This window comes from Nyctereutes procyonoides, unplaced genomic scaffold, assembly GCF_905146905.1.
Source record: "Nyctereutes procyonoides isolate TBG_1078 unplaced genomic scaffold, NYPRO_anot_genome, whole genome shotgun sequence".
In the NCBI taxonomy this organism is placed as follows: Eukaryota; Metazoa; Chordata; class Mammalia; order Carnivora; family Canidae; genus Nyctereutes; species Nyctereutes procyonoides.
This window is the reverse complement of record NW_026575125.1, coordinates 99,515,946-99,588,034: the sequence shown is the minus strand read 5'-3', so window position 1 is coordinate 99,588,034 and position 72,089 is coordinate 99,515,946. Positions and strand designations below refer to the sequence as shown.

General features: G+C 41.5%; 2 protein-coding genes across 2 annotated transcripts; one reads left to right on the top strand and one right to left on the bottom strand.

The window, feature by feature from the left end:
• Positions 1 to 38,731: 38,731 nt before the first annotated feature.
• Positions 38,732 to 51,843, bottom strand: RBMX2 (RNA binding motif protein X-linked 2). Its single transcript, XM_055338736.1, has 6 exons — positions 51,799 to 51,843; positions 51,490 to 51,605; positions 50,206 to 50,257; positions 44,068 to 44,197; positions 42,343 to 42,520; positions 38,732 to 41,885 (listed from the first exon to the last, which is right to left on the bottom strand). The coding sequence occupies exons 1-6, from the start codon at positions 51,801 to 51,803 to the stop codon at positions 41,329 to 41,331; spliced, it is 1,038 nt and encodes a 345-aa protein (XP_055194711.1). The 5' UTR covers positions 51,804 to 51,843; the 3' UTR covers positions 38,732 to 41,328.
• Positions 51,844 to 65,991: 14,148 nt separating this feature from the next.
• Positions 65,992 to 67,144, top strand: GPR119 (G protein-coupled receptor 119). Its single transcript, XM_055337484.1, has one exon. It carries the CDS (start codon positions 65,992 to 65,994, stop codon positions 66,997 to 66,999), a length of 1,008 nt encoding a protein of 335 aa, XP_055193459.1. The 3' UTR covers positions 67,000 to 67,144.
• The last annotated feature ends 4,945 nt before the right edge of the window (positions 67,145 to 72,089 follow it).

Below are 72,089 nucleotides of genomic sequence, written 5' to 3'. Positions count from 1 at the left end.
GGAGTGCAATCTCTGAGACCATGCAGTTCTAGTCTCAAAGGGAGCCCTAATGTAAGTTTTAAAACAAACCTCAAAGCAAAATCAAACGTTATCTCTTCACCTAAATCTGGAACAAAACCACAACTAGGACCTAGTGGTGCTAAAGCCAAAAGCAAGTCCAAGTTAAGTCCTAGGGAGAGGACTTTCAGAGGCAGTCAGTCCAATACTGCCATTCGTTTGCCATGCCTGGTATCAACAGGAGATGCCAAAAACTCCTTAGTGAGAACAAAACTCCCCACTGCGGAACTAAAAATGTATGCCAAGGATATAATAATCAATATTCTGGAAACAATTCTGAATGAATTTGAAAAGGTGAGGCAAAATAGACTAATGGTAAATGTAAATACTTTAACTTCTGATCAAATCATGACAGCAAGTAAAATAGTTAATGCAGTTTTGCAAGGATTATATACTACAAAGAATGAAAATTTGGCCAGCCAAATAAAAGGCTCATACTCACATGATCTCAAACTTTTACAGGGGAGTTTTAGGACAATCTTTCTTGCAAATCCAGAGCCCCATTTCTCTTTGGAGAATGTTTCTTCTCCACTAGAGAAAATCTTCCCTAAAGAAGATATTTTTAGACAAATGTTTGATAAATGGCAAACAGAATCAAATGACATGGAAAATGAAAAATATAAACTATTGATGATAGCCGAGACTGTTTTGAATGAAATTTCAATGAAAACAAAGGAATTAGAACAATCTGTTTCACTTTTAAATTCCTTACCTCTTGAGGCTTGTGAAAGCAGGTACCATAACTTTAAAAGAGCTGCTTCTGGAGCTGAGGGCTCCCAAGCACAAATTAATATATTTGGTCAGGAAATTGTTAAAAAGCTATTAGAAAAATTAGAGGTATACTTCATGACTCAGATGTTCATAACAGATGGTAAAGAAATGCTAGAAACCAAGAAAGAAACTACTACTAGAAGTCAGTGTGGCTCCTTAAAAACAAACAACCTCAACAGTGTTCCTATATATCACACAAAGTTGGAAGACAAAATATGTGGGGGCTTTAGCCACCGAATTGCTCAAGAGATCATGGAAGGGGTTCTGAACACCTTAGAATCATTTGCAGACCTACAGTTTAAACATATCTCTATGTATGCCTTTTCTGAAATTGTGAAAATACCTATTGAAAACTTTTTTGCTGTCCAACAGAAGCCATTAATGAAAACAATACTGCCCAAGTTACAACCACCATATAAGTTTCCTAAGGAATCTAAATCAAGTAATATGATTTCCCAGGAGTACACGCACAACACCCTTCGACAGCTTCACTCGTTCCATTCAGAACTGCTTACTTATACTGCTAACACTGTCAATGACATGCTTGGTATAATTAAGAACGGGTTAGACAAAGGAAAATGCCAAATGGAACCATCTTCAATTAGCACATTTGAAGAAAACATTGTGGCAATTCAGCTCATCAGCACACTGATGGACCAGTGTACTCATTTCTATGAGTCGAAGATCAAAAGCCATCCAAAGCAAAATCTGCCCCAAGTAGCTGAAAATGCCTACACTGCCAGCTGGCCCAGATTTGCAACAGGGGTGGAAATGTTCACTTCAAAGTCAAAGGGAGTTAGCTGTGGGGATGATCTTCCACAAATCCCTAGCTTATTTTTGTATTCAGAGGAAGATAGAAAAGCAAAGGAGAAGACGTCATCAAATCTACCTTTGTATGTCAGATACTCTGCAGAAGATACTCCTAAAACCACAGAGCCATTGGAAGAACTTGAATCAGAACTTAAACCATTATATTGTAGAAGTGAAGGCCAAGGCCTCAGCCATTTTGATCAATCTGTGAAGGGAAACAGCTCTCTCCCAGAAGACAATGTCTTACAAAAACTATCTCAGAAATCCAGTGACTCTGTGGAAGCAGCATCACAGCACCCCATGTCCTTTATAGAAATGGAAGAAGGTAAAAATCCCAGAGTTCTTCACTATGAGCTGCCCAAACCAGTTCTTAAGCCAAACCAAATACAGACAACAGTTTCTCCACTTAAAATATGTGTAGCTGCCGAAAATACTAATACCATGCTGTTGAGTTATGATCTTCCAAGTCAAACCCCACATATTAATGAAAGTATAGAAACAATGAAGCCAATTTTTATATCAAAGGCAGAGCCTTTGTCTATAATGTCTGAAGAACAAAAGGATGAGAAAAGCTTGCTTAAAATATGGGAAGAAAGAATTAGCTCTATAACCAAAGAAAAAAATAAAAATCTTACAGCAAGTGGAGAAGATTTCACTTTACTAGAAAAGTGGAAAGACAAGTATCCAAAGTTAGAGATAACAGAACCCCGCAAAGAGACTGAAGTCATTACTTTTGCAGATCAGGAACTGGGACCACATGAAATCCATCTTGTAGCAAGATATGTTACTACAGCTGTGGTCACACATTTCAAGAACTTTGAAACCAGAGGTGAGTGAGGAGGGATGACTTATAAAGAGGTGGCATCATTTTAGAGGAAAAAAGTCAATAAGTCTTATTTGTAACTCTCAAATCCAAGAAGCTCCATTCATTGCTTCTCTGAAAATAGCCTTGGATTTGGGGTGGTTGTTTAACTATGTGTTTTTCAACTGGTCAGTATGCTAAAGGAAAAAAATGTTGACAGATTTACATAATTTTTATTTGGAGAGGTGTTGTTCAGTTTTCACTATCAACAGATAGAATTAAATGGGCATAATTTAAAGTAAGATATTTTGATTGGGCATGAGGTATCGCAATGACATGATGATGTCTTGCTTGGGACATATAGGTGCCCTAAAGGCAATTCCCAGGTAACAGTTCAAAGAAGGTTTGCTTTGTCTTGTGTTTATTTTCTTAAAAGAGACTTCTAACATTATAGTCAGACTACATACATAGTTGACTGTAATGATCCAACTTCTTTTTGAGATATACAGTTAAAGTCTTTGCAATTATTGATGATACAGTTTGTAAGAACAATGGCCTTAAACTTCTGTTCATGTTCAGTGTTCTGACTTAAGTTCTTTTTAAGTACAATACTCTAAATCCATGCTTACAAATAGGATATCTGCACTCCCTTCCTGTAAATGCTGAGATGCACATTCTGAGTTGAACCATATGAAATAACCATTTTTATGTGTCAAAACTGTCAAACATCAGAAATTTCATCCAGTTCAATTTACTGTGTACTATATAGTCCCAAACTGGATAATTAGCTAAACAGTTGAAAATGGCTTCAATAGTTAAATGAGGTCTGTAATCATGACTAGAATCACTTTAGGGCATTGCAACTAAAGCTGAAAATCATTTATCTGCCCCAGGATTTCGCTATACAAGGAATAAACCAGCACTTAGAGATCTGAATTTTATTAGGCTGTTTTCTTCCTTCTGGCCAAAATAAAGTTCCACAGGTGGGATATAGAGATTTGAAGAAAACTCAGTTCCTTTCTTGACTAGGTCTTTCTATTTCTTGAATTCATGTATAAAAAATTGCTAGTGTTTTGAATGCTCAACATTTTCCCTTAATGCATGTTAAAAATTGTAATGTTTTCTGCTTTAAGGTCCTCTTGATGACAAAGTATCTATTGCATCCACACTGTTAAGGAAAAAATATGAATTCAAACAGCCTCTAGGAAGCATTAACTATGATTCTTCACTTTATCAATTTTGTGAACATCTCACTGAATTGGTTATTTCCTATATAATGTCAAGGCTGTCTGATTGTACTGAAGATGATGGACCAAAACAGAAATCACTGGAAAATCAAGATTCATCTTTTAGCAAGGTTATTTTAATTCATTCACAAGTATTTCCAGTTTCTATCAGAGGACTTGCTTTAAGCATTTCTGAAATCATTATTCGAATCCTTTTTAATAGTGAGCTTTTAAAGGTGGACTCTACACAAGAAGTCATTTCTGTGAGAACAAAATATATTTACTGCCCAAGAGTGGCTGTGGCTGACTTTGACAATCTCTTTCAGGATCTCTTAATAGGAGTAATCCATGTTCTGTCCAAAGAAATAGGAATAAAGCACCAGCCTGACAGCAGAGGAAGAAACAAACGACTCTCCATGCTGAAAAGCCATAGTTTGCCCATTCACCACAAAACCAAAACTATGAAAAGACAGACAGGCTCCAGAGATTGGAAATCATCTCCTACTCACCAAATTAATCAACTAGTACAGAAAAATCAACTAAACTCTCTGGAATGTAAGTTAGGCACTCTGGTGGGTAGCCTAAAAACTCGTGATTCCAAAGAAGTAGTCAATAAAATTTCCAATATTGTTTTCAATTTGGTTTTGCCAGATGAATGCCCAAATTGGGATAGGGATTCTGGTAAAATACCACAAAAAAGTTTCCTATCTTCAAATAACCAGCAAAGTCATAGAATACCTAGAAATAACCCAGGGCTCTCCCCAAAATCAGTTTTTATTCTGAATCTTGTATGTGAGACACTTATTAAAATACTTTTGGAAGAATGTACAGCCAACAGCCTCCTTACAGATGGTTCTCTTTCTGGTGAAATACCAGCAGAAGGTCAACTGCGCAACATACTTCCAAATATAGAGAATTATTGCAAGGGAACAATCGAACATGGCTCACCACTTGAGGATTATGACGTGTCAGGCCTTTTGGAAAATCTGGCAGAAATAGATCAAGAATCTATGCTTAGTATTATTTCCCATACCTTGGTAAAATCTTTAATGGAAAAACTGTCCTGTGGTATATACCAACCTCCCAGAAGTCCACTTTTTGCAAACAAGCATTTAACGTATAGAACAAGAAAAAGACTCCCTGGTTTCCCAAAAGGAGAAAGGCCAGAATTAAAACATTCAAGACAGGGTAAATGCTCTGTAAGACTCATGAGTTATGACAGCAAGCCTTTGACAGAACCACTGAATAATCTCAGGGTGATTCATTCCAAAATGAAAGCCCCATTTGGTAAGCAGTTTTCAGGAAAATTCCCTCCTCTACCTCCTCTTCAAAGACCAGGTAAAAAGGAAGTGAATGCAACAGCCATTCTTAACACACGATATCCAGGAGGCATGAACACAGGAGTTTATTCTGCCACATTTCTGGAGGAAATAATTGCAGACATTTTCCTTAAGCTCTCCACCTCATTGCAGAGCAAAAATGTAAACATCACTGAAGCTCAACTCAATGAGGTAAATATATTAGATGTCAACTCCGTGGTGAATGAGTTTAACAATGCTCAAGTCACTGTTTTACGAGATGTTGAAGAAAGGATATGTTTTCCACCAATCGATAAACAAACTGTTAGAAAGATTGTTGACTCAGTTAATAGTGATGTTTCATGGGAATATGCACTACAAGTCACTGGTGGAAGTCGTCTGACACATGCTACCGCCTCAATAGCAGAACAGATAACTAATGGCATATTGAAAGAGAGTGTAGACTACCAACTCCCATTGTGCTTTGTAGGAAAGCTCATGCCTAATTCATATTACCCTCTTAAAGCTGAAAATGTATTACAGAAACTTCAAAACAACCTGAGAGAACTTAATTACCAAGATCAACATTCAATGGGCTATACTACCGTGTTATCACACTCATTTTTAGAAGATGTCATCAGAAAGCTATTATCTCAGCTAATTTTTCCACCTTGGAAGGCTTCATGCTTGGGAAAGAAGTATTTATTGACTTCAGATTTTAATGAGATATCCACCTGTATAATAAATAAGATTTTGTTAGCCATTTCAAAGCATAAGATTTGGCTCACTAAATATGACTGTCAACATCTATATACAGAAAAAAACCTTCAAAATATGGTGGAGTCTGTTTATAATAATGTTTTACAGATGTCTGACTCTCTTGTGTCAGTCCAGAAAAGCATAGTAAGCCAAAGCCCACTTATGATTGACCGAATAGCCAGTCTCATTATTCAAGAGATTATTGAAAATCATCTTCAACCTTTTTTGTGTGGAGAAGGCTTACCTTGTTCAGTGACTCCACTGGATGAAATATCAAATATGGTTAAAGAGGTTATCAGTGAGGTCACAGAGTCCCATAGACCCCAGAAGCCATCATCACTAGGAATGGACTTTTATCCTAATGCATTTGTAGAAGATATCATTGCCAGGCTATTATCAAAGGTCTTCAGTCCAAAATATAACACTGAATGTGAACTGGATAAAATGACCCAAAAAATAGTAAACTCAATAAATAACCATTTTAGCAAAGCTAAAATCTGCATTCTTCGTGATAACCAAGAGCAGGCTTTCCCCACTGTAGATCTAGACACTGTGGATGAACTCGTCAATTCAGTTTACAGAAATATTCTGCAACAGCATGGGCTAACCCTTGAGACTGATAATGAAGAACTCAAAGACAGTGATATTTTTGCAGAAAATGTTACCAATTTAATTGTAGCAGCTATTTCTGATTATCTTCTTCACCCACTGTTTTCTGGGGATTTGTCAGCTTCCTCCCATGCTACTTTAACAGCAGAGAACATTATTCAGAACATCTTTAGTGGCCACAGTGAATCTACCAAGCCAAGCCTGCATTTATCTCCATATAATACCTTGCTGCCATACACACTTTTAGAAGACCTAATTAGAATGCTATTATCTAGAATATTTCCTTCCACATATAACATTGTTCCATATGGCAAAACCCCAAAAGGCAGATCAGGAATTAATTGTGGTGAAATCTCTTCAAAGCTAATCAGTGATATTAGGATGAAAATTTCCCAACATGAAATTCGATTTTCAAAAGATGAAGAAACCAAATCTATTTATTCAGAGGATGATGCTCAGCATCTCGTTGATTCTGTGTTCAGAAATATGTTGCAAAACTCTGAGTCTCAAGAAGCATTTGAACACGATATCATAAGCAGTAACAATGTTCTTATTGATAGAATAGCATGTTTTATCATTAAAAATATCTGTCAGCAGCATCTCCATCCATTTGTGTATGGAAAGTCATTACTTCCTCCATCATATACACACTTTGATGATATGAGAAGGCAGGATTTTTTTGCTGGTGTTTACTCCTCAGCATTTTTGGAAGATGTGATCTCTGGGGTTTTAAGCAAAATATTCCACAGGGTGTTAGGTATTGTGCAAACAAACCCATTAAGAGATTCAGGAAAAGAACTATTGGAAACAGCTGAAAAACTCATATATTTGATAACAGAAGAATTCTCAAAAGCTCAAGTTAGTATCCTAGAAAATGCTAAGGAACAATTGTGTTTGCCACCAGTACATACAGAAGTAGTGACTGAAATTATTGACACAGCATATAGCAAAGTTTTACAAGAATATGAACTGGAAACTGATAAAGACTTTCTCAGTGATACAAAAACATTGGCTGAAAGAGTAACTAAAATTATCCTGGCTGAAGTTTTTGATTTCCAAATTCATCCAGATTTCATAGCAAAGCTGCCCTTTAAACCATATTCAAGACTCAATGCTGATGCTTTGATAAAGAGAATTCATTATGCTATTAGTAAATTAAGAATCCGAAGACAGACTTATACAACATATACCACCATATTATCACATACACATTTAGAAAAAATTGTCACTCAGGTTTTATCTCAGATAAATCCATTGAAGGACAGTGCAGAAGATCCAGACTTTTTGCAGTCAGACTCCAGCAACACAGTTGTGAGGCTGGTTGATGAGATCATGTCAATAATTTCTAAACATGCAATATGCATTATTAAACATGGAAATGAAAAACAAAATGTGATTTCAGAGAAAGATATCCAGGCTATGGTTGATACCATTTATACTGATATTTCTCATTCAAATCTATACCAGTCTCTTACAAAAGATAAAAAAGGCATAAGTAATATACCCATTACAAAAACAGCAAGTTATATAATAAAAGAAATATTTAACCATCATCTTGAGTCATTCTTATCTGGAGACAAAACTCTTGCTTTAGGTACAGTGGGTCAAACTTCTCATCAGAGAGCAACAGATCCTAAACAAAGGGAATTATTGCTTATTGTGAATTCAGCCGTCTTTTTAGAGGATGTAATTTCTGAGCTTTTATGCAGAATCCTTTATGTATTCTCACATAATGTCTTGGCTGCCAAAAACTCATGTAAAGCAAAAACCAATGTAACTAACATTGTTACTACATTAGTAAAATCAATTGTGCTGGAATTCACCACATCAGAAATTTTAGTTGCAGATCACTTGGATGAAAGTCTGCATTTTTCAGAAGGATATAAAGAAATGGTTGAAAAAACTGTCAGCCTAATTTATGAAAAAATATTAGATGATTATAAATCTCTGATTCATATTTATAGAGCTATACAAAGTGATGCCATCAGTTTTGGGGAAAAATTATGTTATTTGCTATTAGGAGAAATTTATGATTATCAAGTGGAGTCATTAGTTTCAGGAGAATTAGCAACTTCTTCCTATTCCTTCCTCCAAGAGGAGAACATCATCAGAAATGTGCTTGACAAAATCAACAATGATAGCCATGTTTTACCATCATGCATCACTGTATTGCCGCGTTCTCTTTTAGAAGATATTACTTACAAGCTTCTAGCACATATATTCCCTTCATCTGAGACTGAAACTGAACTAAATGAGAAAGAGGTGCCACTAGATTATGAGTTTGTGAATGCAGCCTCAAAACTGGCTGATGAAATTATAACAGAAATTTCTGAACACGAAATTAGACTTGCCACAGCAGAGGAGCATGTAGAAAGTATGGAATTAGGGGCAAGTGAGAACTTCGTTAACTCCATATGTAATGATATTATGAAAAAACTTCAATTAGAAAATGAAACATGGAGTGATACATACAAAAAAGGAGGTTCATTCCTCAAGAGAATAGCCGGTTTCATTATGAAAGAAATTGTGGACCACCATCTGCAGCCATTTTTATGTGATGAAGAATCATCTCTCTGTGACTTACCCATAAATGACCATGTCATTGAACTCTTAAACCCTGGTAAAGAAAAAATACCAAAAGGCTTCCCACAGGCTTCTGTGTATAGTGCTACATTTTTGGAAGATATTATAATTGACCTTGTTCGCAAACTTTATACTCTCCCAAGTATTGCTGAAAACCCTAAGGAAAAAGAGGTATCAGAAAAAGACTGCATGAGCATGGCTATAAAATTCGCAAATGCCCTGATAGGGGAATTTAGAAAAAGTGAAATCAAAGTCCTAGCTAATGCTGGAGAAATGTTTTCTTTTCCACCAATAGATAAAGAGACAGTCAATAAAGTATCTGATTCTGTGTACAATGAGTTCATAGAAATGTATGGATCTAACAACCTTCAAAAAGATGACAGAAGTAACATCGTTATAGAGATGATAGCTGCTTTAGCCAAAAAGGCAATCTCTGCTTTCAAGATTCAACCACTTTTTTCAGGAGACTGGTCTTCCACCTTCTTTTCATTTCTAAATGTGGATAACATCATCCAAAGAGTTCAACACCTACCATATAATACCTTTACAAAAATAAATAGAAGCTTGAAGGACAATCTAGTTTCTTCACTAGAACAATTACCTACACTTACTCCTCTAACCTCAGGCCTAAAAGACATAATGGACTCTTTAGAAATAGGCAGAGGAGCACTTAATAGAAAAGAGAATTTCAAAAAGGTAGAGGCATCTATGAAGACAGGCAGCATCCAGGAGCTGTTATGTACTGCTATAACTCACAATAGGAAGGGCAAATTAACTACCCTAGCATCAGGGTTAGGTGGAGGCGTGGCAGATAAAAAAAGGGGGGATGAAAAGAAAAAGGAAAGTTCAATTGGAAAAGAGAATGAGAAGGCATTAAAAGTTACTTCTCAAACAACTCATGTGGAAAGTGAAGATAGTCGGGGACCAGATTTGAGTATGGCACTTAGAAAGAATGAAAGCAAAAAGAAAGACAATTTGGGTATAAAAGAGGAGAAAGGGCAAGGTGCTGAGATATACCAACATCTTTCATTAGCTACTGATGATACAAAAAACAGAAAGGTTGTCCTGGAACCAGATTTAAAAATAGATAAAAGGAAGAGTGAAAAGAAAAGAGGGAGTTCATTAGAAAAAGAAAATACACCTTCTGAATTATCATCTCTGAAATCCAAAGTGAGAAACAGAAAGATCCAAGAGAAGAGAGATTCTCCAGTTTACGGAATTACAGATGACAAACAGATCTTGCATCTTAAACATGTCCAAAATGTCCCTGAAAGCATTTGCATAAATGTTTTAGAAATATCTTCTTTCCAAGGACCAGTAGATGATTCAAAATCCCCAAATTCCTTAGGTGATAAAGAAGTATATATAACCCAAGTAGATGTCAAGGATTTTTCCCAGCCTGCCTCAATAAATCCAGCTAAATATGGTGCTCCTGCAAAAGAAGAAGAGAATAAAAAAAGTAAAGATAGAGAGATTAAAAGTAAACCTAGTAAACTAGACAATCCACAAGAAATTAACTGTGGGGTTTTTCCTGCTAACTTTTTAGAAGATGTTCTGTCTGAAATAGTTAACAAATTGGTTTTTAATTCTTCATGGGGTACCGATGATGCATGTCAAAATGTAACCAATACTGTAAATCAATCTGAGCTCTGTGACACAGCTATGAAACTGATTAATTCTCTGTTAAAGGAGTTTTCAGATGCTCAAATTAAAGTATTAAACCCAGGTCAGAGAAGTCAGTTCCTCCCCTCTGCAGATAAAGTTTCATCAGTTCACAATGTACCTCTAAGGCAGAAAGAACCATCTGTGGATAAAGCACCTCGAAAGAAAAAAATGGCAGCTGCAACTAAGACAGCTTCTTTTGATGAGGCACCTTCTATGGCTAACATACCATCAAGCGATAAAATGCTGGTCAACAAGATTGTTCACTCCTCTATATGCAATATTTTGCGGGAATATAGATCTCAAGACTCCATTTACAAGGACATAAATAGTAATGGTGAAAATTTGGCAAGAAAGCTAGCTAATGCGGTGATAGAAGAAAGTTTTCAGCATCAGCTAAACTTGCTACTTTATGATGAGGTTCCGGCTGCAGCATGTTTGCCCCTAGAATCTACGGAGGTAATGAAAAAGGTCCATAAGGGCATCCAAACAGCCTGTAAAGAATGTCAAACATCATCACCATATACCATAATGCTACCTCATGAATTTTTAGAAAGTATAATTTCTTCTCTTCTATCAAAAATTTTCTCAACAGTAGCCAGTGCTAAAACAGAAACATCTGAAGATAATTTGCACGCAGAACTGGATTTCCTTCAAATGAAGTTTGTAAGTACAATTATGACAGAGATCTCCAAAGATAAAGATATAATTGTACAATATGTACAATCCTTACATCCTAATGATGATGAAATCATTCAATTAGTGGTTCAAACTATTTATAACAATCTCTTGCCACAATTTGGATCTCCAGAGAGCATACAAAATTGTGCCAGCAGTGGTTGCAAAATCCTTTCAGAAACCATAGTTAATTTAGTTGTACAGGAAGTGGCTGGCAACCAGTTGCAGAACTACTTTTCTGGAGAGCTAACACCACATCAGTGTACAGAAATTGACAGTGTTGTTGAAAACATCCTTAAAGATGTCATCCAAACCACTGAAGTTCCCCAGCCTCAGCCATCACAGGCTTACAAACTGCCTTTTCCCATAATAGAAGAAATTGCTGTAAATTTTTTGTCAAAGCTTTTATCTATGTTTTCAAAAGCAGATAAGAAACAAAACAATTCTCTAAATGCTGAAATGCAAACAATAATCTCAAAAATCTTAAGTTCATTCCAAGAATATCTCTCTAAAAGTCAAATTACAGTAGTGCCACAGGCCAAAGAATCACCCACTGTATCTTTAGCAGACAGTACCACTATTGAAAAAGTAGTTACTTCTGTTTATAACAGTGTTTTAAAGCACTCTGGCTCCCATATTTCAGTGTATAAAGATTTAATGAGTAAGAGCAATGTTCTCTCTGATATAATAGGATTTTTAATGGTGAAGGAAATTTCCAATTCAGAATTTCATCCTCAAGTAGAAGAAGCATCAAGTTCAGAGTTAGTTCTGGAAGCTGCCAAAATTATGGAAAAAGTGGTTAAGATCATTGATGACCTTAAGTCAAAGAAAAAGCCTTCAACCAAAAAGGAGACTGTGTTAAACGCTAGGATTTTAGAGGAAACGCTGGCCTTGTTCTTGGCTAAACTAGTAAAGGTGCCATGGGCCTCAAGCAGAGATGTGAAAAACTTATCAAAGTCTGAGGTAAAGAAAATTGCATCTCGACTGACAAAATGTGTGACAGCTGAAATTTCCAGAAATAACATTAATGTTGTCGCTACTGATCCTGAAGAAACCTTTTTAAGTCCAGAAAGTATAGAAATTATTTCTCAGATGGTTGATTCTGTTTATAATCAGGTACTGCAACAATCTGGAACGCATGAAGAACTTTATTACAACATGAAAGGTACAAAGAATGTCTTCCCTAAAGAGATAGCTTCTTTACTCATCAGTAAAGTTTCCAGCTGTTCATTAGAAACAGTTAGCCCCAAAGATTCACAGGCTGATCTCTTTAGCGATTTGGATATTGATCAAATTGTCAAAAAGGCACATGAGTATGCTGTTAAAAGCCAGCCGGAGCTAGAGCAAAAAGAATTAGATCAAGACGTAAGTGAAGAGGCACTTCCAATTAAAATAGTTCCTCACCGTGGGAAACAGCCAATCAATATCGATCCAGACATTGTTGCAGAACACTTAGGAGTCATTTCTATAAAAACACAACCTCTTGAGAAACTGCAGCTGGAGTGTTTAACTAGAACTGGATATAGCATCGAGGCACTGAGAAGGATATCATTAAGTGGGAGGAGTCACTCAGTGGACAAATCTGATGCAGGAAAGCGAAAGCAAAAAAAACGTGTTTCATTGGATGAGGTGGGACGACTGAACCTAAGACCATTAGAGGTAAGTGCTAAACGCAATAGTGAAAAGAAATGGTAGTTACTGAGACCTGGTTGTCCTGTGATTTCCCTCCTCAGGCAGATCTATGGGAATGCATTTGTAAAATATGGTCAATTTTCTCTTGCCCAGCCCAATAGAATTGGGACACCCCGATTCAAGCAATTCTCTGCTTTCCTAGGACTCACCCCATCAGGAGTGTGGCTCCATGTAAAAGGTGGCAGGCTATTTTTCATTAGCTAGTCAGACTAAACTGCCATTTCCTGAAGAATGGGAATGCAGGGAGATGTCCTTACCAGCAAACAGGACTGCCTAGACTTGTAGTCCTCATTTGGCAACATGGAAGAAATGCAATTTTTATAATCCCCACAGTTCTGTTTTATGAATATACATTATCATAGTATTATATGAGTCCAAATGGGCCAGTTAGAATAACAAGTCAACTGGTTAAAGATTTAAATCCTCAAATGTAAGTCTCCACAGTAGTATTATTTTTACTTAGCAGCATTCATCAATAGTACTTTAGAATTCACTTGTTTCTTCTTATTTCAATTTCATTACATACTACTTTCCCAGGTCTCTATACTCTTATACATTCAGGCTGGACCCAGTTTCTTTCCCATTCTACCTTTGCTCTAGACCCAGCTGTCTTCCTACTTCTATTTTTATGAACTAGTTTTTCTGCAGTCTTGTATCTGGCTCCAAATATACTTTAAAGAGGCCAAAAATGCCAAAACACTGTCCTTGGTATAATATAACTATTGAAAAAATAGTTCTTATTACAGATCTTAGGGCAATAGGGCATAGGGATGGTCTTTCCAGGAGATGGAGTTATACTCATCCAGCCCCACATTCTCACATAACACCAAATTCCCTCCATATAAATGAGCCTCTTACAAGGATGATGGTATGTACTCACACTCAGGATATAGTCTCTGATTTACAAACTGAGCAAAGTTCTAGAGAACCAGCCTGCTTGGAGCATAAGCCTAGGAGCATGTTTTCCTTAGAATTATTTTCCAACCCACTGAACTAAGTCTCAGAGCTGGAGAATACATTATGGGTACTTTTTAATCTCAAATACTGAGATGGTCATAGACACCAATGGAGTCTTCTTGGTCCTTAGTTTCTTGGACCAGATGAAAGTCCTTTCCAGCTCTAAAATGTCCTTTTCTCTCTGGGTTCTCAAAATTACATTAGCATTTACTTAGTAGCTTTCATTTATATATAAGTAACTCCTTGGGCACAAAATCTATGTGTCTCAACTACAGAACATTACCTCTAAGTCATTACTTCTTAATCATCTGTCAGTTTTGGCTACCTGCTTTCTTCTTTTACATCCTTTATCAGTACTTTATCTTTTTATAGCCCACAGAAATTTGGAAGAGAATATCTAATCCAAATCAACTACTGCCGCTACTCATAATGGAAGCGAAAGCTGTCTCAGGGAAAGCAAATAGACCTAGCCTAGCTCAGTTAAGACAGATGCTTTGCAACAATCTGGATAGCAGTGCTGTCCATCCCCAACGTGGGCATAGAGGTTTTGGAAAGAACAGGAGATCAGTTTAAGGAACCCAGGCAATTCCCAGGCTAGTCCTCAGTCAGTGATCCACAAGCAAGGCTTTGTTTGCTATTCTGAGATACCAAAACTTCTAACACACCAGACACAGGCCTATCAGACTCTTACAGTGACACATAGAGAGCCATAGAGACAATTTTAAGCTTTTGATCCACTATTTCTCTCCACCAGCACAGATCATCAAGACTGATTATGATTCCGTTTCTCACGAAAGATACTACTGTAAGGTAGCATTTATCTGAAACTCTGGTTTGCAGTTTTATAGAGATTTAAAATTGATAACCCAAATTAATGTAAAGGTTCTATGGCATCATCAAAGGCTACAGAAATGGGAAAAGTCACTTATGACTGTCTTTTCCTTGATCTGTCTTTACCATTGCAAGATGGAAAGTGACATTTGACCAGGGAAGTGAGGAGGAATGAAGAGTTATTCTTTGAAGCTCCCTTTGGAAAATATGTTTAAGGGTTAGAATGTGGAGGACGAAAAGTGAACATGCAAAGTCTTTCACAATCATATTTTAAAATCAGGGTCAGCCAATACCTTGTCTTTTGTTCATGAAGATATCTACATTTAGATTGCTCTATGATTTGTCGCCTCAGTAAGAAGTTTAGAAAAAGACGTCCTATCTAAATCTGTTACAGATCTTTCCAGGTAAATGGTGAAAACAATGTAATTAAAGGATTTGTGCCTTTTGCAGTTCTTGGAAAGTAAAAAGTAAAATTTGATGCAGAAGACAAAACTTACTAGGGTTCCCTTCTTTGGACTGGATGACACTATTCTTAGATGCAAAAAAGAAAGAAAGAAAGAAAGAAGAAAGAAAGGAAAGAAAGATTACTGAATGAGAAAATATTGCTTATGATTTTTATTTATTTCTTCTTTTAAATATATCACTACTCTACCAGTAAGTGGCATTTGAGGATAGTTTTACTCAATTGAAACTGAAAACCATATGAAAATTGCTTTATTTCTATATAGAACCACAGGAAAAATGACTAAGATAATAGTTTTTAATATTAATTTTCCCTTCAATTCCAGACTGCTAGTAGGAATTCATTCCAGAACTTAATAAAGCCTGACATCACCAAAGTGGAGCTTTTAAAAGATGTCCACAGCAAAAAAGATCTTATCATTCGGTTGGTAACTCATGATATTGGTCAAGAAGTTTCAGAAAATAAAGTGGAAGAGGGCTTAACTTCCAATGAAGATGAAGTTGTTTTACAAAATATTGTGAAAGAAGAACTTCCAGAAGACCTGTTTGATGATCAAGCAAAAGAAGAGATAAAGCCCATAATGGGCACAGTGGCTCTTCACAAGCCACTGATAAGCAAGAGAAATTTGAAAAAATTTCTGTCTCTAGGGAAATGCTGTCATCGCAGATCTACTGTAACTACAACAAATACTGAAGCATCACCAACTCTGTCTGAGGAGACACAACAAAGACTTGTTTCTAATACTGATGTGACTACCTCCAAATCCCTGACCAGCACAGATTCTTCCTTTTGGGAGAGAAAGACACAGCTAAGCGTAAGTTACAAATGGGACTCTCAATGAGACTGGGTTTCTATAGAAAAGGTATAGAGTTTCACAAACTTAGTCCAAGAAATTTACATTGGGTAGGAATAAGAGGGCATAAACTGAATCTGGACAGGCTCTCCCCACTTTGATGATATTTGCAACAAAAGGGAAATGACGAACAGATGAAGCCAGAAACCTCAATTGAAGAAAAATGGATCATGTAAAGGGTCCTAGGTTAGTTAGAAGGACAAGAAAAACAGAAAGTGGAAACAACTTAAGAGAAATGCAATCTAATTATTTAAAATCATAGATTTCATTCTTTTTTATATTCTGACCTCTAAGTACTCACTGGAAGTTTTGTTTGCAGAAACTCCATGCCAGTGGGCAGACCAGAAGGCGGGCTGGAGGGGAGTAGAAAGATTCATGCAAATTCTGCCTATCTGGGTTTGAATTCTGGCTTTGCCATTAGTAGCGGTGCGACCTTTGGGCAAGATACTTAACCAACTTTTTCCTCAAAAAATTACCTCACTTGCTGAAACATAGCAAGTTATTCAAAGTATGTTGAATATTCTTCCTTCCATAAGCCCCACTATCACTCTGACACACAGCTCTTATCTCTGGTTCTGTATTGTTCTAGTAATTGGTCCAGGCCTTATCCTCTTGTGTTAGCCCTATCAAAAAAAATTGCACTGTACATGCGTTTGGGAGATGCCCATGGTTTAGGATTTCCTGATGAGACAATCCCTTTGAATATCCCTCTGCAACGATTACTAGGTTAACCCAGAAACTGCAGTGAACCCGAGAAAAGAAAACACAGAGATACATACAACTCTGGCCAATCCAGAAGTTCACCACGACAATAGCCTCAACAGAAACTCAGGTCTATTTATCAGGATCTATTTATTAGGAAGCCATGTGAGATTTTAGGAGCCAACCCAGTGTGCCTGATCAGAAATGCTACACAGATAACTAAGGAAACATTATATTTTACTTATTTGTTACAAAATCTTCTTATAATTACCTGCCTTGCACTTTTCCAGAGAGAAGAAATGAAAGCTAGTACTGAATCGTCATATTACTTACATAGAATTATGAGTTCATCTTCATACAATGAAGAGGATCTGCCTTCATTTTCTAGGTACAGTCAATTAAAGCAATATGAGTTAGCTAAGAAAATAGGAACCCAAAATGAAAATTATGTTGGTGCAAAGCATGGGCACCTCAAGTAACCATGTGAGCAAGCCAGGGGCTCACCCCTCCAACTCCCCATACTCCTTTCCCTTGTTCTCCTCTGTGGTTACTTCCTGAGTGTCCCCTTTTCATGTTGTCTCCCATCCCTACTGATCTGGTCTCTACTTCCTTCTTCCAGTATAGTGGTCCAATCAGTATAGTTAGATTAAGTGTTTAATGTGTTAGATTCTAGAACCTAAGAGACAGGCCCTGCAGGTCAACCATAGTTCCTGCACTGATGGCTCACCTAAAGGGCTTCCTGCTTAGTTTCCTTATGTACCTAAACACGCAGCAGTGTGGCACTGTTGCAGGGATCCCCAACATGGAGGGGTTATGTAAGGTGGAGCATTCAGGGAAGAATGTTCAAAAGCAGTGGAGTTTGAGTTGAGCCTTAAAATCTGGCTGAGCTTTAGACAAGAACATCCAAGTTGGGGAAGGCTGGAAGAGAAGGGGTGCACTCTGCAGTATCTATAGGAGACAAGGGAGGAATACAGGGCACTCTAGATTTGAAGTCTGATTAACGCTTTTTCTAGAATAGCCGAAATGTGCCTAAAATTGTTCTTATGTTTATAAGAATATTCACAAACTGGGAAGGGTAGCACTCTGTATCATGGGAAAAACTAGGGTAGAAGGAGAAACATCTACCTGATTGTTAAATATATTCTTTTCCACTTGGCACTATGAAATTAAAGTTTCTTTTCTACCTGATGCCATTTTAGGACACCTACCCCTGGCCCACCATTGATCCTTTCTCCCCTCATGATTGTTGTAACATACAGAAGTAGTACTGCAGGCGACTCTCGATTATTTGTGTCACTGGAGAAGAAAAGAGGCGCATATAAAACAAAATAAAAGTCGATATAGCAGTCATTTTCACATGATTTGAGAACTCAGGGACATACCATTCTAACTTTCCTTCTATATGAATAATGATTTTGACAGATTGTTCTTTTACTTAACCAGTATTCCTTCATTTATTAAATGCACAGAAAATCAAATGTCTTTTATCTTTTTTTAGTGATGATGATGATCGTCCCTCAGATCCAAGTGCCAAAATAACAGAAGGTTGTACTGATTTTTTTTCTTAGATACTATTTAAAGGAGACTTTGTTCTTTGCATCGATAAAGTTTCCTATTGTGAAACATGAAGTGAACACTGAGTTCTCTAATAGGTTGACCTAATATAGGAGAATAATTAACATGAGCCAACTAGTTTGCTTTTTCTGAATCACTAACATCTCATTAATACATTTGGTATAAAGTACATGGTGTGATATTATGAGTTTAAAATTGCCATGCTCCTGTAGGAAATATACAGGAAATATGGGTTTATCACATCTATATGTGGACTAGAACTCATGCTACTAGGGTTTAATCATTTCTTTTTTAAGAGTGTATGCTAGCTTTGTAGGACTAGCTTAGCCCCAGTAAAATATATTTTTAAAACTTTTTTTATTTGTTTAAGATTTTATTTATTTATTTTTGAGGGAGAGATAGAGAGAGCATGAGCAGGGGCTAAGGGCAGAAAGAGAGGGAAAAGCAGGCTTCTCGCTGAGCGATCCCAGGATGCTGGGATCACGACCTAGTCAAAGGCAGATGCTTAAACAACTGAGCCACCCAGATGCCCCATAAAAAAGCTTTTAAAGCTAAAAATTAAACCTAAATTTATTTGTTTATGTTAGAATCTAGCTAGGGTAGACTCCACTTTATCTTTTGGATCTGTTAGAACTGACTCATTAGTATATTTACAACTTGAGTTTTTGGTCCCCTATTCTTTTAAATTGCTCAGGATCAATGTGGTTCTAACAGTGGCAGCACTGGTCTACAGTTGGGAGCGTACTCTTCATTATAAAGGTGGCCTTGAAACTAACTACAGGGCTGGAGTTGACCTTGATTATTTCAAGTCTGCAACCCACTCAAAAAGTTACTCAAGAAAGCTATCCTCTCCATTTGTAAGTGGAAATAATATTTATTAAAAGATGAACCATAGAGGCGCCAGGGTGGCTCAGTCTGTTAAGTGTCTACCTTCAGCTCAGGTCATGGTCCCAGATCAAGCCCACATAAGGCTCCCTGCTTGGCGAGGAGCCTGCTTCTCCCACTCCCTCTGCCTGCCGCTCACCCTGCTGTGCTCTCTTTCTCTCTCTCTCTCTCTCTCTCTCCCTCTCTCTCTCTCTCTCTCTCAAATAAATAAGTAAAATCTTAAAAGATGAACCATAGAGTACCATTAAGTTTGCCAGAATTCCATGGACATGTCATAATCAGAGGATAAGATCATATATCACTGGTGTGCAGTCTGCAGTATGGAATCACCATAGGCTTTAGAGCCAGAAGGAAGCCATCTAATATAACCTCACTTTAAAGATGAAGAGCCTAAGGTTCAGGGTGGGGAAGTGACTTATCCAAAGTCATACACGGAGTCAGTGTATAGACCCTAAGTCTCCTAACCCTGAATCTGTTGCATTGTTTTCCTCAACTTCATTGCACTGTGTCATGCTTAATTCCTCTATCCTTTGGTAATATTGGCACCTGTCCAGTTTATTCATTCAATCACATTCAACAGAGATTTTCTGAGCACTTTCTTTTCTTTTTAAAAAAATATGTTATTTATTTACTCATGAGAGACACAGAGAGAGAGGCAGAGACAGGCAGAGGGAGAAGCAGGCTCTTCGCAGGAAGCCCAGTGCGGGACCTGGGGATCACACCCTGAGCAGAAGGCAGCCACTCAACCACTGAGCCACCCAGGCATCCCTCTCTGAACACTTTCTTTGTGTCAGACACTGTTCTGAGTTCCGGAGATAACGCCATGAGTGAGAGAGACAAAGTCCTTACCCTCATCCTAACTTGGGGGGGTGAGGGGGGTCAGGGGGCAACATAAACATAATATGTCTAGATAAGAATAAATACCCCCATCTCACACAGAGTCTTTACAGGGGCTTACAAGGCCCCACGTGCTCTGGACAGTACTCTCCCATTCCCTGTACCCTCTCTGAGCACTTTTCCATACAATCCCTCTTAGTCACTCCAATCCAGCCACACATACCCTCAGACATGCCAGGCACTCTCCTTCCTCAAAACCTTTGCACTTGCTGAGCTGCCTAAAACATTCTTCTCCCAGGTATCTGCATAGCTCACTCCTTGTCTTCTTCAGATCTTTGCTTAAATACCATCTTCTAAGTAAAGCCTCCTGTGAGCGCCTTCCTCAAAATTGCAACCCCAGCACTCACTGCCACCCCAGTATTCCCTAACCTCCTTCCCTGCTTTATTTTCCCTAGCATTTATACTATCTGATAGATTGCATGTTTTTATTCATTGGATCTCTCCCTCCCCTAGAATTTAGCTCTATGAGAACAGGTATTTTTGTCTGTTCACTCTATCCCCACATGCCTAGAAAAGAGGCACAGAGTGGGCACTCAGTAAATATTTTTGGAATTCATGGAATATGAAGAAAAGAAAGAAGGGCCAATGTGATAGAGAGTGGCTGGCTAGATTAGTTTAGTTCAAGAAGTCCAGAAACATCAGATCTTAATGACAAAAGGAAGCAGCCACAGGAAGATCTGGAAGCAGAGGATCCCAGGCATAGGGTAGAGTAAGTACAAAGACCCTACGAGGGGGGTGACTTTGGCATGTTAGAGGAAAAGAATAAAGACCAGTACCTGGAGCCCAGTGAGAAGGGAAATGGGTATGAGATGGAGTTAGATAGCTAACCATCAGGTCATGTTAGGGCCTGTCACAGACCGTGGAGAAGAGTGTGGATTGTTTTTTGGGTTGCAGTAGGAATCCTGTGGAAGATTTTAAGCAGAGAAGTGATATAATCTAATTTATGAATTTTTTTAAAAATCCCTCTGGCTACTACTTGGATAGTGAGCTGAGTAGAGAGAGGATTAAAGCAGAGAGAACAGTTAGGAGGCTTTTACAATAATCCAGCCAAGAAATGATGGTGGCTTGGTTGTAACAATGGAAGTGGTAAAAAGTGAACAGATTCAGCATGTATTTTGAAGGTTGAATCAGCAGGAACTGCTAATGGAGTGGATGTTGAAGATGGGGGAAAATAGAAAAATCAAGGATGATTCTTCCTACAGTTTTGACTTAAGCAACTAAGTGGCTTGTGGTATCATGTGGTGAGACAGGGAGGGGAACAAAGGTGGAGAGGGGAGAGGGAACAAGAATTCTGTTTGGGTTGTGTGAGACTGAGGCTGTTAGACACTCAAGTGCAGAGATCACAGGAGCAGTTGGATAGTTAAGTTTAGAATTCAGTGCCGAGGTCAGGGCTGGCAATACACATCCTCAGTTTCACAGAGGAGACAATAAAATCTCAACTTGACCCTGACTCTCTGGTACTGTCCATTTTTCCATTTCCTCTTTATCAAAACAGCTTCTTAGACATATCCAGAAGGGATGCTATGCATTTAGCCTAGACACTTAAAAAATTATATTGAAATGGCCCCAATCATCAAAAAAAGTCAAATCTGTACAGCATACAAGACACTTTAAGGTAGGAAAGCACATGCAGACACTTTTGAACAACTAGCAACTGGTAATAAAATTTAGTGGGTATTCTGGTTAACCAGTTTCATCAGATAATTCAAGTAATGGGACCTCTCTCATATTTAAGATACCTGAGGTTTTACTGTATTTTCTTCTAGAATCCTTGGCTCAAAGGGTAATCCAGAGAGAATCGTCTCATCTTGGTTTTTTATGATTACACATGTATAGAATGTCTATCAAATACATATACATTACTTCAGCTGGTCCTCTTGAGAGAAAGTAGTTCCATCTCCTTTGTACATATGAAGAAACAGAGTCAGAAAAGTTAGAATTTACCAGTGTTCACTGAGCTCTATATAGTGAAGCTAAGATTCAAACACAGTTTTTCTGACTCCATACAAGTCCACTGCTCCTTTTACTACTCACTCCCTCCCTAGCTGTGGGTCTTTTTGAAACTTTCCTCTTGGTATCATTTCTACCTCCTTCGGCCAAATTTCAATGCGCTGATATCTCCTGGAATTCAGGATAATGCCTCAGCTGGCTCTTCCGATTTTCATAGGAAGTAACCATATCCTAAGACCAGCTACCTTCCTTTCTAGCATTCCTTTAGCTATCAACCTCATTCAGTTATTTCAACTGTCTACAACCAGGGAGCTGCAGTGGTCCTTAGAAGTCACCCACCACCTAATTTCTCATTTTACAGATGAACAAAGAAGGCCACAGAGCTTGAGTGGTTGCGTCAGGATACCTAAGCTAGTTGCAAACCCTTCTTTTCCTGATGTTCTGGCCAGTGCTCCTTCCACCACATCACACACCATCTTTCCCAGTTTGGGAGTAAAGAACCAAGACCTGTGCCCAAAATTCTAGGGAATCTCACCGCTTTTCAACTTTTTTCTGTTTGCCTCATTTCCACAATCCTTTGATAAGACTATTGAGATAATGTTTGTGCCACAATTTGTGAATGTCTCTGAAATAACTGTTTTCCAATATTGTATTTCTATCACAGAAAGTTTTGAATTTTCAGATATGGAGAATGCAAGCAGTATTAAGGTAAATATTTTTCACTGGCCCCTCATTGTGAGCCGGTGAAGCCCTGATAGAAATAAGGGACTGCTTGGGTGGCATGCTTTGAGGGGCATTAGGAAGCATTCCCTTGTTCACACCTTCCCACACACAAACCTCTCCCAGCTGAGGCCAACCTCTGGTGCCTGAAAATCCTTTCATCCAAATCCTCGCACTTGGGTTAAATTATTGGCCTTCTGCAAATGCATAGAGTAAGCTACAGCCCTCCTTAGCACCTTAGAACAGTGCCACTCAGTTTGATTCCTGTAGCCTCTAGAGAAAAGCTGAAGAGAGTCACAGCACACCTCAGGCAGGCCCAGGAGAGGGACCTGGTGAGGCCAGGGAGAGAAGAGATACTCCGAAGAGAAAGGGGTGCAGCTTGAAGAAAATGAGTCCTGATTCCAACCCCTTCCCAATGTCCCCAAGCACACTGACCCTTCACAGGCAGCTTGCCAAAAGGCTGGCAACTCCTCAGTGTGATCCCAAGAAATGCCCCTTCCCTATGGCGATTTTAGGAAATTTCCAATAATAGCCAAAGCCATAGATCCGCATGCACCCTCCTTTCTGTTTTGTATTACTTTGGCTTTCCTCTAGGTTTACTCTAAGCCCTCCCAGTGCATGCCCCCACACATGCGCACACACCTGTGCACACCCCTTATCAGTTTTCCAGACACTTCTCATTTAGCAATACTAACATCTATTTGACAACCGCAAGCATCACTTAGAGGGCAGTCTGGAGGCCTGCTAACAGGCTTTTCCATTGCCAAGCTGAAGCTGAATCCCTAGCTCATCATGACTCTGCTGATTTTTCTTCTCACTTGCTAAGTTTTTTCCCATTACAAAATTATAGTTAAAGGCATGATCCATTAAGATATTCAGTGTTCTTTATTGAGTAGCACAGAAATTCCTGCTTGCATTCAGCTCCAGGGAAACATTAGTCACTGTACATATGAATACATATATTCCCCAGTGTCAGCCACAGAAAAGAAGCCATCATGTTTCCCTTAATACTAAAGTCCTTACCATAGTCTACAGGGCCCTATATGAGCTGCTCACCCTCTCTCTTCCCAACCCCCATTACCCATATGTCACTCTGTTACCCCTCTGTCCACTCACTGCCATTCTTTCAGCCACACTGGCCTCCTTACTTCTCCCCTAAAATGCCAAGCATGCTTTCACCTCAGGGCCTTTGCACAACACTCAACACTCAAGTCACTATTCAGTCAATCGTTCATTCATTTAACAATTTTTTTTTATCAAGTGCCTACTATGGGCCAGGCACCGGAGACTCAGTAAAGGAAGAAGACAAATATTCCTGCCATCATCTTCTGGTAGACTTTATATTCACTTGACTATAAGCTTCATGATGGCAAGGGCTTTGTTTGTTTTGTTCATAACTGTATGCCCACCACCTAACACAGGACTGAAATATAGCAGATGCCCAACAATATTTTTTTGAAAGAACAGCCTTAGCCATCAGAGCCAAATTTAGTCTCTTTGTTGGGAGTTTTTTTTTTTAATAAATTAATTTTTATTGGTGTTCAATTTACCAACATACAGAATAACACCCAGTGCTCATCCTGTCAAGTGTCCCCCTCAGTGCCCGTCACCCATTCACCCCCACCCCCCGCCCTCCTCCCCTTCCACCACCCCTAGTTCGTTTCCCAGAGTTAGGAGTCTTTATGTTCTGTCTCCCTTTCTGATATTCCCACACATTTCTTCTCCCTTCCCTTATATTCCCTTTCACTATTGTTCATATTCCCCAAATGAATGAGAACATACACTGTTTGTCTTTCTCCGATTGACTTACTTCACTCAGCATAATACCCTCCAGTTCCATCCACGTTGAAGCAAATGGTGGGTATTTGTCGTTTCTAATGGCTGAGTAATATTCCATTGTATACATAAACCACATCTTCTTTATCCATTCATCTTTCGATGGACACCGAGGCTCCTTCCACAGTTTGGCTACTGTGGACATGGCTGCTAGAAACATCAGGGTACAGGTGTCCCGGCGTTTCATTGCATCTGAATCTTTGGGGTAAATCCCTAACAGTGCAATTGCTGGGTCCTAGGGCAGGTCTATTTTTAACTCTTTGAGGAACCTCCACACAGTTTTCCAGAGTGGCTGCACCAGTTCACATTCCCACCAACAGTGTAAGAGTGTTCCCTTTTCTCCGCATCCTCTCCATTTGTTGGGAGTTCCATAGCCCTCTCCCCATTAGTCAGATGTACAGCTATATTTGGGGACTACTACACAGAGCAGAGGTTCGCAACCCTGGCTGCACATTGGAATCATCTGGCAAAATTTCTAAACTGATTCCCAAGCCTCACTCCCAGAGACTCTGATTGGTCTGGGTTGCAGCCTGGGCCTTTGGAGTTCTAAAGGTTACCCAGGTGATTTTAATGTATAGCCAACATTGCAAACGATTGACTTAACCTACTTATTTCAGACCATTTAGGAGCATCTGCCTCCTCCCCCCCATATGCGCCCCCTTCCCCCTTCCTTTAGCTCAGGAGTGCTAAGCCTGGCTGCACATTAGGGTCACCTGGGCAACTTAGAAAATAGACAAATGCTTGTCCCACCCTCAGGGATTCCTGTTCAGTTGGGGTGGGGCCCAAGCATGCCTGTTTTTAATATTTATCCGGATGGTTCTATCATGCTGCTAGTGTTGAGAACCAGTTCTTTAGATTGTCCCTGCCTGGGTTTATCCTTTTAAACATCCTATTTTGTAATGTCTTAATCCATAAAGTGCCTCAAATCCTCTTAGAAGTATTAGTCAAACTTTTACAATAATACTATGCCCTCCACACCATCAATAGGAAACACACTTCTCTCATCTTGCATGCATTTATGCCTTAGTTCATGGATTGGCCACTTCCTTTTTAACTGCCACCACCATGGAGTGGCTACCCTACTGCCTGGTAACCCCCACCCCCAGCCTATTTTGTGCCCTTCTGGGATCATGCTGCTTCTAGCATTCTAGGAGGTGATAAAGGTCCATAGAGCAAAGCCAGCATCTGAGCCACTATCCCCGCAGCCCCACATTGCCACGTATTTGCTCCAGACCTCACAACTGTTAATAACTATTTAAAGGGAGATTGGGGTAGTGGATTAGACAACCTTTCTCCCCTTAAGACCTCCTTCCATCGTTATCTTCCCTCAGAAAAGGACTTAAAACATATTATTTATTCCAGGCCCCAGGAGGGAGGGGGTGTGCATGGCTGGCATCTTTTGCCACCTGGGACACTTGAGCCCTTGAAATTATCCTACAAGGGCAGCACATCTCCAAGCCTGGGGCCAATCCTGGGTGACATAATTGGCAATAATTCTGAAAAGTCGTGCCTAGAACAGCCAAAATCCCAAAGGATAATTCTTTGAGCCTGCAGAGTACCAACACAGGGGTACAGAAATGCCACATGGTTATTTGTGCTTTGTGCTTTGGGGGTTTCTAGATATTTCTGGTGTTCATTGTCCAACAAAGGACAGAGACTTAAGCTAGTACTTCACCTCTGTCTTGGCAGTTTATCACCCTCTATCAACGTGAAAGTGCTCTGGCCAGCCTGTGTCCTTCAAGTGATGGCACTTCAGGTACAACATATTTATGATTTTATAATAAAACTATCAATTATGTCATTCTAAATATATTCACTCCCCCTGCAGTGAGTGGCTCTTGCCTTGCACCCTTACCCACCACCAATATGGGGTTAAAATAATATTACTATGTATATAGTATTGCGATTTGCAAGTTGTTATGCGGTTCTCTGAGCTGAACCTCACAGCAAAAGGGTGGCAGTTCCTGGCAGTAACCTTTATCAAGTATTGGCTATGTACCAGGCATTCTGCTAAGTGATTTTCTCACATCCACCCTGTGAAGCATCATGCCCATCATATTGATGAGGAAGCAGAGTCACTGACCAATAACTTCCCATACTGTGCTCCCTCTACAAGTCCTCAAGGAGAGAAAATGGAAGCAAGTGACCTGCCTGACATTGCAAAGCCAGCAAGTTGTAGAACCAGGGCTCTAACCTCACAGGTCCTGTAGCTTTTATCCTACATTCTTCCTGCCAGCCAGGGGCTACATCTCAGAATGGGTAGTGACCAAGGACAGCCTGCAGCGTTTGGTAGCAAGTAGGAAATATCCCATCTAGGTTTCAACTGTCTATCCAATCCAATAGTAAAATCACATTCTTCTGTACCTTTAGTATGACGGAGACACGTCCCCTCAGCCCCTGCATTCTGCACATTACAGGAACTCACTGGCAGCAGCTATGACTTCAAATGACACATTTTTGCTTTGATAGGGCTTTTGGAGGAAGAAAGACACAAATGCCAACCTGGTGCTTAAAATAGTAAAAAAAAGCCCACAGAGGAGAATTGATTAGAAATTACAGGGATGCCTGTTTATGAAAACCCACAAGAAAAAGAGGACTTTTAGACCAACACATGCCCATTACAGCTTACAGTGTTTGTTTTTTTGTTTTTGGTATTTTGTTGTTTACAAATATGGTTGTATTGGGAACCTAAATCAATTCATAGCATGAAGTGTCATTCTATAGCACTTGGCATGCATCATGGCAATTTCACTTTGGCCATAAACACATCTCACAACCATGTGAGCCCCACTATACTGCCCACAAGCTATTTAAAGCAGCATCATGGTATCTTGCAAGACAGTTGGTCTCACCACGCTGGCTTCATTTTGATATAATACCTAACTCCTACTTCCAACACACCGTGAATTTCATGCCCACTGATTGATTTCCCTTTTCAGGAGTTTTGCTTTGAAAGGAGGAGTAATTGTTAGTCAAAGGGTTCACTGTGCCCCTAGGGATGAGCTTTGTGTCCACTGTTATTCTAGCCAGTGCCAGTCTTGAACAATATGCAGCACCTACCAGGGCAATGTCCCCACGTGGTGTTTAGTGCCAGCTTGCATTAGGATCACCTAGGAGACTTATTAGCAATGCAGAATCCTGACCCCTCCCCAGAGCTGCCCAGTTAGTATTTCTGGGAAATGGGAGCCAGGCATCTGCATTCCTAAGATCTTCAAATTGCAAAAACAAAGCTTCATTTTTCCTCTCCCATGAGATTTTCAGAATATGGCCTTGTAGCACATGGCTCAATCCTATAACTAAAAGTCTTAGTCTTGCCTTTTCAGACTGTACATCTCTCCATTTGAGCCTTTGTCTTTGCCTATGCAGATTTTTACTTTTTCCATATTAATTTCTAGGTTGTTCTTATTTCGTCAACTACTAGCACATTCCAGTACTGCATCATTTTTTTGAAAAGCTAAACTTTCCCCCTTATTTGTGAGTGAATTTGCTATCTCCTACCTTACTTTTAATTATAGATTGAGATTCCCAAGGTTATATTGCAGAGAGTAAAAGCTAGATAACTGCAAAAGCTAGAGGAGAACTTTGTCGTTTACTAGAAACAAGAAGATATGTGCTTTATTACCCTGTGTCTTTTCATGACATTCTATCGTGATGCATCAGCAACATGGATAAATGTTCATTTCTGTCCTTACAGATACAGTTAGCCATTCTGTTAACATAAACTATGATAGGATTTGCACAAAACCAGTGGTGCAGAAAAAATGGTTCCAAATGGGGACTCATTGGCCACACAAGTCCTTTATAGCTCACACAGCAAACAGATCATTTGGTGTCAGTCAACTGAAAATTTACCCAAAGCAAGTGAGAAATGATAACCTTTTTTAATGCACTGCTGCTTTTACCTGGACATTCTGAAATGGATGCCCACACTGTTGAGAATTGGAAGTTACCTTTCCATCTGGAATTAGCTCCTCAGGCTGTTTTGGATAGTTATTGGATGGCATGAGGGAGAAGGTACTGCTGAGCCTGGCTCAAGAAGCATCAGAGTGCAGGGAGTACAGAGATGTACATCAGAGCCTGGGCTCTAATGCCAATTTGCCACCTGCCCACCTCATCTGAAGTCACTAAGGTCATCTAAGAATGTCTTAGAATTGACATTATCTTATGAGTGTCTCTGGTTTCCTTCCCAAGGGTGTCAGAAGGAGAAAATGAAGAGTCTTTGTGTTATCATGATGAGCACTGAGTAATGTATAGAATTGTTGAATCACTATAGTGTACACCTGAAACTAATGTGCCACTGTTTACTACAATGGAATGAAAATGAAAAACTAAAAAAAAAGACTCTTTGTGAAAGCACTGTAAAACTCAGAAGTTATTATATAAATGCTTCTTTCTGAATCCTAAATCATCAACCCCTAGCCTGACAGCCTTAATTGGAAGCCCAATAAAAGACCAGACTTCTTTTTTGGTTTGTTCACAGATGCTGATAAGCCCAGTACTTCCAAAAAGGGGTCTGAAATGATGAAGAAGGGATCATCAGCTCTGTCCAAAGTGTTTTCAAGATCTAATGCCAATGTTTCGAAATCTTCCTCATCCTCACCCCATCACCAGGACAGAAGCTGAGGCTGCTACACCTAACATCGATAAGGGTGCTGACCTTCCTCAAAAAATAAATGGTTTTTGAAACATGACATTGTGTCCTACACACTCATTCTTATAAGTACTTTTAAATTCTTATAAATAAATAAGAGCAAAGAACATACAAAAAGGCAGCTGGAGAGAAGAAAGGTTTGACAAATGTTTCTGATAGGCATTTTGGCACAAAAAAGAGGGAGTGCCTCCCATTGAAATACATCTGCCAGGCAGTGTGGGATTCAGTCTGCTCCTGAGGGCACTGAAGCCTTGCTTGGAAGGTAAGACTTACTTAAAAGCAAAAGTATAACACCAGTAAGAGTGAGTCATCATATATTTTGTGTACTCTAGGAGTTCAAAGAAGGGACTCATGGTTGTGAGCTAGAGTGGTCAGTATGAGTTTCCTGGAAGAACTGCAATCGAGGCAATCCTCAAAGGACAGGTAGGATTGGATAGGTCTAGAAAGCACCAGGAAGGCTTTGCCTCTGGTTTCAGAGCTGCATACAATGCCACTATGCCTGAATGATCTAATTCAGTGCTGTCCAATGGAATCCTCTTGTCACACACTCTCTCTCTCTCTCTCTCTCTCTCTCTCTCTCTCTCTCTCCCTCTGGGCACATTTTCTTTCCAGTACAGTAGCCACTAGCCCCACATGGCTATTTAGTCATTAGTATGATTGAAGAACTGAATTTTTCATCTTATTTCCATTTAAATAGCCATTTAGAGTGAAGCACCTGGGTGGCTCAGGGGTTGAGTGTCTGTCTTCGGCTCGGGTCACGATCCCGGGATTCTGGAATCAAGTCCTGTATCGGGCTCCCCACAGGGAGCCTGCTTCTCCCTCTGCCTATGTCTCTGCCTCTCTCTGTGTGTCTCTCATGAATAAATAAAATCTTTTTAAAAATAAATATCCATTTGGAGCTAGTGGCTCCTTTACTGGATAGTGCCAGCCTAGTCAGCACATGGCCTCAGGCAGTAGCATGTTCATATTAGGTTGAAGAATTCCCTAAGGGGATCCCTGGATAGCTCAGCGGTTTAGTGCCTGCCTTCAGCCCAGGGCGTGGTCCTGGAGTCCCAGGATCAAGTCTCACATCAGGCTCCCTGCATGGAGTCTGCTTCTCCCTCTGCCTGTGTCTCTGCCCCCCCCCAACCTCTGTGTCTCTCATGAATAAATAAATACAATATTTTTTAAAAATTCCCTGAAAGTCATTTCCAGAGTCTATCCCCCAAACACCTACGACAGTGCAAGTATCTGACTCCTCAGAGGGGATTTGAAGCCTCCAGGCATCCTCTTGGCCCCTTCAAAAGACACATAAACAAACCACCAATGTGGCCAGAGGGACCTCATGCTTTCCAGTCACATCTCTGTTCCTGCACTTGCCAGAATTCCACTGATGGAGAAAGGACAGGCCCCCTCTAGAACCACCAAAGTCAAGGAATCACAAGAGTATATCAGGACATGTACCTTCCAACTGGCCTCAAACAGTGCTTGGCTAGAAACTGCTTCCATGAGACAGAAACACCACTCTAGCCTCCCTCCATCCTCAGTAAACAGGAAGATGATCCCAACTAGTCATTCCATACCTCAGTTTTATCCAAAAAGTTAGGTCAGAGGAATGTCAAGGCCTTATCCAAAACTCCCTGGGGAAATATTTCTAGGCAAGTAAATTTCCCTTATGCTGTACCTATAGGCCATAAATGTTAACCCAACTTTTGCAAATAAATGGCAGGCAGTTCTGCCCAAATATCACGTATCCCCAAGTTTGGCTGCCTTCATCTGTTTACTCATTCCTGCCTTTAGATACTGAAATTCATCATATGCAGCAGCCTAAGTTTTAAAATCATTTTTGAGCAGCCCAGGTAGCTCAGCAGTTTAGCGCTGCCTTCTGCTCTGGCTGTAATCCTGGAGACCCAGGATCGAGTCCCACGTCAGGCTCCCTGCATGGAGCCTGCTTCTCCCTCTGCCTGTGTCTCTACCTCTCTCTCGCGTGCTCTGTGTCTCTCATGAATAAATAAATACAATATTTTTTAAAAAGTCATTTTTAATGGTTTGCAATGATGACAAATACTGATCTTACATATGGATTTAATTTGTCTTTATTAATAAATAATATAAATCCAGTTTGGAAGTCAAAAGTACGAATGGTATGGTGTAAAGTAAGCCTCTTCACTTCTGCTTTTCTAGCTGCTACCTGGTTCTCCTCTCCAGAAGCCATCTGTTTTACCAGTGGATCTAGTGCTCTTCCTGAGATATATACTATATGAGTAACAAGTATATAATGTATAGCTTTAGAAGGAAGTCTAATTGAATATCCTCCCTCCTAAAGGCAGAAAACAGAGAGAGAGGAAGAGATGGGAGGAGGTGAGAAAGGAAGGAGATAGAGAATGCAAACATGCTATTGGACAGATACTATTTCCTTGAGCCACTGATTTGGTCTGTTTCTCTTTTTTTTTTTAATTTTTATTTACTTATGATAGTCACACAGAGAGAGAGAGAGAGGCAGAGACACAGGCAGAGGGAGAAGCAGGCTCCATGCACCGGGAGCCCGACGTGGGATTTGATCCCGGGTCTCCAGGATCGCGCCCTGGGCCAAAGGCAGGCGCCAAACCGCTGCGCCACCCAGGGATCCCTGATTTGGTCTGTTTCTATGGTTGCATTTGTGACTTCAAATAAAGTCAGCCCTCCTTTTAAACAATGCTTTTTGTCAAATGAACTAAATGTCAAAAGGTAAATGAATACTACAATGGGAAGAAAGATGCCTATCATAGTGGTTCAAAGCCTGCTGGCCAAAATACACTAAGCATGTTTGAGCTGGTAGCTACAGTCCTTAGAGATGGAACCATGTAAATGTAAAGAAATAGATGAAAGTACTAAAAGTAAAAATGCACAGCTTCACTTGCAATGAAAGAAAATGCAAATTAGAATAACCTGAAGGCATCACAATAAACATTCCAGAGAAGAGAAAAGGAATAAAATAATAAAATCCAGTGCTGTCCAGAATGCAAGGGAAAAACTCTATTTGAGCTCTACATTGCTGATGGTTCCACAGATTTTATCTTTCTAAAAAGCAATCTAACAATAAGTAAGACAAGTGATGGTTCTGTTTGTACTTTTGGATCTGGTAACTCCCCTTTGGGGAATGTGGTCCAAGGGGATAATACAAAAGGAAAATTTTAAAAAGCACTCTATATAAAAATGTTCAGCTGCCTTCGGCCCTGGGCATGATCCTGGAGACCCAGGATCGAGTCCCACATCAGGCTCCCTGCATGGAGCCTGCTTCTCCCTCTGCCTGTGTCTCTGCCTCTCTCTCTCTCTCTCTCTCTCTCTCTCTCTCTCTCTCTGTGTGTCTCTCATGAACAAATAAAATCTTTATTAAAAAAGTTCATAACAGTACTATTAATTATGATGAAAAATTAAAACAATCCAAGCAGGGGGAACTGGTACAGTGTATTAACAAGAAAGAATGCTATACAGACACTGAAAATTACAAGGATAGTGACAAAATTAAATAGAAATGTACATTGGAAATAAACAAAACCAGCTTGCAAAATAAGATGTGTGCTCTGACAACACCCACAGAGTATACTTTCTGATTTGTTAATCATATGGCATACTAACAAAAAAAAATCCAAAGAAGTTAGAGATTTAATAATCATGAAGGTTTTTGGCTGTTGTTAGCTACTTGCTAATAAATGCCTTTCTCTTAAAGAAACATCCTGATCATCATCAACATCACTTCTTAAGCCACTCGTAACCCTATCCTAAGCTGAATGGAATGATAGCTAATACCTCAGTTTCTCATGAGGCAAGAGAAAAAGGAAAACATCAGTTCAGACTTTTTAAAATGGCTTCTTTAAAGAGGCTAGTTCATCTCCAATCATCCTCAAAGTACTCTTCTAAACCCTAAGCTGGCAAAAGGTAGTCCTACATTTTTTATTGAAGTTCATTGTAGAGAGTATATTGGCCTCAAATTAAATATACAATCACGGGCAGCCTGGGTGGCCCAGCGGTTTAGCGCCGCCTTCAGCCCAGGGCATGATCCTGGAGACCTGGAATCGAGTCCGGTGTCGGGCTCCCTGCCTGGAGCCTACTTCTCCCTCTGCCTGTGTCTCTGCCTCTCTCTCTCTGTGTCTCTCATGAATAAATAAATAAATAAATAATATTTAAAAATAAATAGATATACAATCACAACAACCATAATATGTATACACTTCATTTTTTAAACAAATCTTTTCCACATATACTTTAGAGTAACTTATTAACATATATCATACGGTTTTGCCCCTTTATAGGACCTGGCACATTATTTCAGTATTTTTAATGATTTATCTAGGGAACAATGTATCTTTGATGGCACACTATTGGTCATAATTTATAGAATACCAAATGCTTATCATAAATGTAATTGTTATTTCCTACTGAAAAATATGACCTGCTCTTATCTATTTTATGACGCAGTTTCCAGTAACACTTGTAGAAATCAGGAGCCACTTATTTAGTAAAGGAAGAACGCTAGGTTAAATCCTTCTAGTGCAAATAATCACACCCCAAATTATGTCTTCTAAGTTTACATTTTCAGATAAAATAAAAGACATCAGGAAACGCTTAACTTTATTCTTTGGTCCTAACAGCACAGCGAGGAACACTTTACACTTCACTAGAATCCCACTTAGACAATAACCAGGTTATTCCTTTCCAAGAGCTTTGAAACATGTTTACAGAAGGGATGTCCTGTACCAGATAAGGATCATTTCCAATTTAGGATTCAATGAATCCATAAACTGCCAAGATAGATACTTATTACGCTCATGCTCCAATGGTTCAAAGGAAGCAAAAATGGACAGACTAGGGTGTTAGGCCACCATGAAAGAAATCCTGATACAGCAAGAACTGACAAACATCATATTGTCTCATTCATTTGGGGAATATAAAAAATTAGTGAAAGGGAATAAAGGGGAAAGGAGAGAAAATGAGTGGGAAATGTCAGAAAGGGAGACAGAACATGAGAGACTCCTAACTCTGGGAAATGAACAAGGGGTGGTGGAAAGGGAGGTGGGCAGGGGGTTGGGGTGACTGGCTGACGGGCACCGAGGGGGGCACTTGATGGGATGAGCACTGGGTGTTATGCTATATGTTGGCAAATCGAACTCCAATAAAAAATACAAAAAAATGAAAAATATTCTTTTTTAAGATTTTATTTATTTATTCATGAGAGACACAAAGAGAGAGGCAGAGATACAGGCTCCATGCAGGGAGCCCAACGTGGGACTGGATCCCAGGTCTCCAGGATCAGGCCCTGGGCTAAAGGTGGCACTAAACCGCTGCGCCACCGGGGCTGCCCCATGAAAAGCATTCTTAATGAGCACTTCATTCAATGTGGTTGTTTAGCCTTAAGATCACTGGAAATTTGTCTACCAGTGAATTCCAACTATCTTCTGCAAAGTGAATCCACAAAAGAAACAAGTAAACATTCACCATTCCCAAAGATCTGCTAACACCAGTTGCTAGCTGGTTGTTTCAGGCCTGGCCCAGTGCAGGGTGAATATGCACCTCTCAGATTTCTGACTCCAGGGAGCACAAGTGATGAACAGCCACAGCTGCTGAGCTCTGAAATCCAATGCTGCTGCAGCTGAAATCCATTATCCCTGCATTTTCACCAAGGCCAAACTTCCCACAGGCTGCTTGTCAATGACTGAATGTGGCAGGGATATTAAGACTGGCCATTCCTGTGAGACACGGGACTTCCTTAACAGGTGACACTAAGGGGGGCACTTGATGGGATGAGCACTGGGCGTTATACTATATGTTGGCAAATTGAACTCCAATAAAAAATATTACTCAGCCATTAGAAACGACAAATACCCACCATTTGCTTCAATGTAGATGGAACTGGAGGGTATTATGCTGAGTGAAATAAGTCAATTGGAGAAGGACAAACATCATATGGTCTCATTCATATGGGGAATATAAAATTAGTGAAAGGGAATAAAGGGGAAAGGAGAGAAAATGAGTGGGAAATATCAGTAAGGGTGACAGAACATGAGAGACTCCTAACTCTGGGAAACAAACAAGGGGTGGTGGAAAGGGAGGTGGGCAGGGGGTTGGGGTGACTGGGTGATGGGCACTGAGGGGGGCACTTGACAGGATGAGCACTGGGTGTTATGCTATATGTTGGCAAATCGAACTCCAATAAAAAAAATATATACAAAAAATATATATACAAAAAATAAGAAAACAGGTGACTTGGAGTCAGAGATGCTGCCAGGGAGGATCTCCAACCTCACAAAGGATAGCAAGGACTAGACCTGTCACTACTTAACAGGTGTAGAAAGTAGTGAAACTTAGTGGGTCAGAACAAGACAACTTATTACAGCACAGCAAACAGCATCAGCAGGAGTTATTGGTGTAGTTTTGCCAGTTGCCCTGTTCCAAGTCCCACAGACAATGTAATGGGCTCAGGTGGATGCCACCAATGCAGTGGTCTGCATGGCAGCTGAGGAGCCCAGGGTCAAGGGTCCAGGACTTTGAGAAATGAGCAACAAACCAGCATCCCTCCCCTAGGAAGCAGTCAAACAGTAGTCCCACTGTGGTCCCCTTGTTCTACAGAAATGGCTCTGTATTAGGAGACTGGTAAGCCTTGCTTTAAAAACCCTCACCAAGAATGTACAAGGATGCTCACGACCCACAGTGGATGCCTCTCCCAACAGACCCATTTGCTTTGCCAGAATGTTTCTAGAACTGTACCAGATAGTCCAAGATCTTTCCTACTCACCCCTCCTTCATTCCCTCTCCTCCACAGGATTTAGACCTGCATCGAGTACTGTCTGGCAGTTCTGTCCGCCACCCATTTTTCATCAAGGGTGCTTTCCCTAGTAAGTCTCTAATATGCCTAATCCTACCTTGGCATCTGCTTTTCAGAGAACCCAAACTGGCACAAGTGGTGCCACTGATGGTCCAAGAAAACAGGCTGTGATAAGATGGGGTTCCGGGACAGCATCAGTCATTGCCTGGTGAACAGAATAGACACTGTCCTCATGGCGGTGTGGAGTAGAGATAGTCCCAGGCACAAGAGGGCAGCCCAACTGCTAAAGATTTCTCTGGAAGTAACCTGGGAAAACTGGGAGAATGATCTTGCAGATGTAGGGATTCAGATTTTTTAAATATATGAGAAGGATAAGGCCTACAAAGACAGTAGAGATGTCTGGACACTGTTATGTTGTACTGACACCCAGCAGCAGGGTAATGGAAATGGTTGACAGTTAATAAGTAGCTAAAGACGAAGTGTGAGAGCCAGAGGGCTTCTGTGGAGCTTACAAAGTCCTCTTCTGCAGTGGAGGAGCAGATAAAGGGAGAGCATAATGGAGTGGCAGAACTCAAGGCAGATGAAATACTCAATACTTAACGTGTGGCGAGTCTGCTTTGCCCAAGTCAGGGCCACATGACTCCATGTGGTTGGAAAATCCTGGGACCCTGACACATGGAGTGAGAACATCTGGCCAGATATTCCTCAGGGTGTTGGCTCTGCAGACATCCCCACTCAGACTTCAGTTTGCAGAGAGGACTCTTCCCTAATAACAGTATTTCCTCTGTGCCGGAAGATGCTGCAGAACCTAATTCCCCCAGAAGGCAACTTGTGTTCCCCTCTAAGAGGCTGTGTCCAGCCCCTCTTCTGGTTACTAAACTGCTAATTAGGATTAAATCCCAGCATAACCTGGCCACATTAGTCCTGAGTCTAATTAAGAGAAGAAAGTCTACACCAAAGAACTGCAAGAATTAGCTGACAGATACTGACAGGAATCAAGGAAGCCCTGGGGTTGGATTTCAAGAGTGCTGTATCAAGAGGGGCAGAAGAGCAAAAATTCAAACTTGGGAGCACATTCTCAGAATACAGATTTAATCCCCTGGTAAGGGCCCACAGGGGATATGAAGTCTCTACTAAGGTGGTTCTTAGAGGCCTGGAGAAAGCAATGGTTACCACTGAGCAACGTAGGAATGTCTGAGCTGTCCTGACAAATGGCAAAAGGAATGGAAAAGCAGAGGGTAGCGGACACACTGCAGTGGAGAGATTGCATGAGGTCAAAAACCACATTACAGAGTAGTGTTCCACAAGGGGAGGCAGCAGACACCTCATTTACCAAGGCCATCAGGAAGGCAGTGGCCAAAGGGGCATCAGCATCACTACATTCAGAGGTGACCTCCTCTGTAGGTCAGGGATGACAGTAAGAGACCATCACGGAACTGGGCACCGGAGTAACAGAGAACAGGTAGAGGCACAACCTACCAAGAGCCAGGAGGCTACAAATACCAAAAACAACCACAAGGCCTGAGGGGCAGCCAAGGAAGTTTACCTACAGGGAGTTGCAGAGATGGCAAATGGACTGTGTCCCTAGAAATGATACAGATGGAAAGCCAGCAAGGGTATCAAGATCTACAAGCTGAAAAAGACAACAGTGGAGGAGCAGAGGTTTGAGGGAGGTTTCTCCAATGAAAAGTCCTAATTTCTTGCTCAGTTTCCAGACCTGGAAGAGGTAACTGGGTCCCTAGAAGGAAGAACAATGACATATATGCCCCAGGACCTCCCCTAATGGGACCTATAGTCACTTACATCAGTGTCTGTACACTGGGGAGACAGCCAGACACTCAAGGAATACTGGACTCAAGATCAAAGTTAACATTGATACCTAGACACCTGAAGCATGATCATGGCCCTATTTGACTGGGGGCTCCAGGGCTGAGTAATCACTGAAGTCTTGGCCTCAAACAAGACTCACAGGGGGGCCTGCAGACCTAGTGGTCATTTCCCACTCCTCAAGTATGTAACTGGAATTGAGTTGGTACTTAAAGAGTATTCCCCACATGCGTCCCTGGCTTGTAGGGCAGGAGCTGTCACAGTGAGGAAAGTCAAGCGGAAACCTCTAAAACTGTTCTCCTCCACCTTGGACAAGAATACATTGAATGGTTACTTATCTGTGTCAACTTGGCTCAGGCTGTAGTACCCAACTAGTCAATCAAACAACAATCTAGGTGTTGCTATGCAAGTATTTCATAGATGTGATTAACATCTACCATCAGTTGATTTTCAAGAGATTATCCTTGATAATCAGGGTGGGCCTTATCTAATTAGTTGAAGAACCTAATAGCAAAACTACGATTTCCCTGAAGAAATTCTGCCTATGGACTGCAGTATCAGCTACTGCCCAAGCGTTTCCAGCCTGCTGTCCCGCCCTATAAATTTCAGACTTGCCTAACCAGTCCACACAATTGCATAATTCAATTCCTTGCCATACACATACACACATACACACACAGGCAAACCTCAGAGCTATTGGGGGTTTAGTTCCAGACCACAATAAAGCGAGTATCACAATAAAGCAAGTCACATGTATCTTTTCATTTCCCAGTGCATATAAATTTATGTTTACACTATAGTTTACTAAGTATGCAATAGCATTGTATGTAAAAAAAACAATGAACATATCTTAATTTAAAAATACTTTATTGCTAAAAAATGCTAACCAATATCTGAGCTTTCAGTAAATCAAAACCATCAATCACAGATTACTGTAACAAATGTAATAATAATGAAAAAGTTTGAAATGTGATTATCAAAATCTGAGAAACGAAGAAAATGCTGTTGGAAAAATGACACTGAGACTTGTTTCACACAGGGTTGCCACAAACCCTTACTTTGAAAAAAAAAACAAAAAACAAAACAAAAACAACCACAGTTTATCTGTGAAACACAATTAAGCAAAGCATAATAAAATGAGGTATGCCTGCATGTTTTCTCATTAGGAATTGGCTTACAGCAAGATATACATATCCTACTGGTTATTTTCCTGGTAAAACCCTAATTGATACATAAATCAAAACAATATTACATCTCAGTGGAGCCAGAGTAGATCAGTGCTACTATTAAAAACCTAGAAGATGCAAAGAATGGTAGCCCCTCTATCTTTGCACCTCTAGCCAAATGGGGGTCCCTGTATGACCAGCTGAGGCAGAAAACAGCTTGAGCTTGGTTTTTATGTGGGTTCGTTCAGTATGTGGACACAAAGTGATGATGAATGGTATCTGCCTTACCGCCACAGTCAGGGGTGGAGAAGGAAACATCTTCCAATGAATGGGATCTAACGTAGTACACCTGACTTGGTGTAAAAGAAGAGGCATAATGTGAGACTCTTTATTGGGTATACACAGACTCCTGGGCAGTGGCCAGTGGCCTGGCCATCCAGTTGAGAGACTGGAAGGACAAGAGGTAAAAATTAGAGACAAGGAGGTATGGTGTAAAAACTGTGGACTGACATGTGAGAGATAAGGCAAAGTGTGAATACTTTTGTATCACATGCTAACATTCATCAGAGCATCCACCACGGAAGAGGCACTAAACTGCCAGGCAAACAAAATGACTGAGGTGCATAGGCCTTTTGTCAGTGGCTACTACACAACTGGGATGATGGACACATAAAGAGAGTGCCATGGCCCAAGAGCAAGGACTCCTGCTTACCAAAGCTGATCTAGTGGGAATCCTCTGACAGGTGCTTTGGCTCTAGGACTCCCATTTCACTGGTCTTGCTCAAACATTCTCACAACTCCATAGCAGTTTAAGCCTTTTTCCTACCCAACCTTCCTTCTTGCCTTCCCTCTTCTCCAGAGGTTAGACTTCTATCAGAGTCTGACTGCTTTTCCAGACTTCTCCAGCCTCCTTTCCCATTTTCTTTCATGGGCATTTTCTCCTAAAAACAAAGTCTCTTGCACATCTAATCTTGGACCCAAACTAACATACCAAGTAAACTAATTAAATGTGCTCACTATTAAAGCTCTGTTCCTTTGTTTAAAGGGTCAGAAGTGCAAGCTTAGTAATTCAGCAGCGGTGTTATGGTCCTGCAAACTAATTCCTACCTAACTCAATAAGGGACTGACTGAAAAACTAAAAGGACAAGGTTCTCAAAATGAGAAAAAAAACAAAAACAAAAAACCTGTCAAGGCGACCAGAGAGATACGCAATGAAGCTGACAAAGTGTTCCCATCTCAGCAAGAACAGCTACTTGAAAAGGAAATGGCCCAAAAGTGGCCTGGCGTGTCTGAAATGTGGAAACACAGCTGGCTAGCCAAAAGGTAGAAACAATCCAAATGTCCATCCACCAAGGAATGGATAAACGAAATGTGGTCTATCCATGCCATGGATAGCCATAAAAAGGAACAAAGTACTGATCCATGCCGCAACATGGATGAACCTCAAAAATATACTAAGTGAAAGACACCAAACACAAAAGGCCATATATTGTACGATTCCACTTGCATAAAATGTGCAGAATAGGTAGTTCTATAGGAATGAAAAGCAGATTGGTGGCTGACAGAGACAAAGAGGGGGGAATGGAGAGTAACTGCTTAATGGGCACAGCGTTTCATTCTGGAGTGATGGAAATGTTTTAGAACTACACAGGAGTGGTGGTTTTACAACACTGTGAAGGTACCAAAGGCCACTGGATCATTCCCTTTAAAATGGTTAATCTGATGTTATGTGAATTTCACCTCGATCTAAATAAATAAATAAATAAATAAATAGTGAGGCGGTGCATGGACATTGAAAAACAGATGTTTAAAAAATGTTTTAAAGGAGGGCAGGGGGCAGAGAGAGGGGGCTGGTGTTAAGAATCACTATCCCCTTCCCATCAAGCTGTCCAAATCTAGTTAAACCACACTCTTCTATTCTATGGCTATACCTGCCAACTGGCTTGCCACCTAAACATCTAGCACAAAGACTAGAATCCCTAGATTGCCTGGTATTTCCCCTTTCCTGGCAATTATGTCATAAACTGGGGTCGTAAATTCAAGGGCCATATTTACGAAACCAAATTTAAGTCCTGAGCATGTTCCCAGGAACAATGGATTTTGTCAAAAGTATAGGATATGTGGCTGTTAAGACTACAGCTCTCGATGACTCTCATACTCAAGGGATTTGAAGAATTTAGCCCAGAGATTTTACTCACAGTAACAGTAAAAGTGTAATTGAGTATGACTGCATTTTCAAGATCAAGTCTATTTCCAGTACTAGTAGACTGTCAAACAGGCCGCAGCTTCAGTGGTGCCTGCGGTCACTGGGGTTGGAGGAGTCCCGGTCACGCGAGTGCCGGGCCCTCTTATGCCTGTGCGATCTCTCTCGGCTCCTGCTTCTACCTCTCCGGCTATGCCCCTCAGAACGCCCATTGTGCCGGCTGGAATGCGTGTCTGAGCTTCGGCCTCTGTCTCTGTCTCTGTCTCTGTCTCTCTCTCTTTCTCTCTCTCTATCCTTCTCTCTCTCTCTATCTCTGTTCTTTTCTTCTCTTTCTTTCCTCCTGCTTGAGGACCTACGTTCGTGCCTGGGCTTCTCCTTCCTCGGCTCCCTCTCTCTGTCCTCTGCTCTGCTGCGGCAGGTGGTCTTGACCTCGGGAGAGCTGTGGTGGTGCTTGCGCACCTCTCTGGGTTCTGACTTCTGACCCCTCTCTGGGTTCTTGGTGCTGTGCTTTTTAGAGCCAGGGTCATCCTTTTCCTTTTCCATCTGGTTTTTGGGGGATGAAGAGGAGACTGGCTGCTCTGCCTGTACTTCCTGGTCAGTCTTCTCTTTGTCTTTCTTTCTTCTCTTTTTCTCCTTTTTGTCTGGAGGGAAAAAGGGGCACAACCAATAAGGAAAGGAAGAGGGGGAAGGGGGAGGGTATGCCAAAGGAAAGCACTGCTGGTAGCATTGGGAAGCACTCATAATCTATACTTCCAGAAAAGCATCTGTGAGAAGTCAACTTGGACAACTGTCCCCCTTGATAGGTCAAGTCACTGGATAAGGCAATCCTCACCCCAAATTACCTTTCTAAAGACCCGACCTCCAAATACAGTCACATTCTAAGGTCTCGAGGGATTAGGACTCCAACATATGAAATGGGAAACAGAATTCAGCCCATGATATTAGTCTTCCACTGATACCTCTCCTTTCCCAATTACTATAAGGTTCCCCACACCCTTCCTCTTCACACCTAATAACTGATTACCAATTCTTAGTGAATGCTAGGAGGAGCAAACACTAAGACTGCCCAGAATCTTCTCTCAGGTCTTAGTGCTTTACCTTTTTTGTATTTTTTTGTGGGTTTGTCATCTTCGGAACCCTCAGATGAACTCACGGAGGGGGTGTGAGCCCCACAGCCCTTCTCCTGGAGCTCTTTGGTCACATCGTCCATTTCTTCTGAGTCCTTAGGAGCCCGATAGTTAGACACATGATCCACTCGGATAGTTCTTCCTTTGATCTAAGACAGACAGGCAATGCTTCAGCAGAGAGGGCCCTACTTCTGAACTATTTGAACCCAGCTGCAGAAAGCCATGGTTCAAACCACACCCTTTACCTTCCTGCTAATTCTATTTCTGGGGAAATCTCTAAGCCAGACCTGCCCAACTGGTATGTCACAGCACATGTACCTAGATAATAATCTGCCCAGCCCCTGGGGCAACCAGGTAGGCAGCTGGAGTCCCTGAGGCAACTCTACCAGGCAGCCTCCTCAGTTTACCCCAGGGTGCCACACAATAACCTTCAGGTTCTACATATGCAATTAAATGAAAAAATGCTCAGCAGTACTGCCCCAAAGCACAAGCAGCAGGGAAAACTGAGAATTTACATGCATAAACAATGAATTACCCTCAATCACATTAATTTGCAGTAAAACATACCATGGCCTGGCAGTTAGAAAGAACTCCTGAAGCGAGTGCAGCACTACAGCTGTTTTCTTGATACAGCAATTAGGATGAGGTCAAGGCAGACCAATATTTGGGAAAGGGGAAGGAATTTGTTTTCCTAAGCTCTCACGCCTTGCTCTACCCCCACCATACTGGAACAACTGGCTCACACTCATTTATGCTGTGGATCACAACTCTCTGGGTGAACAACAAAAAATTAGCCCCTCACTTAAAAATAGGCAGATACAGACGTATTCTATAGGCAAAAATCATCCAAAAGTTTATGTCTGGCTTTTATTGTTCCTATACAAGAACAGAGTTTCATTCTTACCTTTAAGCCTGAACTTAAAGGTCATCTTTCCTATTCCCCTTTTGAAAACATTTTAGAAAATCTCCCTTTCATGGAGATTTTCAGCTGTTCCATACTGCTGCAATCAGTGACAAATTCTCCAAGTCCAAAGTCACCCCCAAATCTATAAAAAATGCTTATCTAACTGCAGTGCTTTTCCTAAATAAGCAGAGGAACCAGGGAGAGCACAGACAAGCCAGACTTGTCTATCACCTTCTCTGGCCAAGAGTGGTCTGAGAGGGAACAGACAAGGGAAAACTTCTGAATTAGTTACTTTTGTAGAATTTGTCATCAGACTTCATCTAGAGAATTCCAAGGCCCAGGCATGCTAAGTCAATGGAGACATAGGACAGACACACAAAGCTATATCTTAGAGGATGAAGCCATAAGAGAGCGCCAAATCCTCTGACACAGCATAGCATGGAAGAGCAGTATTTGCTAGTCTTTTTACTGCCCAATACATCAGAGATGAGAGTAGGGTGTGAGAATGGAAAGGTGAGAAACCAGAGGCTTGGTTGGGGGTGAGGGACATGGTACCTATGTTCCTGGGAAGATGAACATGAGGAAAAGGAACAAGTGTCACCATGGTCATAAGCCAATGAAATTATTTCCTGGGATCATTTCCTGGTCAGTATGTCCCCACACCTCTACAACCCTCATCACATCCAGGTGACTAGTACTGTCCTTGAACTTGGGGCAATCAGGTGGGAAATTAAATCGAACCCTTACATACAGGAAAAGTCCAGCCAGATCCTGCTTAGTGAACACACTCACCTTGATTCCATTAAAATTGTCAACAGCCAAAATTGTGCTCCTCTGGTCTTCATAGCAAAGGAAACAGAATCCTTTGGATTTCCCAGTCTTCTTGTCCCGTACCAGATTAATGTTAACAATCTCCCCATATCTATTTATTTTATAAAAGAGTAAGACACTATTGATTTAAAATGCAAAAACTTTCAGATTGAATGACAAAACAATTCAAATAATATAATCTATACAAGAGATACATCTAGGAAAAGATGACATAAAGTTAAAAATAAAAATTAGACAAGGACAGAGCAGGAACATCCAATTACAAAATGAGTGGTAATATTAAGATCGAAGATGAATTCAAGGCCAAAAAAAAAAATAGTTCCCCTTAAGCAGGACTAAGAGAGCTCTTTTACACTAAAAAAGGTCCTAATATATTACAAAAATATGTCATGAAACTTTATACATAAGTTCACAAGTCAAAAATTTTAACTTAAGAAACTCTTAGAAATTCCAAGAGAAACTAATAACAAAAGTTATATTTTAGCATACCACTTTAAGTTTATAACACATAAAGCTGAAAAAAATAAGGTCAGAGGAATTAATACCAACATATAATTATAACATTAATATAAACAATAATATAACAATTATGTTGTTAATAAATATTAATGTTAAACTAGTGGATATATTTGAATCTTACAAAAAGAGTACCATTTCAAGAATCCATGAAACATGTATTAAAATGGACTATAGAATAAACTTAAATCACCTCCAAAAACAGAACATGTTCTCCAATCACAATGCTATACAGCTGGAAATAATATTTTAAATAAAAAATACCCTACAAGCTAGAACTTGAAGCCTATTCTCCTAACAACTGGATGAAAGAGAAATTGAAATAAAAAAAAAATCAATGGTAGACTATTTAAAAAATAACACAAATGAGAATATATACCAAAACTTACAAGATGCAGCTAAAACTACACTCAGGAAAATCTGTAACCTTAAAGAATTTTACTGTTAAAAAGGTAGAATAGGAGGCACATAGGTGGCTCAGTCAGTCAAGCATTTGCCTTCAGCTCAGCTCATGATCCCAGACTCCTGGGATCAAGTCCTGTGTTGGGCTCCCAGCTCTGGAGGGAGTCCGTTTCTCCCTCTGCCCTTCCCCTCTACTCAAGATCTCTCTCTCTCGCTCGTTAAATAAATATTTAAAAATAAAATAAAAAGGCACAATGAATGTAAAAGAAAATAAATCTAAGGAAAGCAGATGGGAGTTAATAAAGATAAAAGCAGAAATTAAATAGAAAATAGAAAAAAATCTACCTTATTCCTTATACAAAGTTAAATTCCAGATAAGTTAAAGATTCATAAATTAAAAGGTAGAGTCATAAAAATAAAACAAGAATTGATGGATACTTAATAACACAATCATACACATACATCTGGGCCAGATATCTTGTATCTTACCTAACAAAATACAGGTTTCCCCCGCTACCCGAAGGTTCACTTTATGCCACTTTGCTTTTACAAAACACGTACTTAGTCCCTGTTTTCACTAACTGGAAGAAAGGTGAAGAGGATTTTTGCTTTTATGATTATGGTAACTGCTTCACCACTTCACGCATTTTTAGCTTAGAAAGCTTTCGTAGAACAGTCTACCTTCAGAGAGCAGGGGAAATCTGTACTGGAGCTGATTCAGCTTAGGTCAGGAACTATTTCACACTGTTTAGTACAGTAGGTATAGGCCAATGCAATTAGGAGAAAACATGCAAAAAATGTAAAAAAAAAAAACTAAAACTATCTCTATTTGAAGATTATATATAATACTCTGGATAGAAAACCCAAGCAAATCAATCATGAACAATAATAAAAACAAACAGTATAATAATTCAGTAAGGTCACAGGATATAAAGTTAAAAAAATAAAACTCTCTTACGTACAAACAATAATCAGAAGATATGTAATCAAAGAAAAACCCCCCAAAAAAGAAAAACCCCATTTGAATTAGCAACAAAGATAAAATACTTAGAAATAAAGTTAACAATAAACAGTGTACAAAGTCTACATAGAGAAAACTTTTTAAAACTGAAAGACACACACATAGATTTAGACAAATATAAAAACATCTCTTATTTTTGGATAGGATGACACAACATCATATAGATAGCAACATCCTCCCCCAAGTTAATACTTAAATGTAATATAGTACAGGTTGTGTTTTATTTTCCTGGAGCTGGATAATTCTGAAGTTCTTGTGGAAAAATGAGCATGTAAGAATAGATAGAAAATTTTCAAAAAAGAACAATGAGGGAGCGTAACTCTGCTAGACATTAAACATACTAAAAAATTCTATGATTAGTTAATGTGGTACTAGCACATGAAGAGAAAGACAGACCAAAAGAACACAATAGAAAGCCAAGAAAGAGACTCAAGTATATATGGAAAAATTAGTAATATAAGTGTGACATCCCAATTTGCTGGGGGAAAATATGGACTTTTTTATAAATGTGGGAACTGGATACCCATTGGAAAAAAACCTGAAATTGGATCCATGTCTCACACTATACATAAGAATAACTCTAAATGGATCAGATTTCAATGCATAAAATTGAAACCATACAAGTACTACAAGAGAGGACAGTATTTCTCCCTACCTACCCATCTATCTAATTATGACCCAAAATTCAGAAGCAATAAAAAAAAGACTGATAAATTTGGCCATATAAAACACCAGAGCATGAGACTGTAAAGAGTCAGCACAAAGGAGTTTCTGGGGAGATGGAATTATCTTCATCCTAATTGTGGGGGTGACTATACAAATCTATGCACGTATTAAAGCTCACGGGACTGAGATACCTGGGTGGCTCAGTGGCTGAGCATGTGCCTTCAGCTCAGAGCATAATCCCAGGGTCCTGGGATGGAGTCCCAAATCAGGCTCCCCTCAGGGAGCCTGCTTCTCCCTCTGCCTATGTCTCTGCCTCTCTCGGTCTCTCATAAATTAATAAAATCTTTTTTAAAAAAAAGCTCACAGGGGGATCCCTGGGTGGCGCAGCGGTTTAGCGCCTGCCTTTGACCCGGGGCGCGATCCTGGAGACCCGGGATCGAGTCCCATATCGGGCTCCCGGTGTATGGAGCCTGCTTCTCCTTCTGCCTGTGTCTCTGCCTCCCTCTCTCTCTCTCTCTCTGTGACTATCATAAGTAAATAAATAAAAATTTAAAAAAAAAGTTATAAAAAAAAGCTCACAGGACTCTACACCCCCTAAAAAAGTCAATTTTAGGGCAGCCCGGGTGGCTCAGCAGTTTAGTGCCACCTTCAGCCCAGGGCCTGATCCTGGAGACCCAGGATAGAGTCCCACGTCAGGCTCCCTGCATGGAGCCTGCTTCTCCCTATGCTTGTATCTCTGCCTCTCTCTCTCTCTCTCTCTCTCTCTCTCTCTCTCTCACACACACACAAATAAATAAAAATCTTTTTTAAAAAGTCAATTTTACCCCCCCCAAAAAAAAGTCAATTTTACCATATAATTTAAACACATAAATGAATAAAAAATTTAAGTTTTGCACAGAAAAACATCAGAACAAAGTCAAAAGACAAATGACAAAATAGGAGAAAATACTAACAACTCATATCACAGATAAAGGACCAGAAAGCAATTTTTTTCCTTTTGCTATAAAGATCATCTGGACAACTGGTGAAGTCAAATAAAGTCCACAGATTAGATAATAATATTGTATCAGTGTTAACTTCCTGAATTTGCTAACCATACTGAAGTTAAACAAGAGAATGCCCTTATTTGGGGGGAAAATGCATATTGAAGAATTTAGGGATTAATGAGCAACATGTCTGCAACTCTCAAATGGTTCAGAAAAAATAATAGGTATACATGGGGAGAAATAATGACAAAGCAAATGTGGTAAAATGTTAACATCTGGGGACTCTAAGCGAAGGGGAAACAGGCATTCTTCATATCACTTTACATAATTTTCCTATTTTAAGCCTGAAATAATCTCAAAATAAAAAGTAAAAGAAAAAAATATAAGAACACGTTTATTTTTTTATAAAAGATTTTATTTATTTATGAGAGAGAGAGAGAGAGAGAGAGAGGCAGAGACACAGGCAGAGGGAGAAACAGGCTCCATGAGGAAGCCTGATGTGGGACTCGATCCCGAGACTCCAGGATCATGCCCTGGGCTCAAGGCAGGAGCTAAACCGCTGAGCCACCCAGGGATCCCCCCAAGAACACATTTAAACAGACTCCTATAGACCAAATTGGGACAACTGGAGCATGAAGAAATAATGATGGCAATGTAGTATAACACATCAAATTAAGTAAAGTAAGTCCACAGTAAACAACACATGACAAAGTGGTATAACAGAATTAAAGCCACTAAGAGTTTTTGTAAAATCACAAAGAAAATGAGGAACACACCAATAGAAGAAAACAAGCAAAGGACACGAAAAGACATCTTAAAAAAAAAAAAAAAAAAAAACAAGAAATAATGGCATGTACATCTATGAAAAGATTCTCTAACTCACTGATGATTAAATAAAGGCAAAGTAAAATCATAATGAGAAACCATACAAGTATCTTAAAAATAACCACTGCCAATTAGGATTCCAAAAAAAAAAAATGGGCATTCTAGTTAGAGTAGAAACTGGTACAAACTTCTCAGAGAGCAATTTGACCATATTCATAAAACATCTGAAAAATGCTAACATATTGACCTAGTAATTTCACTATGGAAACTATCAGGAATGCATACAAAGGATATATATTCTACAATGTATAGTGTAATACAATTTATAACAGCAAAATATTAGAATACCCAACATTTTAAAAAAAAGATTAAAAAAAGATGATAAAGAAATACACCAAAATGTTAAGTTTTTCCTTAAAGTACGTTCTATTTTCTTCTTTATGCTTTTCCTTTTTTGCCAAATGTTCTATAATGATTATACATTACCTTGATAATCAGAAAACAAAACATTTTTTGAAAACCACTGTTACCAATGGCAAAGACAATCTTCATGGAGAGCAAGGTATACAGCCAGAATAGAGAATTAGAATAAGCAAACACACTAGCTGATCATCACTCAATGCAAATAAGACAAAAACAGCCCCTATGAAGGCTGGACCAGACAGAGGTATCATAAGGGGTGGAAACTACAGGCTGCACCTGCTGTAAACTTTCAGCTGCCCAGAAGTCAGAGAAAGCAGCCTCTGTCTCTCTTGGGCGCTCTGCCAGAGTGGGCTGCCGAAGCCCTCTCTCATGGCCCTCTCATGGGTACTGCCCAATTTCTTTTCCATGGCCCTCTCCCCCATATGCTACCCCACCACTCAGCCATGGTCCTCTTCCTGTTGGACGGCCCCACCATCCCCTGAGACATGGCAATGTCTCTGCCACGGTGTGCTGGCAGTGTTTGCTTCTCCAAATCCTTCTGCCACAGTCCTCTGCCCTCAGGGTCCCTATGGCCCCATGGACTGTCTAACCACTCTGTGTAGCTCTGGGTTGTGCCCAGCCCCTCTCCCACCAGCCGCCACTACCAGTGCAAGATGCTCTCCCACCCAACGCTGCTGCTTTCATCTATGGGCAGAATGAAGAATATAAGGTTCACTTATTCATCCTTGTTCCTCATCAGCCCATAATTCTCAGCTTCTGGGTAAAGAGACCGGCTCTGCTTAGTAATCTTATACCCATCTAGAAACAAGAAAACTGCCTAAACTTTTTGCTTTTTCTCCCATTCCTCTGTGCTTTGCCCTAATCCTACAACACCACGCAGGTGTAGGCCAGAAGGGCCCTGTGATCATGGATTACCCTTGGGTTTGCAGGAGCCCAAGGAGTCCAACATGGTAGCTTCCTGTGAGTTATAGTCTATTCTGGTGTAGGCACAGGCTGAACAAGCCTCACTTAAAAAGCAATAAAAATAGACCAGAATCCCCAAGACAGCCTCCTAAATCATCTAACTTCTTGGATTTTCCATATTGGGAGTTCTATAACCATGTCCTGGGGCTGATCTAGACTAGAGCAGAAGCTCCAGCCCTCCCCATGCAGGGAGCCCAGTCAGACTAGAATAAAACAAATAGATTTTGTGAGGCCACAAAATGTATTAAGCAAGCATACTTTGATGATCCAGAAGGCAGGAAATGAAAAAGGACTTACTGTGAGAACACACAGATGATGTCCCCTTCAGTCAGTTCATAAGGAAGCCCTCCTAGGAGAGAAAACCACATTTCAGTTCCACAAACATTTACTAAGCATCTCCTCCATACCATGCACTAGGCCCAGCAATGGGGGTGCAAAGAAGAGTAAGCCACAGGGCCTGCCCTCAAAGAACTCACAGTCTGACAATTTAACAGAATCATATATAAGATGCGGCACTAGTGCAGCAAAAGGAGTGATTAACTTCATGGAAAGGTCAGTGTCATCACTAACCAAATACTCCCCACACCCAAAATCTTGCAAAGCAGACAGTTTTCAGCATAAAACTCTGTTCCCATAAACATATCTTGAACTCACCTGCTTTTTTTTAAGATTTTATTTATTTATTCATGAGAGACACAGAAAGCGAGGCAGAGACATAGGCAGAGGGAGAAATGGGAGCCTGATGCAGGACTCAATACCGGGATCCAAAATCACAACCTGAGCCAAAGGCAGACGCTCAACCACTGATCCACCCAGGTGCCCGGAACTCACAAACTCACAGCTAAGATTACAGCAAAATCAGTTTAAAAATGAAACTATTACCCCACCTCACACAGACTAAGGAATCCTTGGTTGTCTATAGACAACTGTTCAGCATTTCATAGGAAATAAATTCCCCTGCAAATCTTTCGTTCCTCATCTGTAAAATGAGGATATTAGTACTTATTTCACAGAACTGTTGTAAGAATTAAATAAAACAATGGACATAAAGTGCTTAGCACAATATCTGGTGCAATAACTTCTTTGACCAAACTGTCATATTATTGGATGCGACACAAGTGAATACAGAGATGACAATATGGCCACGGACAGAAGGCAGGAGTTAAGTAAATGAGGAAAATGAATTCTGAGGGAAGGAGAAGGGGGGGGGGCGCTAGCAGTAATACAAGATGGTGGTTAAGATAATCAGTTCTAGAATCCCATAGTTCTGGTTGTTCCACTTACTACCCATTTGACTTTAAGGAAGTCCATTAGCCTCCTCAGCTATGTAACAGGGGGGCGCGGTATGATAACAGTCTCTGAAAACAAGTGGCAAGGACCACAGTGAACGGCAAAGGTAACTATCATGGTCACTGACTTGGCAGGAGGAGCAAACTAGAAATGGAAGAGAAAAGAGATACAGAAAACGGATTTACGGGACAGCCAGCACAAAGAAATCGAAGTGCGTGATGAACGCCAGAAGGAAGGAAAGGCGGGAATGCTGAAAGGTTAGGAAGCGCACCAGGAGAGAATGACCCTCACCCAGGAAGATCCAGGCGCTGTCCTTGTACTCAGAGTGCCAGGACACCTTATCTGCCACCCCAAGCTGGACCTCACGCTCATTCAGCTCGTTGATCAGCTTCACTTTAGTTAAAGGGCTGCAGAGAGAGGCGGAAAAGCGGCCGTTAAGTGTGGCCCGGCCAGAGGGAAGGAGAGCAGAACTAGAGGGCTAGTTCTCAGTCTCCGCGCCTCTCCCACCCCTCGGCCCGACAGGCTCTCTCCCACCCCAGCCCCGGTGGGCAACTTCCCGCGGCCGGTCCCTACTTCTTAAGAGGTAAACTGAGGCCTTACTTCATCTCCTCAGGTTCGCGCTCAGCACGGAGACGTTAACTTCCGGGTGAGTCTGTGTCGCGCATGCGCAGCGCTGATGCCGTGCGCCCATTGGGCTCCGCGGAGTTCACGCCGCGCCACGCCGGAAGGACGGGCGCGCTGGGGAGCTGCGCTTGCGTAGTAGCGCAGAGAGGCCCTTGGCTCGCTCTGCGTGTTTCGCTCTCCTAGGGACTTTTTATCTAGCTTCTCGCTTAGTCCGTCTGTGAAACGCGGCATGGGTGTGAAGCGGGTTTATTACAGGACCCTCAGCTGCTGGAGGACGCCTGGCATTGATTGGGCTAGCTATAAATGTTTACTGAATTGAGATTGAAAAAGGTGCTGCTCTAGCAACTGTAGTCCCAGGCTCTGCCCTCAGTGCAAATCCCCTTTCGGGCTTCCACTCCCAGCCAGTCGCTCACGCACACACACCCCTCAAACCATCCCTGATCAGAAATTGCAGCAGAAAAGTGAAGAAGGTATGTGAGAGGGTAAATCATTTTTTTCTCCCTTAAATCCAAATGCATAGGCAACTAACCAGTATGATCGAATACCCAGATTTGTCTAAGAGCTCACCCTTTTCCCATAGTCTCGCTCCTACTTAAGCAGGAGGCAGAAATAAATAATGAGAAAGCTAATAGTTGAGCATATGCTACGTTGTATGCTAAGCAATTCACTTGTACTGGCCCTCCCTCCTCATAACTACCCCCATGGAGTCTATACATACAATTACCTTCCTTGTACAGAGGAAGAAACTGAGATTCGAAGGAATTAGTTAACTCAAAGGATGTCCTCTGCCTCTACCTATCAGGTCTTGTTGACTTACTCAGTCCTTACTGAGGATCTGTATTTGTCTTGTACAGTAAAATCTCTAGACAGGAATGTAAGGTGAAGTCCTCTGCCCTCTGGAGCTAATGATATCATTAAGGAGACAAAATATATTTGCTTGGTAGATTTCACTCCACAAATAATGAGGAACCCATAGAAGGTATCGTGGCATATGATGTGTGATATAAGCCATATTGAAGTTTTGAATCCATCTTGTATGTGTCCATATCAATAACTGGTATCAGACCATGCCTGGTCTAAAAGTGAAGTTCCAGAGCTGGGTAGTTCTCTGTGTAGGCCCCAGCTTAGAGCCCCAGAAATTAAGCATTTCATAAAAGTACTTTGATGATGGGATTATGACAACTGTACCTTCAATGACTCATCATGTACCCACATCCTGCCAAAAGCAGGAGACTCTCCACCAAAGTTTCCCTTCATTCATTCTGTGTTTGTGCCCCCACCCCGTCCAACTCAGCTATTCATTAACTTTATGGAATTATCTTGGCAATGAAAACTAAACAGTGACAGATTGCATACAGGTTTTATCTGCTCCTGGGAATCTGAGGTTGCTTAGATGTAGGGTTGAAGTAGCCACTGCAAAGTGGTAAACTAGCATGCAGCATTATCTGGCTGGATTCTTCAGGCAACTGTGAAATGAGAGAAATGGGGCTACATCTGGATCTTGATCATCATGAAGTTTCAAAAGGAAGCTGAAGCAAAAGAGTAGATTAAGAACAACCAAAGGGAAGGACAATTTAGTTGGAAGAGGACATGGGAAGACTGCTACTATCTAGCTAGTAGGTTCGGCAGAGATATTCTGAACCTGGGAGTTCAAACAATCCCAGTTTGCCTGGGACATCTCCAACAACATGCCTCCAGTTGGTAGGAATTGGTAGGTCAGATGGTGTCTAGAGATTTCCATAAGTCTAAGCGGAAAGGGGATGAGGATCCAGGGGACCTTCTGAACTTAGTGTCTGAGAGGAGGACCAGGGTTTGCTGTTTAAGTTTTAGTGATCTCCACTAGTTACATTCATTTGGCACCCACTGTATGGAGAGCTCAGGTTTAGGTTCTATGGGCAATGCTAAGGAAGCCAAAAGCAGTACTCACATTCAAGGCAAGGTCAAACAATGAGTCTAGCTAAATTCATCTCTTCACTTCCCACCATACCACATCCCAAAACAGCCTTCCCTCCTAACTTCCCTATTTCAAGCAAGGCTATAACCATTTTCCTGGTTGCCCAGGTACAAAAACAGGGGTTTCATATTTCCATGGTCCTTATTATTCCTCACCCAAAGATTTCTATCCAATCACCAGATCCTAATAACTGTGGTACTGCAATGTCTATAAAATGCATCTCATCTAGTCACAGTTCTGTTTCATTAGCACATTCCTTCAAGTTCTTTCATGTTATCTCCCCAGAAAGTATGTAAGATCCTGGAAAATAAAGGTCCCTCATTTTTAAGCCCACAGCACCTCAAACCTCAAACCTTTTCTGCACACATAGCAAGCCACCAATACAACTATTGGTCAATGAAATTAAAAATACACAGAGCTATATAGTAACCTTTAGGGAAACAGATGAGGATAGGAGAAAAGCTTTTACCTTCCTTTTGTTTCTTTCTATATTGTTTGAATTTTCTTCCCTTTATCCAGATATCACTTACATATTTTATTGCCATGTTATCTTGGCAGAGATATCATGATCTTTATTTTCTCACTTTTGTCTTTTGTTCATTCATTCAACAAATATTTATTGAGCAACTATTACATGCTGGACACAGTTATAGGTGCTAGGTTTGTATCAGTGAACAAAGCAAGGAGAGTTCCTGTCCTCATGGAGTTTACATTCTTGTTGCGGAATAAGGAAAATAAATGTATAAATATACATGCGATGTTGAAAAGTGCTATGAAGGGTAAGGGGACAGAGAGTGATGAAGTGTTGCTATTTTTTAAAGGTGATGGATCAAAGAAGGCCTCCCTGATAAGGTGACATGGAGGCAGAGACCTGCAAGGAGATGGGGGAACAAGCCAGAGGGTATTTGGGAGAAGAATGTTCAGGCAGAGTGAACAGTAAGCGCAAAGGTCCTGAGACAGGAGTGTGTTTGAGGAACAATAAGGAAACCAGAGTGGCTGGAGAGGAGCATGCAAGAAAGAGAATGACAGATTTTTTTTTATTTAACAAAATCTGATTTCATATCCATCATGTACCAGACACTGTTCTAGGTACTTTACATACATTAACTCATTTACTTTTCACAACAATCCTATGTGGTAGATACTATTATCCTCATTTTGCAGATGAGGAAACTGGAGCAAAGAGAGGTCAAGTCACTTGCCCTATGTCACACAGCTGGTCAATGGTAGAGCCAGAATTTGAACCTGGGTAGTGTGGCTCCAATGTCTGCACCCTTAACCATGATGCACAGGATAAGTGGGGATGAGAGGAACAGATCAGGCAGGGACATGTTAGGTTGCAACTTTAGATTTAACTAGGTGAGGTGAGAAGCCAGCAAAGGATTTTAATCTGGCTTACATTTTAGCAGAATCACCTTGGCTGCAAACTGTGGGGAGAGTGCCTAGGGTAGAGGCAGGGAGACTAGGAAGCTTTGCAGTAATTCAGGCAAGAGATGATGATGGTTTATCTCAGACAGCAAAGGAGAGGGTGTCCCATACTGGTATTTTTTTAAACTAAAAAATATATTTTAAAAAGCAGGGGATCCCTGGGTGGCTCAGCAGTTTGGCGCCTGCCTTTGGCCCAGGGCGTGAACCTGGAGTCCTGGGATCGAGTCCCGCATCAGGCTCCTGGCATGGGGCCTGCTTCTCCCTCTGCCTGTGTCTCTGCCTCTCTCTCTCTTTCTCTCATAAATAAATAAATAAATAAATAATTTTAAAAAATAAAAAATAACACACATGACATCAACAGAAAAGCATATTCTATGTTTATGAGTGCTCAGGTGGTGAGGTAGGTGCTAGGGCTACTACAGGAAATAAGACCATAAGGACCACAAGACCCAGTCCATGCCCTTGAAGAGCTCACAGTATTGCCAGATAGTTGCATTTATGAATAAACATAATACAAAGGTATGAGAGTCAAAATGAAGGTATGAGTGAATGTTATTGGAACCAGTTGAGAAATCAATTAATTCTGACCCCTATGGGGTCAGGGAGCTGGGAGTGGACAACAGGTTGTCAGGGAAAGCTACAGCGAGTCAAGGGATAGTTCAAAGGCAGGGAGGAAGACTGGTTTGGGAGAAAACTGATGAATTTTGTTGGAAAATTGTTGAGTCTAAAGCACCCAAGGAGCCAACAAAGGAGACCAAGGAGGAGGATAGATGAAGATGAAGCAACAGGAGAAAGTAGGATTCAAGAAGAGAGCAAAAAGTGATCAATGCTGTCAAACACTGCAGAAAAGTTCTCTTGGTGGAAGCACCTTTAAGTTTTCAGTGTTCCTGCCTACTTATGCCAATTGGTCCAAAACAATGTCTGTTTCTTAATTATAGGTTGCCTGGAGGAATATAGAATAAAACATGATGTGTGTGTTAACAATATCTTACCATCTCTTCCAGGGATACTAACCTGAATCTATACATGGGCTTCAGGACCTTGCATTTGTTTGTATGATGTGTATGTTACATGAACATGTGCATTTTTAAGGAGAAGGTCCATAGCTTCCAAAAGATTTCAAAATGGTTCCATGGTTCAGTAAACAACAGCTCAACAGCTAAGGACTGCTGCCTTAGAGCATCTAAGCATTATCTGTGAATATGATCATCCACAGATAGTTCAGAGAAGGTTGCAAAACTTGGCAAGAACTGTTGCAAGAGAACTGGCATGAGTTATGTGAGTCAGATATTGATAAATTGGAAGCATACTACACCCCCACAGGCTCCCTCTAAGCTCAGCACAGCTACTTGCTCCCAGCAATCTGACTCTTAGGTATAATCTTGAGGATCTGGACAGAGAATCCCAAACTCTTGAAGAAGAGGAGACCAAGTCACTTCCAGGGGTGAATATGCCCTCTAGAAGATATATGACAGATGCCCTTTTATCACCTGCTTGTCATTGTTCAACTTTCCTCCAGCACCCAGGACAAAGCAGTGGCTTTCCAAACCCCACGCAGGATAAATTTCAGAAGTGGATAAGGATTCTGATGAGCTGATTTTAAAAACAGAATCCAGTTTCAGGGAAGAAAGGAAGAGAGTAAAGAAGAAATTGCTGTGGCAGTAGACAGCTCCAATTCAAGTGGAGCCCACCTATAATCACAAATGACATTTAGTCTAAATTCATGATGTTAAATCCCTGTTGGCATACAGGCCTAAGGACCATGCGTGCAGAATTGAACTGAATAGGATCATCAGACCAGGTGGGATGAGGAGTAGAGGTGGGCCAATCGAGCTGGAGTTGAATAGAAAAGTATTTTTAAAAGATTTTATTTATTTATTCATGAGAGACACAGAGAGAGAGGCAGAGACATGGGCAGAGGGAGATGCAGGCTCCCTGTGGGGAGCCCGATGTGGGACTTGATCCCAGGACCTCAGGATCAGACCCTGAGCCAAAGGCAGACACTCAACCACTGAGCCACCCAGGTGTCCCTAGGAAAGTATTTTTGAGGAATGACAGGACCCTGCCTAGAGCAGGAGTTCCTAAAAGCAGGTCAATATCCAAGTCAATGACTAATGAGTGCCCTACCCTTTAGTCTCCAAAATATTCCTTGCATTAACAACTTTTACCCTCCTCACAGTGATTCTCACTATTTTGAGCCAGACTTCTGGGGTGTTCTGTTGCTGAACCACATCATAGGATGACATATTGAGGCCAAAGTGAGAAGCCAGTTAGCAGGAGTGCTAGGTGAGACACTGATCCAGAGATTAGGAGACAGTCCAAAGATTAGGGAAAGGGGCAGGTGGCCACACGGCAGAGAAGCCAGACAACTGAGACACATCCTTATAAAGACAAACTGAGAAGCAAGCGAAGCCCTCAGAAATGAAACACAGGTATCTTGGCTCAAGGCCCAGTGACACTGCAGGTAGGCTGACTGCCTTCTTCTTGTGCATGGTGGATGCTGACATCCGTCACGAGGCTGGGCACAAGTTTTCAAAGCCATAGGATGGTGCCATACGGCTTTTCCTCTGCCTCTGGTCAGCAACTCACATTTCTGTAACATTACAATTCTAGAGACCAGGTGGCAGAGTTAGATGAATCTAGATTCTGAGACTTGGCAGACCTGGGTTCAAAGCCCAACTCTACCACGTGCTAGCTGTGGAACTTGGGGGATTTAATTAGCTCTAATTAACTTCTATGTGCACTGGTGATAATATCACCTTGAGGGCATTAAATGAGATCGTGCATGTAAAATGTGTGTGATAAGAAGTATTACTAATATTAATAATAATCGTCTTCTCAGATTCCAAATACCCCCAGCCCTTGTTCAAATGCCTCCGCTTCTGCAACCCCCAAATCCTAACCCCAGATCTTCCTCGGGAAGAAGCTGGAAATGGCTGTCTTGAGAGGGCTACAATCTAAAACTAGGCTGGAAGGGCCCCCTGGAGTGTAGTCTTTCATGAAGAATACCCTGAATAGCCTTCAAGAAAGAATTGCAATGAAAAAAAGCAAGAACTGTTCATTGAATGTATATGTCTCCCCTCACCCCATCTCCATTGCACCTCATCACCCAACTCCTAATCTTCAGGGGGAGGGAAGGCTTTCCATGCACTTGCCCCAGCAATATAAATAAATAAAAGGAGAAAGAAAGTTCTGAGCCCGGGGTGGCAAATGAAAACATCTTTGTACTCGCTGTGCTCCTCCAGCCTGCATGAAGGCATAGCTAAGATGCAACACAATCAGAGCAACCCAAAAGTGCCGAGAAGGATCTTTCTTCCTTTTATTTTTTTTATTGGAGTTCAATTTGCCAACATATAGCATAACACCCAGTGCTCATCCCATCAAGTGCCCCCCTCAGTGCCCGTCACCCAGTCACCCCCACCCCCTGCCCACCTCCCTTTCTTTTTTATATATAAATTTATTTTTATTGGTGTTCAATTTGCCAAGATATAGAATAACACCCAGTGCTCATCCCATCAAGTGCCCCCCTCAGTGCCCGTCACCCAGTCACCCCCATCCCCCGCCCACCTCCCTTTCTACCACCCCTAGTTTGTTTCCCAGAGTTAGGAGTCTCTCATGTTCTGTCTCCCTTTCTGATATTTCCCACTCATTTTTTCTCCTTTTCCCTTTATTCCCTTTCACTATTTTTTATATTCCCCAAATGAATGAGACCATATAATGTTTACAATGGAATATTCCTCAGCCATTAGAAACGACAAATACCCACCATTTGCTTCAACGTGGATGGAACTGGAGGGTATTATGCTGAGTGAAATAAGTCAATCAGAGAAGGACAAACATTATATGGTCTTTCTTCCTTTTATTTTTTTTCTTTCTTTCTTCCTTTTAAAGACCCCTTTCCTATTTATATAGCTAGACTGGAGCAAAGCCCTTCCAAGGATTGCTTTCTCCCTGCAGAGTGCCTGCCCTCTGCTGGGCTTCATGGTCATTGGCATTTGGCACCTCAGGCCAGCAAGCTGCTCCTTCCTGGATAAGTAGTAACCTTTGTAGGATCACAACTAAATGTCTCTTGGGCGGCAGGCACTGCCAAGCAGCAATATAACCAGGACCCAGTTTTTTAATTGTTTCCTTATATTAATCCTTTAGTTTAATGTATGAGTGTCCTATTGCTGCTGTAATCACCACAAACCTGCTGCTTAAAACATGAGTTTATTATCTTCCAGTTCTCGAGGTCAGAAGTCTGAAATCGATTTCACATCAAAGCATCAGTAGGCCCGATTCCTTCTTTTTAAAAAGATTTTATTCATTTATTCATGTGAGGGGGGGTGGACAGAGTCACAGGCAGAGGGAGAAGCATGCTCCATGCAGGGAGCCCCATGTGGGACTGGATCCCAGGTCTCCAGGGTCACGCCCTGGGCTGAAGGTGGCGCTAAACCACTGAGCCACCCAGGCTGCCCTAGGCCCTGTTCCTTCTGGAGACTCTCGGGGAGAATCCATGCCCTTGCCTTCTCTAGTTTCTAGAGGCCTCTTACAATTTTTGCTTGTGACACCTTCCTGGCATCATTCCAACCTCTTGCTTCCATCATCCCCTAATACTGCTCACTGATATTCTGCCTTCCTCTTACAAGGACCCCTGGGATTATAACCTTGAGCCCACCCAGAAAATCCACGATAACCACTCCATCTCAAGACTCTTCCTTAATCACCTCAGCAAAATCCCTTTTGCCATATAAGGCAAGATATTCACAGGTTCCAGTGATGTGAACATGGACCCTTTGGGGGCCATTATTCAGCCTACCGTACCCAGGCTTCTGCAGCATGGAGTAGCAAAAAGCTAATGGATAAGGAGTGATAAGAATCGGGATGCTGATCCCAGCTCTGCCACTGCTTCCTATCTGGGTCACCTCAGGCAGGTCCCTTCGCCTCTCCAAGCCTCAGCTTCCCTTGTAAGCTGGGGAGAATAACACTGAGCTCACGAGGTGTCACTTGAACGGGTGAAAAGCTCTGAGCATAGTAGTGAGCACAGAGCAGGCACCCCGTAAACACACTGGGAGGGTACGTCAACATGGGGAAAGAGAGGACAAGCAGTTAAGAGAGGACGACCATAGTGCAGATGAAAGAAAACATAGTGCTAAATGAGAGGGTACTAGCAAGAATGGAAAGCAGGAGTGGGAAAATAAATGGAGAGATATACGTGAGTCCAGAGTCCTATATTTCGTTGAGCTCAGGGTAAAAAATAATTCAATCCTCATTTTCCACAATCCCTTGGCTTTAGTGACCCAAAAACGGGGGGGGGGGTCTTCTACTTAATTTCAGCTCAGGCACCTGTGAAAAAACCCAAAGCATAGACATGTCAGATTGTAGGGCAGAGGTCATAGGATGGACGAAGGCACAGAGGCACAAACTGGCAAGAAAAGGAGACAGCATGTAGTCCCTATGGTTGATAAGAGACAAGACAAATTCCTGGTGGCTGTTCCACACAGGCTTCTGGCATCTCTGACAATTTCCAAAACCTGCTGCTTATGAGCTGTGCGGCCTTGGACAAATCAGCCACCCTCTGCAGGACTTCGTTTTTCCCATTTGTAAAAATGAGTTATTAATAGTACCTACCTTATAGAATTTGGGGGAGGATTAAAGGAGAATATGTTGTATATTTAACACAGCACTCAGCTTTTAAAGGCCCCATGTATGTTAGCTAGTATCACTGCTACAAGGCAGCTCAGAAGCCCAAGCTGTCTAGGGCTGTTGCCTCAAAGTGCCTCCCACCCCAAGAAGAGACTAAAGCCTCAAATACTGTTTTCTCCCATCCTATTTTGCCCTGCCACTTCTCCCAATGCACACACACGCACACTTCCTTCTACAAGTACCGCACAAGCAAATAACAACAGTACGAGCAAAAGCAAATACATAACTATGTATATTTATATATAAAATGTGTACGTGCACCACATACATTTTTGTGTGGTCCGCAAAGGCCTTTGCAAAGTGGTGTCTGAGCTGGAGTGGGGAGGAGGTTGAGGAGGTTTTTTCTTTTGAAATTATATGAATACCTCCTCACTGTGAAAATACATAACAAGTCAGAAGTATTCAAAGTAAATTGTGACAGTCACCCTTCAAACTGCCCCTGGACCCACTCCCCTCCTCAAAGTTACTCTCCATTAACAGGCATTTATTGTGATTTCTATTCATTTTTTACACACATAAAGTTGGGGCTTGGGGCTTTATGTTCCAAGTGGGTCCAAATGTACATATTGATGTGACTTGATTTATCCATCAGCAGTATGCCTTGGAGGTCTGTGTCAGGACATATAAACCTATCCCATTCTTTTCATACCACTGCATAATATTTAATAGCAATGGAGGCAGCAGTCTAGTCATTCAAGAAGCAATATTAAATGTGACTGCTGCCTTTGTCTCTGGGCATGATGCAGCTAAACCACAGAGGCAGATGGCTGGTCTAGGCACCACAAGGAACCAGGCGTGACTTATTTTGGATATCTTCCTAGAACTCCTCGCCCAGAGAGCTGGATCTGAAGGCAGCCTCTGTTGAAGCCTGGCTTCTCCTCCACTCCCATTCCAATTGAAACCTCTGGTCCTTGGTCCCATGGCCTCAGGGTGGATGAAGCACCGCATTGCATCTTTGGTGACAGCCCACTACAATCAGCATTCAATGTGTTAGTTACGGGATAGTTTGGCCATTGAATAAGCTCTCTCATCCTTTACCTTGCTTTGTCAACCCCAGCTTGTTTACCTTGTTGGTGCTCCACGCTGGAGACTCTGAGAACCCTCAGCCTCAGGATCATGAGGACCAAGCACTGACCTTCCAAGAAGGAACCACGTTCTCCATGGTCTTGATCCCCTGGCATGGGCACAGCCACAGGACCCACAGCTGAGTCCATGCAGTAGTGCGAGAAAGGGGACAGAAAAGCCCAAGGAGGACACAGAGTTGGGGATCGCTGAGAAAGAAGGGAGGGGGCTAAGGGAGAGAAAAGACTCCTAGGGTCCCATCAAAAACAGGCTGCATAGGGACTTAAAGCCAGCTCAATGGGAATATCAATGTTTTGCAGATGTTTTACACCACTGCAGGAATTCCCTCTAAGGCCCTCCCAACATGTGAGGATTCAGGCTCTGCTTGCATACTTCCAATGACAGGGAGATCACTACTTTTCAAGGCTGCCAAGGTAAGTTTATTTTTTTGAGATTTTATTTATGTATTCATAAAAGACACAGAGAGAGGCAGAGACATAGGCAGAGGCAGGCTCCCTGTGAGGAGCCCGATGTGGGACTCCACCCCAGGACCCCGGGATCACGACCTGAGCCGAAGGCAGACACTCAACCACTGAGCGACTCAGGTACGCCATGCCCATGAGATTAGTTTAAATCAGCTTGTGGGTGCCTGAGAGGACAAGACAGAAAACAAGAGAGCATTGATGGCTAAAAGAAATAAATGTCTAGGACACACATAAAGGAAGATTACACTGAGAAGAGCATCTTTAGGGGATGGTGGGGAAAGACATAGGCAGCAGAGAAGACTGGTGTGGTAGGCAGAAAAATGCCTCCTCCCAAAGATGTACATGTCCTAATCCCCAGAACCTGTAAATATTTTACCCCACACAGTAAAAGTCACTTTGCAAATGTGATTGAGTTAAGGATCTTGACATGCAGAGGATATCGTGGATTATCCAGGTAGACTCAGTATAATCGCAGGGGACCTTAAAAGAGGGAGGCAGGAGGGTCAGAGAGAAGCAGAGGTTGGAGTGATGTGCCATGAGCCAGGGAATGCAAGGCAGCCTATAAAAGCTGAAAAAGGGCAAGGAAGCTGTCCCCTAGAGCCTCCCAAAGGAATCCAGCCCTACCAACACCTTGATTTGAGCCCTGTAAGATCTGTTTTGGACTTCTGACCTCAAGAAGGGTAAGATAATACCATTACGTTGTTTAAGCCACCAAGTTTGTGGCGGTTAGTTACCATAGTAAAAGTAAACTAATATACCAGGCACTTGAGAGTGAGAAGGAGGAAAGGACAATTTTAATGTGCCTACAGATCACCTGGAGATCTTGTTCCAAGGCAGACTCTGCTTCAGTAGATCTTGGGCAGGGCCTAAGATTCTGCATTTCTACCAAGCTCACAGGTCATACCAGTGTTCCTGATCTGAAACACACTTTGATTAACAAGAGACTAGAAGACACTTAATAAAAATACCTATGTAGATTTTATAGTTCATGAAGCCTTTTAATATCCATCATACCTCAGGGACACTCAGCTGGCTCAGTCTATGGAGCCTGCAACTCTTGTTCTCAGGGTCATTAGTTCGAGCCCTACACTGAGTGTCCAGATTACTTAAAAAATATCCATCACGCCTCATTCTGTCATCCCCACAACCCTGTGACATAGGGGCTATTGTCCCCGTGTTACACATGAGGAAGCCAAAGCTAAGTCAGATTTTGTCCAAGCAAAATCACAGAGATTGTGTTGGGCTGGGTCCCAGGTGTCCTGACTCCAGCCGCCTGTGTTTCTTGCCCCTGGCAGGACATTAGAATCACATGAGGAGCTTCCCAAGCCCCAAATGCATAGGTCAGACCCCAAACTAATGATATGAGAACCTCTTGGTGTATGACCCAAACGTCTATATCTTCAGAATCACCAAGTTATTCCACAGCACAGCTAAGCTTAAGAACCATTTCACCAGAGCAGTGGTTCCCAAATGGGGTCCCCAAATCAGCATCACCTGCAAACTTGTTAGAAATGCAGATTCTCAGGCCTGCCCCAGACATAAAGAATCAAACCTTGGGGTGAGGCCTCAGAACCTTTGTGCTAAGATGCCCTTTGAGGGACTCTGACACACTCTCAAGTTTGAGCATGGGCTTCAGAAGGACCATCTTGACTCCAAGCTCTGGAAACACGAGCACAGCCTTAGATGCAGGCATAAAATGAGGCCAGGTGCTATGCAACCGAAGTCAGCTTCCTAACAGGGGTACCAAAGAAAAAGAACTGTTCTCAGACTGGCAAATGGAATACTGAGTCCCCATGCCACAGACCTTCCGATCCTTTGTGAGAGAGACATCTGTCAAGGGCCCTCTCTGACTGTCAAAACATACTGGAATATAATATTTGCCTCCAACCCTGTACCTTGCTCTCCACTCCCTCACTTAAAACACTAACCTTTCCCATTTGTGCTCTCACCTGAAATGAGTAAATAAGCTTCAAACCACTCTTCTCCCCACCCGTCTCTCCTTGGTAGCCGAGAGTAGCAGGCAAAAGGTTAGTTCTAATGTACCCGAACAAATGGATATACAACCTAAAATAGGAGTGCCCTACATGGCTGCCCTGCCTGAGCCCATCTCACCTGTCTCAGCAACACTGCAACCCTTCAGCCTAATGCTGTCCACCCTGGAAATGGAAACTTCCATGATCAAACAGAACAGATACCCTCAAGGATGCAGCCCGCCTCCTTTTGTCACATCTCAGGGAGATCTTGGGTCTGCAGGATCAAGAATTACAAGGCTAAGGGTGCCAGGGTGGCTCAGTGGTTGACAATTGGCCTTTGGCTTAGGTCATGATCCCGGAGTCCTGGGATCGAGTACCACATCGGGCCCGCTTCTCCCTCTGCCTATGTTTCTGCTTCTGTGTGTCTCTCAGGAATAAATAAATAAAATCTTTTTTTTTTTTTTAAAGCGAAAGGTTGGAGGCCAGTACTTGTGATCAGGGTCATGTTTTCAATGAGTATAGCCAAGGATAGCAGCTTTAAAATAGGGTCTATTCTAAACTGAATAAGCACCATTCACAAGTTTCTCCTTTCGTGTTCCTGCCCTTCGGAATCAGCTGAGTTCTGATGGATAAGAGGGGAACAGCACATCCTATTCGAGAGAATTAGAATCTGAGGTGTTAGGAAGCAAGAGATTTTTTTAAAAAGCAGCTTAAATGTGTGGTAACTCCCCTGAAAAAGTATGCTGGGCGCTGAAATAGCCTGCCCTGCCTTCACTTCAACTGATTATGATCATCCTGCTTGATTGAAAGCAGTAATAGTATTGACTGAGAATTCATTATGAAGCAAGTACTAAATTAAGCTGAGATTAGTTGTTAAGCTAGTTGAGGCTGAGGAAAAGAAGGGGAAGTTTCATATAAAGCGATGGAGGAAGAAAAAGTGTGATTAGGGGATCCCTGGGTGGCGCAGCGGTTTGGCGCCTGCCTTTGGCCCAGGGCGCGATCCTGGAGACCCGGGATCGAATCCCACATCGGGCTCCCGGTGCATGGAGCCTGCTTCTCCCTCTGCCTGTGTCTCTGCCTCACTCTCTTTCTCTCTGTGACTATCATAAATAAATAAATAAATAAAAATTTAAAAAAAAAAAGAAAAAGTGTGATTAGAGTCCGTTATATCTTTTGTCAGACAGGAGACCTGATGAATGCCCGAGTCCCTCCAAAGAAAAGTCCTCAAAGCATAAATGAAGGAAGAGAGTCTGGCCAGACAGTATGTACCAGGTACTCAGGAGTTGTCTAGTAACTTGGTTGTTGGAGGAGGAGGGACTAGCTCAAGGCCCAGGGGGAGGTCCGCACTGGGACTGTCGCCTTCAGAGTGGGAGAGGCAAGAGGCTGAGGACTGAAAGAGAGGGGGTGAGGGATTCTTCGTGACCAGCAGGATCTCAGAGATGGCAAGCTGCCAGCCTGTACTGCCAGTGGTGGCCAGACCTGTGCTGCAGCTCTGAACCCACCTCTTTCTCCCCTAGTCCATGAGAATCTGAGCCAGAGAGCCAGCATGCCCTGGTAAGTGGAAGTCCTACCACTTCAAGACATGGAGTCATCTTTCCCATTTGGAGTGATCCTTGCTGTCCTGGCCTCCCTCATTATTGCTGTTAATGTGCTAGTGGCCGTGGCTGTGCTGTTGTTGATACACAAGAATGATGGTGTCGGTCTCTGCTTCACCTTGAATCTGGCTGTGGCTGACACCTTGCTTGGTGTGGCCATCTCTGGCCTGGTCACAGACCAGCTCTCCACCCCGGCTCGGCCCACACAGAAGACCCTGTGCAGCTTTCGGATGGCATTTGTTACCTCTTCCGCCGCTGCCTCTGTCCTGACAGTCATGCTGATTGCCTTTGACAGGTACCTTGCCATCAAGCAGCCCCTCCGCTACCTCCAGATCATGAATGGGCTCATGGCAGGAGCCTGCATTGGTGGGCTGTGGCTGGTGTCTTACCTCATTGGCTTCCTCCCACTCGGAGTCCCCGTATTCCAGCAGACTACCTACCACGGTACCTGCAGCTTCTTTGCTGTGTTTCACCCACGCTTTGTGCTGACCCTCTCCTGCGTTGGCTTCTTCCCAGCCCTGCTCCTCTTTGTCTTCTTCTACTGTGACATGCTCAAGATTGCCTCCATGCACAGCCAGCAGATCCGAAAGATGGAACAAGCCGGAGCCGGGACTGGAGCGTGCCGGCCTCCGCGGACTCCCAGTGACTTTAAGGCTGTTCGCACCGTGGCTGTTCTCATTGGGAGCTTCACTCTGTCCTGGACCCCATTCCTTGTCACTGGCATTGTGCAGGTGGCCTGCCCGAAGTGCTACCTCTACCTGGTGCTGGAACGGTACCTGTGGCTGCTCGGTGTGGGCAACTCCCTGCTCAACCCACTCATCTATGCCTATTGGCAGAAAGAGGTGCAGCAGCAACTCTACGAGATGGTCCTGGGAGTGAAGAAGGGGTTCACTTCGTGCCTTCTCCTTCTCTCAGCCAGGGCTGGTCGCCCTGAGAGGCCCAGGGAAAATTTCTGTCCTATCGCCACTATCTCCCACTCACAGCTTGATGGCTAAGACGGTAAGGGCAGGGAAGTTTTAGAGTGCCTTCTGCCTCCCCTGTCTGGGCCCCAGCTAGGAAATTAGATGGAGCTAGGGAATGAGAGCACTTGCTTCAGGCAGCCAACCACCTTCACCCAAGACTGAGAGGAACTGAGACAGGGTACTAACTTTCTTCTAGAATCAATTTCCTCATCTGCAAATCCGTGTTCTTCCCTATCCTTCTTTTGTAATGAGTCTGTTTCTCCTGTACAGGTATACTTCCTTAAAGAAATGTACTACTGAAATGATGCTAAAAAAATCAAATCCTATTTTTGAATGCACTAGAGCAGCACTCTCCAGCAGAAATATAATGCCAGTCAAATATAATTTTAAATGTTCTAGTAACCATGTTGAAAAAAAGGTAAAGGAGAAAAACACCAGGCAAAATTAATGTTAATATTTCATTTAACCCAATATGCTGAAAACATGGTTTCGGTATGTAATCAATATAAAAATTTCTGCACTAAGGTTTTCATGCTAAATCTCTGAATCTGGTGTGTATTTTACCTTTACAGAACATCTCAATCCAAAGTAGCCCTATTTCAAATGCTCAGTAGCCACATATGACTAGTAGCTACCATAGCAGCACAGCACCAGAGAAATGAGATTGTTCCTCTTAACTGTTTACTATAGTGACTGACTGTGGTAAAGTGAGGAGTCCTGCCCTCCCTGATGTAAATCAAACTTTCTAGGTAGTGAATTTGCCTAAAGTGTAGGAACCTGAATTGGATTCTACAGCTTGTGTTCTTTCACACTTCATGGTATTCAAAACACTGTTTTCTTTGGAAATGGCCAATCTTGTGGTTATTTCTGCTACTGTCCCTCCTAATCTAACCACTCTTCTCTTCGGTGCTCCATCCTCTCAGTTGGCTTCTTATGTCACTTGTAGCTACTTGCTGATGACAGTGATGAACCACAAATTCTGAGACACTGGGAGAAGGCAGAGGAAAAAGGGGTAGGTGCCAAGAAAGGCACTTCCAGGCTATTCACACTGGGCCCACTTTTTCCCATCTGAGCTTGACCTTCTTAAATCCACATGTTCCTAAGAAACTCAGTGGCCTAAGAGGATGCCCCCGACCTGTCCCAGGAAACCAACCGAGGAAGTGGTGTCTCATCCTGCTTTCTGTGGGTACAGGAAATGGCTGTTGGCAGCTGGGAATTATGGCCAGGCTCCCTCTGGGCAACCCTGGCAGCAGAAATTCAAGAACAGATTGGTGAAGAAACCCAGGAAATACGCTCAGTCTTCCTGAGCTTCCCTGTAACCCTTTCCTTAATCTCCTGGTCGCCACAGTGGATTCCTAGAAAGCTTGCCTCTTAAGGCCCTCAACTAGATTATTTCCCTAGAAAGCTGCTGAGTGGACAACCAAAGAAGGCAAGAAGAAACCAATACAGAACAGATTAAATTTGTCTGGGATTTGGTGCCAAAACAACCTTGGAAGGTTAACCCCTTGGTATGTCCAAAATGATGGCCTGAGGATGCATTTGAATCTAATGTGTAAAGGCTAAAGCCAAGAGGCCCATGAAATTTTTCATTCAAATCTGAAACTAAAATGTTCAGAACCAGGATGGAATCTGGCCATCCTCCTCTCTACAGGATAGTACCACATCATGATGTTTTGCACTTGGGTTTTAATTCCCCTTCAGTCTTAGATTAACTCCCAGCTGGCTTTCCTCAGTCGTTTAGAGGCTAATGATCATTCCTTTCCATTTCCATACTCTGGAAAAGTCCCTTCTATTTTCACCCTCTACCTTCAGCACAAATGGCCTGTTGCTCACTGATCCATTCTAATACACATCAACCCTCCTTTGGTAGAATTTTTTTTTTGCAGTTGCTCCATTTACCACTCTGTCTCAGAGGAGGGCCATGCTTGCCTTCACCATAGCAGGCTTTATGTTCCCATAACTGAAGAACTTCTTGGCTTTCAAGTGGACGATAGAACCCAACGTGCTTTGAAGTGCTGAGCACCAAGAATTTACCACTTATGCCAGCAATAAGACACCTTCTTGGACTGGGTTGAGTTACTGGGAACTACACAGAACACAAACAGTAACTGGGTTTGGGGACAAGATGGGAAGCTGGTTCAAATCCATGCCCTCCTTATTGGTGGTTCAAAGTTTAATTTCCTGACCTTGATGCAGATGACTGATCTTGCCAAGGTAATACAAGCAAAGTGGAATGGAAATTAGTTACAAGAAAAAGGAGCTGAGGGGAAGCAATGTGACTGTTGTATTGTCAGGTCCAGTGTAAGAAACCTTGCTATCCCTGGGAGGCAGTATGTTGAGTGGAAAAATCATAGGCGTTGAAGTCCAATAGACCAGTGTTCAGACTATGATTCAGCTGTTTAAACTGCCAAAGCTACAGTTTCCTCATTTGTAAAACTGGGGTAATAATGCCTACCTTATATGATTATAGAGAGGATTATCTCAGATAATGTATGGGGAAATGCCTAGTAAACTACAGCACCTGGGTTAGTGCTCAGAAAATGTTTTCTTCCTCATCCTTAAAAATCCTGAAGAAGGGCAGCCCCGGTGGTGCAGCGGTTTGGCGCCGCCTGCAGCCCTGGGTGTGATCCTGGAGACCCTGGATCGAGTCCCATGTCAGGCTCCCTGCACGGAGCCTGCTTCTCCCTCTGTCTGTATCTCTACCCGCCCCCCCTCTGCATGTCTCTCATGAATAAATAAATAAAATCTTTAAAAAAAATCCTGAAGAATTAAATATTCAGCTGACCAATTTAGGGAGTCTGGCATTTCTGTAGATACTATGGCCTCTAAGACAAGGACAGTTAGCTCCAAACTGTGAATTACTCAACTCCTGAATGTTTTTGAAAATGAGTGAGGACTCAGGTTGAAAAAGACAAACAGTAAATCTAATACCTTAGCAGGATCAAAAGACAGCAGATACATCAAGGCACTATTATCATACACTTGAGTTTAAGAGTAGCTGCAATTATGAACACGGTATTTAATAAGTCACCAGGAGCAGAGGTACAGAATGCTATGCAAAAGTCTAATGGTTCTCTTTGACACAGGTCCCAGCACAGATAAGGGAATGCACTGGAGAGGAAACACTTAGATTTCATTCATGCATCCAATGTTGTCTCCTGATGAACTGGCAAAGAAGCCAGATCCTGTTCAGCAATTTGATCAAAACAGCCAAAAGATATTAAGATCTTGTAGGACAGAATGCAGGTCAGTCCCATTTATAATTACCATAAAGAGCTTATGAATTTGTTATAAAAACTGTGTGACATAACTAAGTTTTCTACTAATTCTTTGGGTAGCTGACATTATGCATAGCACACCTGTTTCAGAGGACAACTCTTAAGAACATAAGAACACACAGCCCTCTGTACAGGGGCATTTGAGTGCAAGAGGCAGGTTGCTCTGATCCACCAAACTCTCCTTCTTGTTTAATAAGCCCATCTTTGAGAGTTGGCCAGCCAGAGTTAGCCTTGGGATATCTTCTCCCCATATGGAAAAGTATTTACTGAGTCAAATGGAAAATGAACTCTCATGACTGATTTCATTCACACTTGCTCAATCAATGGCCAAACTGAATAGAGACCAATTAAAATAGCAGGCACAAGAGATATTTCAAGGACACACATATTACAAGAGGCAACATGGTGTTGACAGCTGGGTAACAAGAGCAGCAACTGACCCAAGGCCAGACCACAACTCCTTAGCTGTCATTGGCCACTCACTTATTTTGTGACTCCTTCAGTACCTCCCATGCCATCCTTCAAACTGCTGACTGGTCTGGAATCTTCTCCTTTGAATTAACAAATCTTCACTTGTCATTTTTGCAGTCATATAAACTCGATAATGGTACCTACAAGTGTCAACTGTTATTCATTCGTCTGTCCATCTATCATTCTACCTACTCCACAAACATCTTTTGATAGCTAGGTGCTGAAATTGCCCCAGCTTTGCTGGGATTTCTTTCAGAGATAAATATTGATGTATATATGACATTTGGTATTCTTTTCTTATTATTAAAACAATTTTTGTTCATTTCAGAAATTTTTGAAAATACAGAAAATCATAAAGGTACCCATGATTGTACCATCCAGAGATGATCACTGTTATTCTCCATGTGTTTTCTTCACTTAACATTATATTGTGCATATTTTCCTATGTAATTAACTTTTCTTCAAAAACATGACTTGTGGGGCCCCTGGGTGGCACAGTCGGTTAAGCAGCCAACTCTTGGTTTCAGCTCAGGTCAAGACCTCAGGGTCTTGAGATTGAGGTCCCTGTCGGACTCTGAGCCCAGAGAGGAATCTGCTGGAGTTTCTCAATCTCTTTCTCCCTCCCCCACCGCCCCCTGCCCCGTGCTCACTCTAGCTCTCTAAAATAAATTTTAAAAAATGACTAGTAATGGTTGCATGTTATTTCAACATGAGTACATAATATTTTAACCATTTCTCTATAGTTGCATGTTTGTATTTCCAATTTCTCATTATAATACCACTATAAATAACTTTGTGTATAAATCTTTTACCAATCTGTTTAATTCCTTGGGATAAATTCTACAAAGAAGTATTACTAGGTCAAGGAGCATTAAACATATAAAAAATTTTTGATTTATATTTTTGCTGGCGTTTCTTAAAGTGTAACGTTTGTCTAGGATATTTGCTAAGAGAAGTCAGGAGCAAGACATAAATGAATAGACCACACTGATGTGAAGATCTCAAAGCAATAAACGTACATGGCTTCCTGAAAGTATAAACCATGCCAAGGGGTTAACCAGTTGTTTTGTTTTTTGTTTTTTCAAGCAGAAGCCTATTGACATGTCCTACTGCTAGAGTTAATCTATAGATTTAGAAATTTGGACTTACAGGGCACAGCAGTTTAAGAGCACCTTTTACAATACAACTACATCATCAGTATGGACTGTGTAATATCCAGCTATCAATTTCAGTGTGTTTTCCCTCTTCAAGTTTTCTGAGTTAGTTGCTTTGTGCAACACCACAAAATGCTAAGTAGGCATGAGAATATGAAAACATAATCACATAGAGCCAGGAGACCAGCCCTGATGCACTTGAAGCCTTGAAGCCATAGTT

Excerpts from the sequence above, each read along its gene's own strand:
- RBMX2 (XM_055338736.1), bottom strand. Across the intron at positions 44,198-50,205 it reads ATCATCTGTGTGTTCTCACA|ATATGGGGAGATTGTTAACA; the intron begins GTAAGTCCTTTT and ends TAAAATAAATAG. Across the intron at positions 42,521-44,067 it reads ACAATTTTAATGGAATCAAG|ATCAAAGGAAGAACTATCCG; the intron begins GTGAGTGTGTTC and ends TGTCTGTCTTAG.
- GPR119 (XM_055337484.1), top strand. The coding sequence starts at position 65,992 with ATGGAGTCATCTTTCCCATTTGGAGTGATCCTTGCTGTCCTGGCCTCC.